This window comes from Cotesia glomerata, linkage group LG7 (genome assembly GCF_020080835.1).
Source record: "Cotesia glomerata isolate CgM1 linkage group LG7, MPM_Cglom_v2.3, whole genome shotgun sequence".
Lineage (NCBI taxonomy): Eukaryota > Metazoa > Arthropoda > Insecta > Hymenoptera > Braconidae > Cotesia > Cotesia glomerata.
Window position 1 is genome coordinate 13,279,335 of NC_058164.1, and position 72,089 is coordinate 13,351,423.

Here is a 72,089-nt window from a genome sequence, read left to right on the forward strand (position 1 = left end):
TTTCCAAAAAAATAGACCAGACTTTTTATTTATTTAAAAGATTTCACTTTTGCAATTTCCTTTACATTAAAATATCTCGGAAACATTAAAAAGTATTTAAAACAAATAAAATAACGAATGAAATGAAGAGCTTATAAGAAGATAGCTTTCACTCCGTGAAAAATTGTACAACATACTTGAAAATAGTTAAAATAATAACACATAGTAAAAGAAATGCGAATTAATAATGAAGAGTTTAAAAAACATTTCTTTTTTTAATTTTCAAATAAAATAATTTGAATAAATAAAATAATTTTCAAATAAAAGTTTGAAATTAATTGATTTCAAATTACAGTGTAAACTCTATATAACGTTACTCTATATAACGACAAACTCCTTAAAGCGTTGAAATCACTTGTCTTTGGTTGGTTTAGCTTGTCTTTCATACAATGATACTCTCTATATAGCATTACATTCACTTTCAATAACGACAACAATTGAGTGGCATCATGCATACCGAATTTTCTAAGAAATTCTTTCTTTTGTTTACAAACTCATAGAAGATGAGACAGATGAGCTTGAGCCTCCACCGAGCATTAAAAAAGCTCTGGAAGCAGCTAAATTATTAGAAAAATATTTCCTTTATGACCAAGATTCCTCAATATCGCAAGATATGAAAAAAATATCTACGTATTTTCTTACGCTGTGAATTTTTTTTTTAGAACATTGGAATACTGTAGACGTACAGAGTATTAGTATTCTGTTCATCTTAGAGTATTAAATACTTAGGTAATAGAATATTTAGGTAGTTTTAAAATAAGTATTATAATGAAAAGAGACCTTTGTGTGACCTAAGGGTCTAAGGACCTAAGGTCATTAAACACAATTATGACTAGACTTCCCGGTGTTTTTCTTTGAAAAGCTCAAACTAAATATGAAATACAAACTTAGAGACTATAGTGATAAGGCTGACAGATCTAAAATATAAATTTTAAACACTAAAAACAGACTGAAAGATTTACAAAACTTATACTTATTTTCGTTTAAATAATTCAGCATTATTAAATAGTAGTTTTAAAGTTGTAAGATTAAAAACTTAGATTATTCATCGAAAAAAATTTTTTTGTTAAGTATTATAAATGATCCGTTTTTTTGTTATCAGAAACTGCATAGAAATAATAAAAAAAAAATTTTATCTTCTATTTAAATGATTGTTAAAAGCAAATGCGTTTTTATTATAAATAATAATGATTATTATAGTCTAAGATCCGAATCTAAATCGACCTTCACTGAGCTGATAATAGAATGAAACTAATTTTATAATAAATTTTGTATATTAGGAAATATATTAAAAATGGGTTGGCTAAAAAAATCTTGGACAGAACATTTTTAATTATTTTTTGAAAAATCAATTTTCATAAAATTTTGCAACATCAAGATTATAAGAAAATTTTATACTGGACTTAAAGTATGAAACATGTAGAATGTGCAGGCATAGAGTTGTCTAGTATTTACCTGGACGAACTACTGGGTTACCAGGTATAAACAGGTATAAAATTACATTCATGTTCTTTTGTTTGTTGTTTCAAAGAAAATGATTTAGTTAGCTTCATAATTCATTTCGAAGCCTCGAAAAAATAATTACAAATCAAGTGGAACTATTTATAACCAAAATTGTCAATTATTTATATCCAATATTAATTAAATGCAATTGTTCCACAGGCACCGAATCATCAACGTTTGTTTTTTCATTTCAGTAATATAATGAGTAATTAATAATTACTGAGATTTTTGTTCTCCAGTCGAGAAAGTTTTTTTTCTGTGTACATGGGGGTTAATTCATATTATTTTACTTTTTTATTTTTGATTTTTAATTTTTAATTTTTTAAAAAACGGACTTGAGGGTTCAAAATCGGACCTCTGGGTAAATATTCGGACCTGTGGGTTCAAAATCGGAGCTATGGGACTACAGGGCTCTCAGTCGGATCTATTTCGGACTAAAAGGTTCTATATAGGCTCTAAATTTCGACCGGGTACCCACTAGTAAAATTATTTAACTTTTGATTTGTCTAAATTTGTTGACGCTCAAACATTTATAAAAAGATTCTGCGGTACACCGATGTGGGTACTCGCTGTCAGAATTTAATGCACGTAGCGCCAGAAATATTGAAAACAACTGGACGTGGTGCTTACACTAATCAAGTTGATGTCTGGAGTCTTGGTGTTATTTTTTATGTGACACTCAGCGGCTGTTATACACCGATGTACTCAAGACCTCAATATAGTTTCGATGTTTCGGTTATGTTTTGTTATGTTTTGTTTTGTTTTGTTTTGTTTTGTTTTGTTTTGTTTTGTTTTGTTTTTTATTTTTTCTTTTCTCTAATTAATTCACGTATTATTTGTTATATCAAGGTTATTTTTATTTTTATTTGACATTTAAATGATGGGAAAATATGTTATCTAAATAGAATGAAATTTTAATCTTATATTATAATTATTAAAGAAGCTCTAAAAAATCTATCAAATCTGCGAAAGTCAAATTATCGAATTTTTTAATCACGGAAATATCGAATGCATTTGAAATTGGGAAGGATGCAATAGACTTAAGTGATTTAAAAATTTTTTACTTAAAAGAATATCCCGAAGCAGCCGAACTCCCACCGTTTATCTTGCCAAAAAAAAACAGAGTATTTCTTAATATTTAAATCCAGAAGATTATGTTAATGATGATCAACACGAACACCAAGACGATTATTAACATGTTGAAGCAGAAGATGCATCTTCAAATTCATCTAATCCAAGAACCGATTCTTTTCTCGAGTAATTACTGGAAGAAACTATTTGTCAAATATATCAATATATGTAGGATAAATAAATTACGCACGAGTCTACTTTAATTTACAAAGAATCCCCGTAACGATGTATTGTTTTGAAAAGAATATTTTCCGTTGTGAGAATGTGATACGATGCTTTTATTTCTACGTGTGCTATATGAATAAACTTGTAACTCGATATAAGCCGTAGGCCCATGTTTATAGCATCTATTAATTTAAATTTAGTTTTAATGTTTCGGTTATTTTTTGTTTTGTTTTGTTTTGCTTTTCATTTGGTTTTTTTGTTTTTTGTTTTTTTTTTTTTTTTTTTCGTTAATTCAAGTTTTCAGTTATATTAAGATTATTTTTATTATTTGACTGAACTTAATTTATCATGGAATAATTTAAATGGTCTTTTAAGAGACTTTTATTGTTGGATTGACAGATAATGAGGCTTTAAAACATCTATACTAATAAATGAAAAGCCGGTTTTTTTATCCGGTTATACTGCGAAAACTACTGAAAAGATCGGAATAATTCTTATACCATAAGATGCATTGTGTTTTAAAGAAGGTTTTAGTATATGATATGTTGGTGATTACTTATCCAGATCCGATATTTTATTGACTTAAAAACAATGAATTTTTATTGTAACTAAATTTATTCTATTCGAATGTTATTTGATTAAAATAAATTTTTTAATTCTATTGGTTTAAGCGCCCAGCGAAGCGGGCAAGTAACAGCTAGTTCAATTATAAGTTGGAATGGATTGAATGAAAGATGCGTGCCCTTTTTAACAGAATGTTCATCATCTGATCGTCAACCTCAATTTAGTTTTAATGTTTCGATTATGTTTTGTTTTGTTTTGTTTTTCTTTTTTTTTCTACATTATTTTGTTTTTGTTAAGAAAAATCGAGAAAAAAATAATAATTTCTAATTAATTCTACCTAATATAAATATTATTGAACTGAAAAGGCCTAAAACGATGAATTCTTAAAATTTTTCACAATTCGAAACAAAAAAAAATTAGGAAAACGGTTGACCCTGAAGGCCATCCCTGCAACTTCCCGCCAATTCTATAGCTAAACTTGAAATTGCACTTATGACGTTTTAGAGCTCTTCGAGCTCATAAGTACAATTTATATATTATTTTGAGCTCTCCAAGCTCAAAAAAATAGATTTTGTATGCTTTTGAGCTCTTCGAGCTCAAAAGTTTGATGGACGTTTGATAAAACACTATTTTTTTAATTTTCAAATCGCATCAACTTTTGAATGAATGAACCGATTTTCACGCGGTTGGTGGCATTCGACGCAGTTTCTTAAGCTTCATAAAAAATTTTCAAGCTTATACTAACAGAGTGGAAAACTTCGGAGTAATTCCGAAAAAACACTTTTTTCGGTTTTCTTTCGTCAACGATAACTCACGAACGAATCAACCGATTTTGACCGGACTGGCGGCGATCGACGTGGTTTTTTGATGTTAAGAGCTGATTAGTTTTTGGAATTGATCGGTAAAGCCGTTTAAAAGTTATTAAAAAAAACCACTTTTAAAAAAATGTTTTTTTTGTAGTGTTTTTGCGATTTCTCAAAATCTATTGGTCTGAATCGTTCCAAAATATTTACAAAATCTAAGTTTGGTCAAGCCCTTTCGAATGGCACCAACCACGATCAAATCGGTCAAGCCGTTCAAAAGTTATTTAAGAGGTTTACATACATAAATACATACATACACACACACACACAATTTTTTTTTTTAGAGTTGTTCATTATGCCCCACATGTCATATGTTGGCCAAAATATAAAAACATCATAAAGGTCATGACGAAAAATAAAAAAATCTGAAAAACGGTTGACCCTAATTTCCCGCTAATTCCATTAATAAGGTCTGTGGTACAAAATTCCATAAATAAGATTCTGTGCTACTAAAGTTACGAGTTGTTGAAGAAAAATAGCTTTTTTCTTGTTAAATAACCATAACTTAATAGGATTTTTTTTTTTCAATTTTCGTTTTTGAATGTACTTTCTAGAAAAAAAAATTTAAAAAATAATTCGGATTCATATTCAACGTTTTTTTTGAAAATTTTGGAAAAAAACGAAAATATCGGGATGATTGTCATTTTTAATTTTCGATTATTTTTTTTTTTTTTATAAAAAATTTCAATATTTTCTGCGAATTTCCTGAAATTTTTAGTGGCATTTTATTTTTTCTATTTTTTTTTAGAAATAAAAAAACATTATTTTTGGCTAAATAAAGTTTTAACCGAATTCGAGAATTTTTTTCGAAATTTTTCAAATTTTTTAATTATTAAAAAGAGCTATAAAAATATGAATTTTTTTTTTCAGTAAGTTGTATATGGCTATTTTTATAATTTTTTATTCGTTTCAGAAAAAAAATAAAACGATAACCAAAATTTCTTTACAAAAAATTGTTAAGTTAATAAATAATGTAAATAATTACTGAAAATAGCTTTTTTTGTTTTTGTAACAGCCTCGTGGAACACTATTTCCAGCGTTAAATTTAAATTATAAATAATGGAGATAGAGTTTCGGGAATGGAGACTGATCAATTAAAAATTTACTCCTCTTTAAGAATTTTTTTCTAAACTGCTTAAATATTATTAGGTTTTGAGTTATCAACAGAAAACTAGACTTTTTTCATCTAATTTTTTGAATAACAATCGCAACTTTTTACGTTTGTCAACCCAATGAGCTGTTGCTCATATTTTTAGGAACTTTATCTCTATTATTCACGTTTTTCAACTTATTGATCAGATTACATCTGCTGTATCTTTTAAACTATCAAAGATACAGTTATCAACATTCAGGACGATTTTGTTAAGCATTCATGAATTTTTCCATTAAAATTGATTTCAAGCCTATATTACTCTTTGTTAGCTTGTTACATTTATTTGTTTATAAAAAATTTCGTTTTTGGCATCGTACAACTGTTATAACTTGAAGACTGTTAACTTTAGGACTTTTACATTTTCAAGACAAATTAATAAACTTTTACTCAAAGTTGTCAAATAATTTAAGTTCTTACGGCGAATTTCCCTTCCTCCTACATTCTTAGAATTCCTCCACCCCGGGCAGTTACTTTGACCAATCATTGACCTTATCAGCTGCCCACCACAAAAACTTCTCTTCTGTTCCAAAGGAAGCAGGTAAAGAGACTAAAATATACCTCAATGATTGATGAAATAATCATTTAAGCTCTTTACATTTTTTACTCAAGTATCGTGCATCACTGAGTTACTATCGCAATTACGTTTTTCAAGTTTTCGAAGTCGTAATTGTTATCTAGTGCAATTTTAAGAAAATTAAATAAAAAAAAGTGATTAAATAAATTTTTTCATTGTTTCCAGCAGTGGTGAACTTAGTTTGTGAATAAACTGTGAAAGTGTTACTGCGTTAAATTGAGCTTGCACAAGTTCAAAATCATATAATACGAAATAATACATTCTAAAACAAGTAGGTATATGAAAATATCATTTTTTTTATTTTTACACATAGAGAAGGGTGGGGCAAGACGGTCCCCCTAAGTTTGAACTATTTTTTTAGGTAAACCTAATTTTGCCCTATTTTGAATAAATTTATCATGATTTTGCCAAAATAAAAATAAAAATTTTTTTCCCTGAGGCATACGGTCCCTCTTAAAAAAAATGATGAAAAAATATTTTTCTTTTGTGCTTAATGTAGCTTTACATAGTTAAAGTTTACTTAGAAAAATTGATTATCGGATGTAATAGACTGACTATAGGAATACAAAACAATTTTTTTACTATCAAAAATGGGATTTATGTTAATAACTTTACTTACTTTAATTTTACTCGAAAAAATTATTCGGAAGTTAGCAAAAATAATTGTCATTGCCGGTTGTAAAAATAGAACTTATCTAAAATTGAATGGATATTTTCTACAACTTGAAACGTACATAATCAGAAATTTGAGGCGTGATTTGTAGAGCATATTCGGAGTGGATGATTTTCAATTGATTCAATGATGAAATTCACGCTGAAAAAGATTTTCTTTAGATAGTTAATACACAGTAAAAAAAGAGAGGAATTCTTGTAGCTGAACTCGCTATATCCACCAAATGCCATAAAAAAATATTTTTAAGTGGAGTGATTTCGAAATATAGATTTTGATCTAAAAACATCCAAGTACGGAGTTTTTAGCTCGTAATCAATTTCTCACAGTAAAAAGTTTTACGTCATTGCATCAAAATATTTTAATGTGTTAAACATTTAACTTTTATGTGTAATGTAAACACTAATTTTGTTAAATCAACACAAAAAACAAGTGTTAAATATTTAACACAAAAGTTTTTAATGCAACATTTTTTGACGCAAAATTTTATACTGTGCTCCTCAACAAAAATAAAATAACGCCAAAATGTACAGACATCTGAACTCTTTTCGATTTTAAAGAAATAAATTAAAATTAATAAAATAATTGAAAAAAAATTTATGAATAGTGTGGAATGGTCATTTTTAGATTTAAGTTTTTCTATTTTATTGTTTTATTGCACCTTTGTACTTAGCAGTAAGTATTTTTTTCAAAAGGTTGTAAATAAAGGGATGAAGAAAAATTCACAAATAACAGATGTTTAGTTAAGATAGTTTAGAAAATTTGAAGATCGTACACAATTTGAAGATCGAAAATTGAAGATCCAAAGGTCCAACGGTATTCCAAAGTTATATCAATTACATTTTTAAAGATTTAATACATGAAGGAATTGTAGTAGTGTATATGGATGACATTATTATTAAAGCTAAAACTTCTGAAGAGCATTTGAGAAGAGTAAAGTTAGTGATTAATGACGCAGCTAAGTATGGGTTAATCATAAAGTAGGAGAAATGTCAATTTTTTAAGACGACTGTTGATTATTTAGGGTATGTAATATGCCGGGGTACTGTTCGCCCGTCAGAGGCAAAAACATTAGCTGTACGAGATTTTCCCCGACCTACGACAGTAAAATCGGTTCAAAGTTTTTTGGGTCTGACAGGGTATTTTCGTAAATGGGCCCATACATGGATATTCACTAATTGCCCGACCATTGACTGATTTACTGAAAAAAGACGTTAAATTTGTATTTGGTATGAGAGAGATAGAAGCTTTCGAGAAATTAAAAGCTGCATTAGTGTGTGAGCCTGTTTTAAAATTGTATCGTCATGGTGCAGAGACCGAGTTGCACACAGATGCATCTCGTTTAGGGTATGGTATGATATTAATGCAGAAAGATTGTAATGACGGTAAATTTCATCCTGTATATTATGCGAGTGGTAAAACGACAGATGCTGAATCTAGATATAGTAGTTATGAATTAGAAGTATTGGCTATTGTAAAAGCGCTAGAGAAATTTAGAGTGTATCTGATTAATATAGCGTTTAAGATTGTAACCGATTGTCAAGCTTTTACTGCTACTGTAAGCAAAGAGAAAGTATGTTTGCGAGTTGCGAGATGGGTAATTTTGCTTGCTGATTTTAATTATTCAATAGAGCATAGACCAGGTAAAAACATGCCACATGTTGACGCGCTTAGTAGACATTCTTTACCGGAAGTATTGTATGTTTGTGAAAATGACGATGGGTTGATTGCGCGATTGAGAAGTGCACAAGACAAAGATGAATGTCTTAGGCAAATTATAGATGCCGCATCGCGCAATGAAGCCAACGGATATTTATTAAAAAACCAACTATTGTACAAAAGTGTAAATGGTGAGCCATTAGTAGTTGTACCGAAGAGTATGGAAGCGCAGGTAATCAAAAGAGCGCACGAGCGAGGACACTTTGGTGTTACCAAAACCGAAGCCATTGTAAGAAGGGACTTCTGGTTTAAAGAAATGCGTCCGAAGGTTGAGCAGGTAGTCACAAATTGTATCGACTGTATATTAGCTGAAAGAAAACAAGGTAAACAAGAGGGATTATTGCATCCTATTTATAAAGGTGATACTCCACTCGACACTTACCATATTGACCATGTTGGGCCAATGACTAATACACCAAAGAAATACAAACACATATTTGTGGTTGTGGATGCTTTTAGCAAATTTGTATGGCTGTATCCAACTAAATCGACAGACACCGCTGAAGTGCTTCATCGACTGCGTAGTCAGTCTAGTATTTTTGGGAATCCTCGAAGGATCATCTCTGATCGAGGCACGGCTTTCACATCAAGAGATTTTCAGGAATACTGTGAAAGTGAAAAGATTGAACATTCGCTAATAGTAACGGGTATTCCAAGAGGAAATGGACAAGTCGAAAGAGTTAATCGAACTCTTATTCCGCTTCTCACGAAGATGGCCGCTCCAACGCCGGAAAACTGGTATAAGCACGTGGAAAATGTGCAGAAGTATCTCAACGCAACTCCAAGCCGCAGTACTGGACAAGCACCCTGCCAATTGTTATTTGGAGTTAACATGCGGCTCAAAGACGACTGGAATTTAAAAGAATTGCTAGAGAAAGAGTGGACCACGCAGTTCGAAGAAGACCGAAAAGAACTACGAGAAAAAGCAAGAGAGAAGATACAAAAAACCCAAGAGGAAAATCGCCGAGGGTTTAATAAACATCGTAAACCAGCAAATGTTTACGAAAAAGGAGATTTAGTAGCTATTCAGAGGACGCAGTTCGGGCCAGGCTTAAAGCTTAGAGGAAAGTTTTTGGGTCCCTATCGCATTACTAAATTACTAAGGTGTGATCGCTATGTCGTTGAGAAGGTAGGCGAGCACGAAGGGCCTCAACATACATCCACAGCAGCCGATCATTTGAAGCCATGGGGAATGGGTCCGGAAGAAAACTAACAAAACAACAGATGTGGAAACAGACGATGACAATTGAGGGCAATTGTCGATGCAGGATGGCCGAATGTGGAATGGTCATTTTTAGATTTAAGTTTTTCTATTTTATTGTTTTATTGCACCTTTGTACTTAGCAGTAAGTATTTTTTTCAAAAGGTTGTAAATAAAGGGATGAAGAAAAATTCACAAATAACAGATGTTTAGTTAAGATAGTTTAGAAAATTTTTGTATGCGTAGGAACGGAAGTATAGATTTGTCTCGTGGCAAAAATGTACATTATAAGTACAGAGAGTGTAAGAACGAAGTATGACTGATGCGGAGGTGAGAAACCCAGGTAGTAAGTAAGATCTAATTGTATGGGACTCGAAGAGAGGGTTCCTACTTAACTTCGATGTACGACAGACCTCTGTCCTTTAACTCTGTCAATTTTTTCTAATAAATACTCACTTTAAATTAACCGCCCCGTGATACCTTAAAAATAACAACTTAATAAACATTTAGTATCCTATTCTATAAAACCAGATACTACAATAGTTTCTTTTTTTAAATGAGAAATTAACAAAAAATTCTACATAAAAGTCCATTACATTTTCAGATGCCACAAAATATTCCAAAAAATTTTTAAAAATCAAAATTTCCAAAATCCCCTACGTGCAACTATAGCTACTGAATAGACGAATACGGGGAAAAAAAAGATGTAAATCGGTTCATATTTATGCGAATTACAGTTCAGCTTAAATTTTAGGCCGCTAGACCACCGGGTCTCCTTAATGTACACAATTGATATTAGGGCGTTTGATTTTTCAGGCGATATTTTTTTTTTTCGGTCCTACCTAAAAATCTGATAAATTATAGGTAAAAAATATATTGCCGCCAAAAAAGAAATTCTAAATTAATTAGAAGTTTCACTCATTGAAACATTTTATTTCCCATATAATTAACTCAGGGAAAATTTGTTTTCGGGTTCTACTGTATTTTTCGGTATTAAAAAAAATTTTTTAGGAAAAATAAAAATATAGTTTTTAAAGGAAATTAAATTTGCTATAAAAAAGTTTCTTTGAGCAAATACTCTCCGACCAATAGTTTTTGAGTTTTAGAGCTGAAAATATGATGAGTGTTTCTTCTCACTAAATTTTTAAAATTATATCCAAATCAATGGAAATTTGATAAGGATTATAACACGTGCTTACCCTTATGGAAATATTTTTCAAAAATAACTCTTAAAAAGTCTCAAAAACTCTTAATAAGACTTTTGAAAAGTCTTATTTTTTCTCAGTAAGTAAAAATAAGTGTTGAAAAGTGTTAATAACTCTTCAAAAATCTTAATAAGTCTTACATTCTCACGAAAATGGGACTTTTTAAAAAGAGTTTTTCAGAGTTAATAAGACTTAATCAGAGTTTTCTTTAAAAAAAAATACCAGCGAGAAAAAAGAGTTTATAAGAGTTTTTAAGAATTGAGAAGACTTATTAAGTAATGACAATTTTGTTGGTGAAAAAAAAACAAAATGAAAACTTTAATCGATTTTAAATGAAAAAGTTTTTATGGTAGTTTTTTTGGGGTTACATTAATTAATAAATTATTTAGTTTTTTACTGTGACAAAATTTTAAGAGACAATGATTAATTAATTAATTAATTATTTAGTTTTTTACTGTGACAAAATTATAAGAAACAATGTTAAAAATTTAACTTAGTACAATATAAATATAATGTATTTGGTTTTTTTGCATTTTTGTCTTAAATATCTACATTAAAAACTGTACTGATTTTATTAAAATTATATATTTATGTATTCAATAAAATTAAATTATGTAAAAAAAAATGCAATAAGTACAATAAAATGTCGGAAAAAATTCAATTTTGTTGCAGATCTTTTAGTTTCAGAAGTATTCTCAAGGCAGAAAAAAAAGTGGCCTGAAATTTTTTTACTATTTACTGTTAACTGAGATGGCGTTTTAAAAATTTATGTTGCAATTAAGATAAAAAACTTTGCACTGAAATTGCACTCTAAGTACAATGTAACAATCAAAAAAAGAATTGGTAAGATAAAATTAATTTTGTTTTTTAGTTTGTCTTTTAGCCTCCTGAATAGCTCTATCTAAATAAGTATTAATTTGTGTATTTGAATTTTCGTTATTGAATTTTTCATCAGAATATTTTCGGCTTTCCAAATATTGTCTATAATGAATTTTAAGCAATTCTTTCTTTCTTGGAGTTAATTGTGTCCGACCATTTGTGTTCTTTTGTTCACGAACTACACGTTGAGAAAGTGTTTGATTGCCCCAAATAGCAAAAGACATAGTTTTAATAAATTTAGATGGGTTGGGGGCATCGAACGCTTCACGAGATGTACTACTTGGTATGTATATATCATCACCAACGTGAAACGTATCATGATCTATATAGTAATAAGGATCATAACGTTGCTTTTGTGGTTGTTCTAGTTTTTGTTGTTGCTCTTGTTGCTTTTGTAATTGATTTGAAGATGTTATTAGTCTATATTGTTGAAGCTGACGTTTCAATTTTATATTTTCTTCATCCTTTTTGCGGTTATCTTTCATCAGTCGCTCCATCAACGGATTTTGCTCTAAAATCTGTATACAAAGTACATTAATTAAGTTAATTGCAAAATTTTCAGCTGAATGATCAAAAGTATTAAATCCCTGGTTAGAAAAAAGTATTAAAAATGACTGAGAACGTTAATTCTCCTTAAGACAACGAATTCAAAAAAATTAAAAATATTCAGAAGTATTGAAAAAAATTCAAGTGTTGTTATTTTCATTACTTTTTAATTTGTTTTTTTAATCAGGGAATATAAACAAAGAATAATATTCATATATATCTAGCTTACCTTCGTATCTTTTAATTTAGGACGTATGTGGTTTGATAATGTTGGCTGAAAGAAAAATTAAAATGTGAACGTCTCTTTTTCTCTAAGTTCTCTATTGTAATTGATGTGATTGAAATAACATAACAGCTAAATAGCTTTAGAATAATTTTTAATTTAATACACTAAGGGCCGGTTGCGCCAACGTTTATTTGGACACATTAATTTAATTCAGTTTATGTTTTTACCTCAATTTTAATTTTTTTATTTTTAATAATGCTACTAACTCTTTTATTTTTGATTAATTATTTTTTTCATCGACTGATTTTTTTATAATCGTTAATTAATTATAAAATAAATAACATAAGAAATGAGACATACTTTATAATAATAAATATATATTAAATATAATTAAAAATTAATCATTTGCAATGAAATAAACAATAATAGATATATTAGATAGTATATTTTCATATTCGTAATTAAAAAGAACTTAAAATAAAAATATCAGTACTATTATTAAAAATGAACAAATGAAAATTTAGGTAAAAACATAAATTTAAGTGTAAATACATAAAGATTATGGCTCATACATTTATTTATGTCAGAACTGAAATTTATGTTTACTAAACTAAAATCTATGTAAGCATTGAAATTACATTTTATTTATGTAGCTACATAAACGCTGGAACAAACGATTCTTAAACGTACAAATATTAATGAAAATAAAATATTTAAGTATTTATCAGAATGGTCTTAAATTTTCAAAACAAAAAATGATTATATGGAGATGCTGTCGGTGATAACACACATGTTAAGACACTTTTCAGAAATATGTAAGATTTTTTCTTAACTTTTTCAAATTGAATTACTGTATAAAAAATATTAAAATTCGATGTTCATTTAATTTTTTTTCGTTTTATTATATATATTATATATATATATATATATATATACAAATACGTGGAGTGTTCCGGTACTGGTACATGGTCCGGTATTGGGGCTTTTACCTTATATAACTTATTAGTTAAACGTCTTAATTTTTTAATGTTTGGTCATAAACAATTTTGATTATAAATTTTTTATCAGACTGGTATTTAGAACATAATGTAAAAATAACCAAACAGCAAAACTATCAAAACATTTTTCGTTATTAATGTTTCTATTATTGTTTTGTAAACAAAGATTTTTAAAAATTTTAATATTTTTACTCAACGATCTACTATTGAAATAAATTAAAAATAAAAATTATTTTAACGAACTTATGTAAAAATTTATATGCAACGTATTTCACAAATAAAATATTTTATTTTATTAGAAAATATTTTTGCTTGAAATAAATATCACATCAAATATTGAAAACTGTATACCTTTTGTTGAGATTTTTGACTATCTACTCTTTCTTCATTTTCTCCATCGTCTTTTTTATTATTTATGGTAACTCGTGGTTCAACATATTCAAGTTCCGATTCAGATAAAATTTCTTTTTCACTGTCAGTTTCTTCAATAATTTGTTTTGGCTTTTTTCGTTTCGGTTCTTGATTCAAGTCAGATTGATCTTCACTTGTTCCCTCATGAATTGGCGAATTTGGTAAAACTTCAATTTCATCATAATTTATTGGTAATTCTCGAGTCTCATTATCTTGTCCTGAAGTACCATTAGAAGCCTTTAACAAGTTTAATGATAAATAATAAGTGAAAAAATAATTAACGAGAAAGAAACATGAGTGCACATATATGCAAATTGTAACATTAACTTAATCTTTGTAATCATTGAATACATACTTTTTCCTTGTTACTGTTTCTATTTTCTTCATACACCTGTATAATTGCTTCTGTTTTCTGTGAATGTGATGTTATTTTGTTTTGTTTTTTATTCTGAAAATAGAAGAAAAAATTAATCTTTTATAAATAATGCTTTTATGAGATATAGCAATTATTTTTTTATGAAATTTTATAAGAATTTGCTAAATAATTTTTATAAAATTTTACATAATCTTATAAAAACTTATAAAATACTATGGATCCCAAGAATAAAGTATTTATAAAATTTTATAGAACCTTTCAAAATTTTATAAAACTTTATGATATTATGCAACGTTAATTTTTTAATATTCGGTATATTGTGTAAAATTTTTTATCATTTTATATTAATTTATAAAGTTTTATATAACTTTATAATAATTTGTAAAATTTTATCGATCCACAACATGTTTTTATGAAATTTTATATTATTTTCTTCTGTTTGCTAAAATTTTATTAAAGTGTGGAACATCAATTTTATACAATTTTTTTAAGTTTTTTTTTTTTTTTTTATTGTGCATGCTGAATGTAATGGACCCTTGAAATTTTGTTATTATGATTTATATTGTTGTAATTATTCAGTTATCTTATCATAAGTTACTTGATAAAAACTTCTCCACATTAAGTAGTATTCTTATTTTACGTCTTTCAAATCATTTTTGAAAAGAATAGAAATATTTCAAATAATCCAATCACTTGTTAAATTTATATACACCATATAACACTGAAACAGGATTTTTAAGTCCTATTCAGTAGCCCCTTAAATCTAATAAACTAATAATCTAACAACAAATAAAATGCAACAAATTCTAATATTATTAAGGGCGCCACCAGGTTTTTTCAACGATCCTGGAACCGGTGCCAGAGCAGGTGTTATCTGAGGGTTAGAGAGAGTGGAGGAAGGTTGCTGTTGAAAATAAATGAATAATTATTTAACAATGAATCTAAATTTATTTAACAAAATTAATTAGCGAATTTACTTTAAAAAAATTAACAAATTTAACAAAATAATGACACTCGCTCACACAAAATATGAACTTAAAACTACAGCCTACTTGCGGCTGACCAGAACTCTTAAAATCGCTCTGCACTCGTACAGCCGATGTGACTGAGCTCGTCTAGCCTAACTTCGGCTAACCAGGACTATAAGTTCACCCTGCACTCGTACAGCCGATGTGAATGGGTTCGTCTAGCCTAACTTGCGGCTAACCAGAATGAATTAAAACAACTTGATTCAAATTTCATGTCACGCGACTTATTCGAACACACCCATAACCCACACAATTTTCACACACATACTACACACTGATTTTACTTTAGAATTTCTTTTCTTTAATCATTTACTTAATTTTCAATTGATTATGGCAATGACTTTATTAATTAATTTGAACTTTACTTAATTATTTGATCTTAAAATTTACTAGACCGCTTGGTAAGACCGCTTGGAAAAACCGCTTGGTAAGACCAAGGGTATTAAATTTTAACAATCCAAAATTTTCTGAATAAATTCCTGAGTCATTAAATTAATTATGATCAATAATTTTCGTTGAATAAAAATGATAACTTAAGTTGTAAGACGTTTCAACATAATTCGCAATACGACAACTCATAACGAAAATTAATCAGTAACTTAGTTGTAAAATTATTCAATATAAAAATCGACAATTATAATTATTTGGAATAAATAAATTTAACCGTTTCATGTAAAAGTAACTGACAAAACAACGCTAAACATTCGTTAGTTCATTTGCTTCGACCTTGGGTGTTCGGAATATCTACGTTATCAAATATTCGACCACGTTGACTAAATTTTTAGTGAGAAGACACTTGACAAATTTTCCAAGTGTGAAAATTAATCAATTGTTTTGTAGCACGTGATTGATTATGAAATTTGATACCATCAATAAAACAAATTCCAGATATTAATTAAGTTAAAAGATTAATTTTAGTTACTAGAAAATTCTCACTAATAATGTAAAAACGGATTTAGACCTCAAGGTTAACTGAATGATTTTTGGGTATAAATCCCCATGAAAATCACCCAGCGTAAACTAGCGAATATTAATTAAGGATTAAATTTTGGTTGTCGATTAATAAATTAAACAATTGAATAATATGATGAAAAAGAGGAGAAGTGAACCGAGTCCAAACCGTGGAGTAAGTTCGGTACCTGTGGAAAGCTGCCTGTGGAACACGTCGTTTCCTAGGTCTCCATTCCAGGTGTATTCCTCGAACTCACGTTGTTTGATATTACTCCGGGTATCCGACACGTTCAGTAATGATAATGATAATTTTCCTAACTATTTCCCCTCTTACTCACTACTTAGGACCTGGAGACCGAGACGCGCCAGTGCTGCGTCGGAAAATCATCGATGGCCAATGCCTTATCGATTCAGGGTATTTTTACCCTGTTACAACACACATTTCATATGAACAGTAAAGCAAACGATAGTATATTATGGATGGGATTTAATCATCGAAGTTAAGCAATAACGACAGCAATAAATAGTTGGCTGGACGATTACTTAAAAATAATTTGTATTCAAACGAAATCGATTGTTTTTCTCATTGCCCACGGGATAACTGATTTATGTTATTAATCTATCGAAATTTAAAATTTATAGATTTGTATAATTAAAAGTTTATATTGAAAATATCTCTATAAAATTTTATGCATGTTTTTAAAATTTTATAGATTTATATAAAACTGTATGAAAGTGCATAAGATTATTAATTTTATAAAATTTGATAAAAACATTTTTTCCTAGGGATATAATGTTTTTTAAACATATACAAATTAAATAAATACTTTTCTAGCTTCTTTGGCGTTGGTGACTCCCGATTCTGCTTCTTTCTCATTATCTGACGATGACTATAAAGATGACGGATTTGTTATAACAGGCTCTCGTATACGAAATTTTGGTTTCAACAAATAGTCCCGTGAATCTGAAATTCATCACATAATAATATATAAATAATTGTTTGATAGATCCTTCGAACTGATTTATTTCTTATTTAATTCTTGTTTTTATTGAAAAAATATTTAAATTTTGTTCATTTCGAATGATTAAACTTTATTTAAATTCATAATATAACGTGAAGCGTTATACATTTATAAAAATAACATTTTAAAACACATTGAACAATTGAATGTATTAAGTGAAATAATTTTTTAATTAATATCGGATTGCGTAATTTAGCAATAAACTGATTATAAACTATACTCAAGTAAAGTGTAATAAAATATTAAATCAAACTAAAAATTTGTTAAAATTTACAAAATCAAATCTTAAGAAAAAAAAATTATAAACACATCTATGTATGGGCAATACTCATCGAAAAAACTTTTTTTTCATAAAAACACGAACCACAAATAAAGTTTATTATTTTCATAATTTTCTATAAAGAATATATATACTAATAAAATATTCATTTTTAATTTATAAACTATAAGCGTAAACAGAAAAGAAGCAAGCTATAGAAATACAATTTATTCTTTCTAAAAACCATTAAACACTTCAACTCGTTTTTAAATGTATTTATAATTTAATAATAATTTTTTTTTATTATTTTTGTTTTATATAAATATTTTGTCAGTTTCTTTTTCACACATTTAAATCATAATATTCATAGTATATTCCCTGATTAAAAAAAAGTATTGAGACAAAGAAAAAAGTATTGAAAAGTATTGGTTTTCTAGTCAATCCAATACTTTTCAATATTTTTTCCTTTGTCTCAATACTTTTTTTTATTCAGGGTTTTTAATTTAAAGAAACTTATGCGAGAAAATATTTTAATAAACTGTGACTAAATAGATATTTATTATTATTTGATTCTTTTTTCAACCCTGATTAAAAAAAAGTATTGAGACAAAGAAAAAAGTATTGAAAAGTATTGGTTTTCTAGTCAATCCAATACTTCTCAATATTTTTTCCTTTGTCTGAATATTTTTTTTTATTCAGGGAATATTTATCTACTTATATGTTCTAAATACGATTAGAATTGTCAACTTATAGTGTTTACTTAATTAACATAATTAAATATTTTATTATTGAAATTCAAACAAAACACAAAAAATGTTATTGCGGAATGCATTAACTGGGCAAAATTATATTATATTTGTGGCTTACCTGATTGATGTAATATTATGCATTTAAATTTCTTCACACCGTCATCGTAACGATACACTTGATTTTGAGTCAAAACATTGAAGGTACTAAAGTTTTTTATGTGACAAGTTTCAACGACCACTTTTTTATCATTTTCATGAGGGATTTTTACCAAAGCGTATTCCATTATAAATAAATAAATAATTAAGTTTTATTAGATTAAACAAAAACACTTTAGTCAATAACTAACACTGCACTATACCGGTAAGACAAGTGTTTCACTGTATACCACTATCGAAGTTTAACCGTCAAATCAGTGTGGCCCGCGTGATTTTTTTACCCCCTCTTTAGCTTCATTTACGTGAGTGGTAGGCGCGCTCGGCGGTATAGAGATAGTCCAGTCGGCGTGGAAAAAAAAAGGGGTTTGTTGGCAACTTTTCGACAAAATGGTCCGATTTTTAATTTTTTTTTTTTAAATACTCAGAAAAATATTCTGATCATTTGTGTGGATGTGGGAAGTGTTGCTTTTTTTTTGTTTAAAAAATAGCGTTTTAGCGTTGAGCTTCAAATTAAAATATCTCGGAAACTACGCAAAAGTAGTCGAGACAGATTGCGTATGAAATTTAGAGAATTGAATAAGGCATAAAATGAGCCAAACCGGATGTCTCTACGACCAATAGTTTACGAGATATTAATTTTTCAATGAAGAAAAGAAAAGAAAAGAAATGATTTTTTTTTTGTAAAATAATTATTAGTTTAAACAAATGATAAAAATTAAAAAAAAAAAAGTTCTCGACACGATAGGATATCATTACGATTCGTAAAATTTGGAATCGTTTGATACCTATATTAAAGGAATGATTTTTTTTTTGTTAACTAGTAATTTGTTTAAACAAATGATAAATATTTTTGTAAAAAAAGTTCTCGACACGATAGGATATCTTTACGATTCGTAAAATTCTGAATCGATTGATACCTATATTGTGGAAATGAATTTTTTTTTGTTAACTAGTGATTTGTTTAAACAAATAGAAAAAATTAAAAAAAAAAAGTTCCCCACACGATAGGATATCTTTACGATTCATAAAATTCTGAATCGATTGATACCTATATTGTGGAATCGATTTTTCAAAAGTTAATTAAAACCTAGAAAAAAATAGAAAAAATTACAAGAAAAAATAAAAAAAGAAATTACTCCGAGTTTCTGAGCGGCCGCTTACTATTGTTATTGTTTGCCTCACATTATGATTATTTCCCCCATTTTTCTCCGACAGCGGTTTGAGGGGAATGACGCGTGCTAGATGCCTCGGGTCCCGACATCGAAACCCCGTAGAGCTCATATTTTTTTAAACTAGTCATCTGTAATTTTGTATTAAAAAAATTTTTTTTTCAAAATTTTTTTTTTCAGGTCGATTCTTTATTGCCGAAAAAATTTATTCATGCAAAAAAAATATTTTTTTTTATTTTAACTATTTTTTATTGCATAAATAAAAAAACCGGAAAATTATTTATATAAATTCAAAAAAATTTTTTTAAGCTTAGCCAATTTTTTTACTTATAAAAGTCAGTAAAAGCTTCAATTTAAAAAAACAAAAAAGTATATCGATTGATTTCTTTCGGAGTTACAGCTATTTGTTTATAAGCGCTCGAGCGGAACCGCGCTTTTCTTCATTGAAAAATTAATATCTCGTAAACTATTGGTCGTAGAGACATCCGGTTTGGCTCATTTTATGCCTTATTCAATTCTCTAAATTTCATACGCAATATGTCTCGACTACTTTTGCGTAGTTTCCGAGATATTTTAATTTGAAGCTCAACGCTAAAACGCTATTTTTTAAACAAAAAAAAAAGCAACACTTCCCACATACACACAAATGATCAGAATATTTTTCTGAGTATTTAAAAAAAAAAAAATTCAAAATCGGACCATTTTGTCGAAAAGTTGCCAATAAACCCCTTTTTTTTTTCCACGCCGAGTGGACTAAGAATAAACAAGTGAATGCAAGTGAATGTGTCTCTTCTCCGGTCTCTATGAAAGTATATGTGCACGCATGTATATGTGTTAGTGTACTCGTGAAATATACATAGTTGATCAAGACAACACGATCCCTCCTTCGTTGGCCGCACGTGTAGTGTGACACAAGTTATCGTAATATCATAACAAAGAAGAAGCACTTTACAAAGGCATGAAACGATCTTTTAATACAGTGTCATGTATAGTCTCCATGTATGCTTAATATAATGTCTTTCCTCGATGTGCACTGCCGTAGAGAGAGATTGATTGATTGATTGATTGATTAATTTATTTATGCCAAGGCACAGGCCAAATGGCAATTTCAAATACAATAAAAATTACAAAAAATACAATATAAAATAATATAATAATATAATATAAGTACATAAACTAAAACAAGATTTAAATAAAAAAGTAAAGCTTTACGCTTCTTTGATTCAACTAATTCAATTAATAAACAATTTATAAACTAAATAAGTTAATTTAATTAACAAAAACTGATGAAAAAACAATTTCACAAGTTATAACTTTAAATACTTGGGATGTTATAGTGATTTTTCGTTTTTACAATAATATCATTAATGATCCAGATTTAATAGATAATCAAAAATTTTATTTTTGAAAACTTCAAGACTAGATGAGTTGACAATCTCTTCAGGTAGCTCTTCCCACAAACGTATTACAATCACTTGAAATGAACGCTCCATGAAGGTCGTAGCAAAAGGTGGTAATTTATAAAAAGAGTGTTTTTTGGCAGCTAACCTATTCGAGCGTCTGATTTCAGTCTCTTCGATGAACAAATCTCGCAGGTACTTTGGTTTACCAACTTGAAGTAGTTTAAAAAAGTAACAACTCATAAAGTACATTCTACGATATTTCACAGAGAGCCATCCCATTTCTCGCTTATAAGGTGTTATATGTTCATCTCTTCTAAGATTAAAGATAAATCTAATTGAACAGTTTATTGCACGCTGAAGCTTCAAATCATTTTCAGATGTTGAATCAACCAGGACGACGGAACAATAATCAACAAGTGGTAAGATGGTTGCTGAAACTAATAATTTCCTTATATCAGTTGAGAAAATGTTCTTTCGAACTTTAAGACAATGCAGAGCTGAATTCACTTTACTAACTGTCTGAATAACATGATGATTCCAAGATAAGTTTCTATTAATATGGATTCCCAAGCACTTAGTAGAGTTGACGTAGGGTATTATGACACCATTCACTACTACCGGCGGTAGATCCATATCTTCAAGTTGCTTCAATTTGCTGTTTGAACCCAAGATCATAGCTTTGGTCTTAGATATGTTTATCTCCAACCCACGCTCTCTTGCCCAGTCAGCAACCGATTGAGCATCAACATTTACCCTCCAGACAGCATCATGCAACTGATGGAATAAGAAGTGAAGACATATATATTTATCATCAGCGAACAATCCATGCTTGCAATATACCAGCCATTGAGCTACAGAGTTCATCACTATTAGGAACAGGATTGGACCCAAAACAGATCCCTGAGGAACACCAGATGACGTTTTTAGTAGCTGAATTGGAGTTCCAAGATCATTCAATATTGACTGAGATCGATCTGACAGGTAGGAAAAAAACCAAACAATCGTATGTATTGAGAATCCCAGTTCAAACAACGCAGTAAGAATATCTTTGGGATCAACATAGTCAAAAGCTTTGCTCAAATCAAACAGAACTAGTATAGTTAATTTACTCTTGTCCATAGCCTCCCTAATATCATCAGTAAGTCTCAGCAAAGCCGTTTGAGTACTATGATGCTTCCTGAATCCCGATTGAAAGGGATCAAATAGCTCATTATCTTCTAGATATGATGTTATCTGATTTGCAATAATTCTTTCGAATACTTTGGCTAGATGAGACAGATTTGCTATGGGCCGAGTGTCTGATGGTGATCTAGGTGACGATATTTTATTCAGAGGTATTATGTAGATAGTCTTCCAAATATCCGGAAAAATACCAGTGTCGAGAGATCGATTTAGTAAAACAGTGAGAAAGAGTGAGATTTGAGGAAGGTGATCTCTCAACCATCTCAGATCAAGACCATCAGGGCTCTTCCCTTTTGATTTAGAAAGAGTAAGATGCAGTGCTTTGGTAACATCTACGATATCAATCCTATTCCAATTAAATGAACAATCAACCTTTTTTGAGTATTCTATTGGTAAAATATTGGTAAAATTTGCGTCACATGGTGGATGTTTCCTGACTATATCTGCATAATTTTCATTTAATTCACAAGCGTCAAAGAAATTTAGCGGCGATGAAGGATTTGACCTAATTAGCCCAAGGTGTTTAAGTTTGCTCCAAACAGTTGAATTGTGAGGTAGATTTGAGAGAGCAGCTTTTAGATATTCTTCACGGGCATGATTCAACTCAGATTTCAGTTCCTTCCTTTTTTGTCTGAAAAGAGCTAGTAAATTTGGATCCCTGTTTCTTCTAGCTTTTTTGTAAATTTCATCACGTTCCTTACACTTCACTTTCAATTCTTTGGTAAACCAAGGGTTATTCACACGGGTCACTTTTCTTGTAAATATAGGAGCAAACAAGTCCAGAGAAGACAAAACCCCAGATTTAAAAATATTCAGCAATTCATCAGGATTTGAATTTTCAAGTACAGTACTATCAATTTTTAAGGAATTCATAAGTGAAATTGATAGAGCCAGATGATCACAGTTTTGAAAGTTTTTGTAGGTTATTCTCTTCGGTAGTGGTTTTAAATTATCTAGTTTGTATTGGCAGAGTAAATAATCATGACCATCAATATATGGAGACTCGGATTTCGTAAACGAGGATAACTTAGTTTCACTGTCCAATAAAATCACATCCAACCAAGAATCACAATTGTTCTTGTGAAAAGTAGCACCGTAAGGTACACAGTACAATGACGACTCTGCTATGAAATCCTTTAGGTGATTTGCAGTATAGCTATCTTCTAACAAATTACAATTTAAATCACCAGCTATAATAATGTTATTGTAATTTGAAGCAAGTCTAGAATGAATATCAAAGAATTCATTGAGAAAGAATCCTTTTGGTCTTCGGTAGATGCAAGATAATAAGAGGTGAGCTCCTGTAATTAGAGTGACGTCAACAATAAGATACTCCGGTTGACTTAGATGATCAGAAGTTGAAATATGAAGGACTTTAGTTTTTAGAGATTTATGTATAAGACAAGCCACACCACCACCCTGGATAAAACGACCAGTATCTATATGCTTTAGGATTCGGTCTCTACGAATTGTAAAATACTCATCCAATGATAAGGACTCATAATCTAATGAAGGTTTTAACCAGGTTTCCACAAGGACAATAATGTCGGGTGTTGTATTATTAACCAAATCAAGAAACTGAGCAATGTGACCAATAACACTATTTATATTTAGACTCAATACAGTTAATGGTGAAGAAATATTGTTAGCAGAGAAATTAGTTAAATCAGTTGAACATCAATCGAGTTTGGAAAGATCAGCTTCGCAGTTAATTATAAATCTATCTGAGTTTTCATCCTTTTGACAAAAATTTGTCCACTTCTAGACCATGCAAACTTGAATTTTTTATTCTTCGCTTTTTCCTTAGCTTTGAGTAATAATCGGTGAGTTTCTGGAAGCAAAAATTCGTTTACATAGATGGATCCCTGGTACGCTGCATCAACCTGGGTGGGAAACACTTTGTTCACTAGAAGACCACCTGATTTACGTTTCTTGTCAACAATAAAGTCACGAACTGGAGTCGATATCAAAGAAATTATGTAGGAGTGTGAAATAGGCTTGTTCAGATTTTGTGACTGCCTGTTTTTGTTTTCAAATCTACGAGAACTTAAGACACTATTTACCAAATTTGGCAACTCCAGACTGTTTAAAACCGCAGCTGTAATGTCATTTGATGTTAAGCTTTGAGCCACTGAGTCGGGAACACCTGAAATAACTAATTCAGTAGTGCTACCAGGAATTTGCGAAGAAGTAGATGGAGGCATCAATTTTTCAAGGTTAGACAGTCTATCAGAGACTGAATCCATATCAGCTTTCCTAGCTTTTCTCACATCGCTGAGGTCTGAACTAATTTGAAAAATTGACTCAGCATTCGTTTTGACATTTGCAGTCAATTCCGTCAAGTTGATAGCAGCAGTTTTTTGTGAATCTTGAACTTCACGCAATTTTACACTTAAGTCTTCAAGTTTCTGATTCGTTGAAATTTCTGAATAACAAAACTTCTCCATTAAGAGCGTCACTTTCTCATCAAGTGATTTTTTGGACCAATCTACAGGCAAATGTGACATATTTGATGAAGTGTCAGATGGTAAAAAAACTGAATCAGTACTTGGAGATAGTGGAGAAGCTGGTGTTCTTGGAGACTTCAGGGACGAGGCTGACCCGCGAACTGAAAATGTACGATCAAGTGGAGAAGAGCTCACAGACTTGAAGCTAGAAACTGAGGAGGTGTTTGAGCCAGTAGATTTTAGTGAGGCAAGTCTCCGTTTTGTGTCTAGATTCTCCAAGAGATAGCTGAGCTGTTTCCTGCAGCAATCAGTGATAGGTCTATTTTTATATAATCTCGTGCACAACAAGGATGAAAATGCTGTTGACAGGTGTTACAGATAACAGATGATTTGACAGGTCTCTTGCATTTAACACATGTGTCAGACACTAATGGCATACCAAAAAACACCGTAAGATAACTGGGAAAATGACTATAGAGTTTTAAGATCAAATCTCAAATTGCTAGTCAGATACTAGACAAATAGCTAATCCAAGTAACAGTTTTAGCATCAATTCTATTTTATGTACACACACTATATGTTGTTACTACTTTGCTGGTGACAACAAACTGATGCTTCTTGAATTAGTTTATTGATGAGATACCGACTGAGTAGTAAGCAAAGTGATGATACTTGGTAAACATCAAGTGTATCTTAGCATCGAATTGATGTTATTTGGGCTACCTATCCACAATTTCACAATACACTTCCAACCTAACCTCTCCAATGTTGAGAAATAAGTAATTACTTATATTGCAATTCACAAGTAACAGATAAATTAAATTTATATGCCAATTTGTAGACTGCAATTTATTGTTTGCAATGTTTCTGAAACAAAAAATGCCCGGAGGCAAAATATAGCAGAGATAAGTTCCAAAACAGAGCGAAAAATATGATGTGTTTATGTACTTACAGAGAGAGAGAGAGAGAGAGAGAGAGAGAGAGAGAGAGAGAGAGAGAGAGAGATGAAACAACAATTCCGAATTTTATATTAAAAAAAAAGATCAATTTCTTTTTATTGGTTGCATGAAGTTATAAATTTTCCAATTTAAAAAAAAAAAAAAAATGTTTCTAAAATTACGAATCTTAAATTGTTCAATGGAAAGAATACTTTGCATTTAAAATTATATTAAAAAATCTATGTGGCTCACGAAAAAAAATTTTTATAACAATTGTTCGCTTACGAGTTTGTTATATCTTCTTTAAATTTATAAGAAAAAATTTTTAAAATAAATATCGCAACATCATGAATTATAGATTGAAAGTATATTTTATATTTTTATTTATTATTTAAAATTATTTTTTTATTTTATCGACATCTTCCATAAATTGATTAATAAAGTTATACTGCAGCAATTATTCAGATAAATATTTAAAAAAAAAAAAATTTTTATTAAAAAAAAAAAATTATTCCAATGCTCATGTGCTTCGTACAATCTGCATTTTTATAGTTATAAGATGTCTACAAAATTTAAATTTATATTCAGCACTTGAATGTGTATATTTAGTATATAGATTTACTTATAAAGATATGATTTGACCTTGTCATTGTAGAAGCGAAGCAACAAGCAAGGTGTATAGAATATAATGTCGAACACGGAAATTCCATGTGGCCAGATCGCGCGTTTTTTTTACCCCCTCTTTAGCGTCATTTACATGAGTGCTAGGTGCGCTCGGCGCTATAGAGGGGGTAAAAAAATCGCGCGATCTGTATGATGTGTAGTCTCCATGGACTACCTATACAAACTTACAAACATTTCTATCACTCTATTGTTTATAAACACACGTCTGTTCAGCGTAATAAAAAATATAAACTGCGTTTCCCGTGATAAAGTGAAACTTATCGTTAATATTATTCAATTATTTACTTCAAACAGCAAAATAAAAATGTCATTAGTGAAATATATATTATAAGTGATATTCAGTTAATTCATCTATAATAAATAGTAAATAATAGCCGCCAGTAAAAGGACTGAAAATTTGTGGTGTATTTAAATGCGTAGCTATAATAACACTTAACTCTCACTGTAATATTATTTAATCAGACAAAAGTTATGTTCAGTGTCTATTTATTGGAATGAAGATACACTGTCGACAAATTTAATCTCAAGATAAATGAATAATTTCAATTGAGCTAAATTACTTTTCGATTATTGTTTTTGATGAAGATTGATCTATTGTGAATTCTACAGTATTTTTATTATAGTTAAATCTCAAGTGATAGCAAAGTTACAATTAAATATGAAGCGAGGTCGATATAAATTACATTTAACTCCGGAGAGTAATGGCATTATACCTCGATCCACTTTTTATAGAAAATTAAAACAATACCGATGTACTGTAAGTTAAAATATATTTTATAACAATATTTAAATAATACAGAAATAAACTAAAATTTGACAATTGTTGGGATTTATCATAAAAAATAAAGTAAAATTTAATTTTAATAGGTATGAAGAAAGTTTTCAAAATAATTTAACATTTAGAAATGTAATAAAACAATGAATGTATTTTTTTCTTTTAATATTTTGTTAATAGTAAATTATTTCTCTAAAAAATAAAAAAATTATCAGATGTGTAGAGATTTCAGTATCATTAGTATTTTCTGTTATCAAAAATTAGCTGCATGTTTACTCTATCAAAAATCTTAAGTTTACACATTGTGAAAAAAAAACTTTTCGAAAAATATATAAATCCATTAGTTTATAAATGTGTTTAAACAAATGGATTTTAGCATTTTTTAAATACTATTTTTATCTTATGATATCTAAAACGATATCTCAAACGAAAAAAATATCGATTGTTGACAGTTTCCATTGACTTATTTTCATATAATACCAAATACTTCTGGCTTGCTTTATGCTGTAGGTTACAAATGAAGATAATCAAATTCCTAATCAAAATATTGTTGATGATAATACAAATGGAAATGATCAATTGGCTTGCGAGGAAATTTTCGGCGATAACAACTCAATGTCTATAGAAACTGTGAGTGAAAATAATGCTTCTCTTACCTATCAACAAAACTCACCCACATATTCGGTACCAAATTCATGGTTTTATGAAGACTATGATGATGAATCTCAACATCGAGAAACATGGTTTGACGTAAGTTATGAACATTTTTTTGAAAAAAAAAATCAAAAATAAATTTTCTAATTTTTTTTTTTTTTTTGTAGGCGGAAGATTCAACAGTAAATGATTTTTATATTGGTTGTGATAGTGAGCATAATCAGGTAAATTTTATCATTTAATACATAAAAACAGTTTTGGTCACATTTTTGTATATTTTTATAAGTTTATTTATACAAAAATGTTTTTAACAAAGAAATGATTATAATTTAAAACTGTATTCAGCAGTCAATGTTTCGTTTAAGTTGCTAGTTATTTAAATTCATTATTATATGGCTAATCAAATCTGATGCAATTCTATATGAATACCACTTTCTACATATAAAAAATTCTCATTTAAAGCAATATTTTGCTGCTATACAACAGATCATCACAAATAACGAATTTCAAGATATAATATACGATATTTTTCTTTACGACACAACTTTTAAAAACCTAAAACATTTTTGGTCTCTGATTGTCAAGTAATAACCAACATACTTATTTTTTTGTGCGATTCCCTAAATAACATTCGAAAGTAAGGCAAATCAGGAGATAAGTTTAAAAATGTCAGTCAATCAAATTTTTAAAAAATTGAAACAATTAAAATTTTTATGATTTGGCGAGATCTCTGTAGAAGGTATACAAAAATTGATTTGTAGATTTTCTCTATAGCCCGCCGTTAAATAGTTATAATAATCAGAAAATGCAAACAAAGTTTTTCCCATTTATTCTTATAAAAAATCGAGAAGTGGTAAACACTACCTGTTAATATTAAAGGCTCAAATTAAACCAGGTATTTTTTTATAACTATACGTAACTTTTTGGAACCAGTTTGGAGAAAAACGAAAATTTTTTTATTTTTTCGGATCAACTCAATCGACATATATAAAGTATATATAAGAATTTGTTTCGATATAAAACAGAAATTTTATGATACATTCTTTTGACTCGTAAGCTCTAAAAATAATTCTATTTCATCAAAAACGATCCGATGAGAAATGTCGAAGTTATGTGAAAAAAACACTTTTTTCGGTTTTCTTTCGTTCACGCTATCTCTCGAACGAATGAACTGATTTTGACCGGATTTGCGGTGATCGACGTGGTTTTTCAAGCTTAAGGGCGGATTAGTTTTTAGAGTTGATCGATCGAGCCGTTTAAAAGTTATTCCAGAATAACCACTTTTAGAAATGATTTTTTTCTTATTTTTTTTTGAGATTTTTCAAAATTTCTCAAAATCTATCGGTCCGAATCGGTTCAAATTCTCGGGAAATCTAAGTTTGAGGGAACTCTTTAGAACACCGTTTGGTTGGCTCCGATCGGTTAAGTCGTTTAAAAGTTATAAGCGATTCACATACTTTTACATACACACACACGCACGCACATATATATTAAACATACATACATACATACATACATACAGACATTGTGACAACCTCGCGGGGATAGTCAGGGAAACTTCCTGTGACCTTTAAACGTCGAGATTTGATGAAAACTCGATTTTTGCAAAACGGGGTGAAAACAATAACTTCCCCATTTTTGAAAATCTTCGATTTTCTTAGCGGGAAGTTAAAAATAATCACAACGAAATTGAATTAAAAAAAAAATTAATTTAAATGGATAAAGGAATAAAATTTTCCTGTTCAGAAAACTTTAATAGTAAAATTATATTAAAATTATAATCACGTTTTAATGCAGCCTCCAACAATAGCTGCTTTTCAAATTTAGTGATCAATTGAATAAATTATTTATTTTAATTTTATAAATATGGAATCAAAATTAATAAAGTTGAGAACTCATGACATTTACCATTTTTATATGTTTTCACGATAACAAAACTTATTAATTGATTAATAACTTGAAAAAAAGAAATGTAAAACGAATAATAGCAGGCTATCCCTGAAACATCTTGCTATTTTCTAGGTCAAATAGCTGAAAAATCTATTTCAAGGTTATTGAGTTCATCGAGTTTAAAAATTAAGATTTTTATCCTTTTTTTCTCTGGGTGCTTACAGATAAAACTTTTATATTTTCCTACTGCTTTGGGAAAAAAAAATTTTTATCAAAACGTAATTTTCTCTAGCTTAGTATATTTTCTCAAGTCTGTTTGATCTTTCAAATCACGAAAATACTTTCTTGTAATAAGAATTAGATAGATTAACATGGGAAAATACAAAAAATATTATTCAAATTTTTATTTATGGAATTTTTTTAAAATTTCCATCAAGTAAAGAAATAAACGTAACAAGAAATTAATCTATTAAATCAATTAAATTTTTTTAAGCCACATAAATTTTTCTCAGTAAAGTATACGATGTATTTATGTTTATCAAAAATTTAACATTACATATTGCCTCAAATGAATTTAATTTTTATTTAGGAAAAAATTGCTTTTCATCCAGTGTATGGAAATTATCAATCGAAGTTATTAATGAATTTTTGAATACTACCAAAATAAATAGATAATTCAAATTTACAAGAGAAATTTTATTTTATATTAGTTCTTCAATGGCTTTGTATCTGTATTGTATTGCTCTTGTTTTCATCTTGTAACAGCAAAATTTTGCATCGAATGTAAAATATAAAAATATATTTCTAAAATATATTCTGAATGTAAAAATTTAAAATATTATTATAGAATTCAATTATATAATCAGTTATAAATGTAAATATCTCACCATTCTATTTTCTTCAAATTGTTCGCAAAGTAATAATTCGAAAGAAGTTCTTTTTTTTCTGAGTATGTAATATATAAGAAGATACACCAGTTAAAGCATATTTACCAATTTTTGAAAAAAACAATTTTACGTTCTGTGTAAAATAGTGTTAACATATTTACGGTAATAAAAAATAACGTCTTAATCAGCATTTTTGAAAAATTTTTTTTGGTAGTGTATTTTCATTAAACAAACGTTTTTGAATCCAAATACGGTGTGCATAAAATTAAAAATAAAATGTTAGTTAAGACATCATTGCTTATAGAAGAAAAAAAAATTCTTGGCTATAGATAAATAGTCTTGGTTCGAGAATATTTTCGGGCTGTAGAAGGAAGGTCAAAAATTTTTTGGATAAACAATGGAATTTTTTTTGAATTGTTAATTTTGAATTACGAAGTCTCGTGACTCGACTTGATGACACAACGACGCAAGTTTGACTTCAAGAAAGATCATGACTTCTTCATTAGCTGTATTATTTAACAATTACTTTCTGCAGATCACATAAAATTCGTTGAACTTATTAAACGTTACATTGTGTTTTTCTTTTTTACTTTACTATTTAATTTTTTTCGAATAAGAAAAAATTTAACTTGAACTCTGATCCCAAATCAATCAGACCAAAAATAAAATTTTTATTATATAAGAAATTGAATTCTCGAAGTAAGCTAAAAAATTATTAGAGAAAGTCACTAAATTATCCTAAAAAAATAAAATTAACTATGAGCAAGATCACGTCAAGGGACCCCCCATTTACCACTTGATCATAAAAATTGAATCTATATACAATTTTTATTAGTACTTATGATGGAAAATTGATCCCCCAAACGATTTTTCAAAATTTTGATTTTAACAATTTTTTTTTTATAATGAAAATTTTAAGCACTTTTAATTAAAAAATGGATTAAAAATGAAGCGCAAGAGATAAATTTGTGAAATTTTCAGGATCCATGGTCAAATGTCTATATTGTAAGAATATATTTACGACTTTAAATTATTAATTTATTTTTGTATTGTTAATTAACTTTTAAGTTAACAACTGAAAATTTAACTGACTTCTCGGGCAGAAAATGCAGTTTTTTTATCGGTCACATGCTTTATCCATTTAAGTTTAAAATTCCGGAAGAAAATTTCACTGCTCGCTATTAGTTTAAACAAAATTAATTTATTTATGACAGCGCGCCAGGCGCCAAGCGCTGTGGAAATGCCGCGCTGCCGAGCGTCTTGAACTACATTAACGCTTTAATCAGTGACAATTTATAATAACATTACAAAATATTATTATAAAACAAATTTTATTATTATTTATCTTATAATTTATTATAATTTAATTTTTTTTAACAATGTTATAAACAATACAATCATAACAGACTGAATAGAACAAACAAGCTTAAATTATTAAATAATAAATTCTGTAATCAGTTATTTTTATTTTTTTTTAAAAACTCTATTAATAAACATTTTAAATAAAAAATATTTTTTAAATTAAAAATACTCGCCAATTCCATTATTACAAACCATTGGAAAATTTTTCACAGAGTTTAAAAAAAAAAAATAAAAATAACTGACTACAGAATTTATTATTTAATAATTTAAGCTTGTTTGTTCTATTCAGTATGTTATGATTGTATTGTTTATAACATTGTTGAAAAAAATTAAATTTTATTTATAATAATTATAATAAATTATAAGATAAATAATAATAAAATTTGTTTTATAATAATATTTTGTAATGTTATTATAAATTGTCACTGATAAAAGCGTTAATGTAATTCAAGACGCTCGACAGCGCGGCATTTCCACAGCGCTCGGCGCCTGACGCGCTGTCATAAATAAATTAATTTTGTTTAAACTAATGGCGAGCAGTGAAATTTTCTTCCAGATTTTTAAACTTAAATGGATAAAGCATGTGACCGATAAAAAAAACTGCATTTTCTGCCCGAGAAGTCAGTTAAATTTCCATTTGTAAACTTAAAAGTTAATTAACAATACGAAAATAAATTAATAATTTGAAGTCGTAAATATATTCTTAAAATATAGACATTTGACCATAGATCCTGAAAATTTCACAAATTTATCTCTTGCGCTTCATTTTTAATCCATTTTTTAATTTTAAGTGCTTCAAATTTTCATTATAAAAAATTGTAAATAAAAATTTTGAAAAATCGTTTGTGGGATCAATTTTCCATCATAAGTACTAATAAAAAATATATATAGATTAAATTTTTATGATGAAGTGGTAAATGGGGGGTCCACTTGACGTGATCTTGCTATATAGCTAAGATGAAATTTTTTTGTCGCAAGAGACTCAATAATTTTAAAGCAAGAAAGTTCGTTTAAAGTAACCAAGTTGTCTTGAACCAAGAAAATAAGTTCTTCAAGGAAAAGACGAAATTTTCTTGTGACGAAAAATTTTCCTCAATCGAGAAAAAATGTTGGATTTCCTGAAAAAAAAAAAAAAGTCAATAAAAAAGATAAATTTTGTCTTGGCTCTAGTAAACCTTTTTTTTTGTATTACCCGTATAGGTAATTACCATCCATATAGAACTAAGTAAGCAATCATTGTAATGCTGTTGTTTTATTGTAAAGCTTCTTTTTGTGTATTTTATTATTTCGGTTATTTCATTATTTAAATAATTGGATGAAATATAAAAAAACGAAAGGACTGATTTAAAATTTTGTTTTACAGCAAGATGATAAGGAAAAAGACACCGATAAGGAAAAAGACACTGATTACGAATACAACAAGCAACTTTGTAAGTGTTCGACAATCACACGGGGAGAAAGCTTTAATGATGACACTTGCATTAGGAGCTGAAGAATCCCTTACATGGAAGACTATTATTGCTATTTTATCAATGATTAATACATTATTCCAAAGTGACGTGGTCCCTGCTTCAAAATATAAATTATTTAAGACATTAAAACTAAATGAGGATATTCTTGTATATCATATATACTGCAAAGAATGTAATTATTATTTTGGAGCTCAGAAAGAATTGAACAAAGATGAATTCCAGTGTAAAATTTGTGACAAAAATGTGAAATCGTCAGATATTGCTTATTTTTTAACATTTGATATCTCTCTACAACTAAAATCAATTTTGGAAGATCCAGAAGTTCAACAATTTTTAATGGAAAATCGTCAAGATAAAAGAGATGATTGCAGCAATAGTGATCTTCAAAATATGAGGGATGGAAAAATTTATAAGAAATTATCTACGATAAATAACCCTCTTTCAGATGAATATAATTTTTCATACACTTTTAACACTGACGGTTGTCAACCATCGAAATCAAGCAAGCTTTCTATCTGGCCCATATATGCTCGTATCAATGAGTTCTCTTCGAAACTTCAATCTAAGCATATGATTATGACAGGCTTATGGATTGATAAAAAAGAACCCGACATGCTCCTTTTTTTGCAACCATTCGTTGATGAAGCCAATAAATTATCGGACAAAGGTGTACAATGGAAACTACAACAACAAACAATTACCAGCAAGTTCATTCCCATATGTGCCGTAGTAGACTCAGTTGCAAGATGTAAAATTTTAAATATGAAGCAATACAATGGTTCTTACGGATGTACATTCTGTGAACATCGGACGGAACGCATCAATAATAGCCAAAAATATACCGTATCAATGATTGTTCCAAGACAACGAACAGACGAATTAATTAAAGAACAAATGCTACTTGCTGGCGGTAATAAATATGGCAAAGATGTTATGGGTGTGTGGGGGCCGTCACCACTAATAAATTTAAAATATTTTAACATTGTGGATGGAATGTCACCTGATTATATGCACGCTATTTTATTAGGTGTAGTAAAACAACATACTGATATTGTACTATCTTCATTCGGTGAAGATTATTATGTGGGTAATCCGAACCAAGTGGAATCAATAAATACTAAACTTTTGAATTTTAAACACCCAACATGTATCACGAGATCTCCAAGAAAAATAACCGAAAGAGAAATGTGGAAGGCAACGGAATGGCGGTCATGGATTCTTTTTTATTCGCTTATATGCTTAAAGGGGATTCTTCCCCAGAAATATTTAGAGCATTTAGCTCTATTGGTGGAAGCTCTTCGTATTTTATTATCTGATACAATTAATCATGATGAACTGGACACGGCTGACTCTTTGTTATTAAGATACGTAGTAACGTATCAAGAATACTTCGGGAAACAAGCAATGACATATAATGTCCACTTACTATTGCATATAGTAAAAAGTGTAAAAAACTTAGGGCCTTTATGGTGTCATAACACATTCATTTTCGAAAATGAAAATCATTTTTTATTGAAATTGCAAAAGAGTCCCAATCATATCACTATCCAAATCGCCAGACGATATTTATTCCAAAAAGCATTATCACCATTAAAAAATAAAATTAATATCAGCCAAAACTTTTTACAATTTTGTGAAAAAAATTTGACAGGGCGTTTGAAAAATACTTTTGACGTGGATGGTTGTATACTTGTCGGAAACGGTAAAAAATATAATTTGAACGATAACGAGCGAAAATTTTTACACAGATTTGATAAATGTAAGTCTTTCAATAGATTTATTTACAACAGTAAAAGATATACGTCAAAAAATTATCGTTCATGTGAAAAAATAGATGACTCCGTAATATTATTAAAAAATGGCAAGATTGGTATTATTCAAAACGTTTGTTACTTCAATTTTGATAAAACTGAAGAAAAAATATATATATTTTATCACGAAATAATAAAATTAAAGAAATATTTTTATTCATCGAGAACTGTAACTGTTCATAATATTGAAGAATGCCTGATCACCGAAAATTTACAATGTTGTGAAGTGAAAATGATATTACAACCATGTATGATAACTTCAGTGCAAAATAGGCATTATGCCATTTTTATACCACACGGTTGTTATGGTGATTAAAAAAACAATATCTATATGTATAATATGGTTATAAAAATTAAAAAAACATGTCTTTTTCAAATTCAACGCTAAAATGCAAGTCTTACAAAAAACCTACTTATTGCAATTCTCATTGTCTGAATTAAGTATTAAAAGAAATAATTTACTGAAATTAAAAGTACTTATCATAAAATCATTAAATGTTCACAACTAAATAATAAAATGTTCACTACTTTTACTTACTATCATTACTATTACATAATATTATTTTTAAATAATAGTATATTACACGATTAAATTTATATTACAAGATTACTGATACAAAAAAAAATAATTAAGGTTAAACTTGAGAAGTTATTTTTAGTAGTTTAAAAAAATTTGTAGGATTCGTAATTAACAGACTCTAGTAATGTAAACATATTTAACTACTAAAAATCATTATTTTCAATGGTACTAATACAAATAATTTTTTAATGTACAAATAAATAGATGAAACTATTTATGTACATATCAATTCAAAAATTTTTTGTAAATAACATTTTTTTTTTTTTTTTAATCAATAGTTACTTGGCTTATAAATTAATAGTACCAAAAATTATTTTCAAAAAAATAAATCTGAAAATATTACAATAATCTAGTGTTAAATATAATTGATTTCATATTTATCCAAATTTATTTGACAGATTTTAATTTTATATTAATGAATAGACTCAATAAATATATGTTCAGAATATGTTTTTAAAAAATATCAAACTTTTCACGTCGGGAGTTCAATATTTTTTTTTAAATATTTTCTACACATACACATATTTTACTTATTCATTTATATAAATTTAAGATCTGTACAAAAAATTTCGATTATAACGAAGTTTAAATAAATTGGCTAATTGAAAAAATGAAAATACCATTTTTCTATAAAGCTTTGTTTTTTATGACAAAGTATTTTGCAACACTTTGCAGCTATGAAGAAGTAAATATGTTGATCGATTGTGTACAAAATTATGTATTAACCTGTATAAACTAAGATTATTCGAGTAAATTAGAATTAAGTGTAAGTTTAATTATACTAAAATATTCCTGCGTTATACATATGGTCTATTGAGTTCATTTGTACAATAGGAAAAAGCTTGTTGCAATAAATCTAAGTGCTTAATGTACCGTTCTTATCAAAAAAAATTGTTCATGTATTTTTAAATCTAAACGAAATATAACTTATAATTAAATATTTTTTTAGTACTTATGAACTATAGCACCGATAGTTATTTATTGTATTTAAAGTAAGATTCTAAAGTATATTTAAAAATTAATATTTATTTTTTGATCATACTTCTTATCGTAGATATTTAAAACAGAAGTATGAAAAAAATCAAATATATACTATATTTATATTGTACTAAGTTAAATTTTTAACATTGTCTCCAAAAATTTTGTCACATTAAAAAACTGAATAATTTATTAATTAATGTAACCCCAAAAAACTACCATAAAAACTTTTTCATTTGAAATGGATTAAAGTTTTCATTTTATTTTTTTTTTAACCATCAAAATTGTTATTACTTAATAAGTCTTCTCAATTCTTAAAAACTCTTATTAACTCTTTTTTCTCGCTTGTATTTTTTTTAAATAAAACTCTGATTAAGTCTTATTAACTCTGAAAAACTCTTTTTAAAAAGTCCCATTTTTCTGAGAATGTAAGACTTATTAAGACTTTTCAAGAGTTATTAACACTTTTCAATACTTATTTTTACTTACTCAGAAAAAATAAGACTTTTTAAAAGTCTTATTACGAGTTTTTGAGACTTTTTAAGAGTTATTTTTGAAAAATATTTCCATAAGGGTAACAATTTTTTAAAATTTACACGTCGTAAGTGGCACTGCTAAACCAGGAGTTCAATTAATAGAACTATATAATCAGAGTTTAATTTATGACAAAGAACAGAAACAATACTTATTATAAGTTGTGGCAATGTCATAGAAAGCAATTTCCTAATGCTAATAAACAAACATTAATTTTATCAAACTCTGAAATGAAAAAAAAAATTCACTATTAGTAATTCTAATTATTTATGCATATAAATTTATATTTATTTACTAAACACAAAATCTCGTTTCTAAAATTAACAATTTAATAGCTTTCTAGCACACAGAAAAAAAATTTACTTGAATCAAGTAAATAAATTTGAAGAATTTAATCTTTTTGTTTCGAGTTGAAAAATTCTTTAACTAAGAAACATTTCTTGGTTTAAGTAAATTTTACTTGATTTAAAAATTTTTCGTCTTGATTCTAGACAAGGAACTTCTTCAAAATTATTTTCTTGGTTCAAGAATTTTTCTCTTGATTCAAGTTAATTTTTTTTTCAGTGCATTAATTGTTAATAACATCTAATGTAAGATTAAAACATTCCAATTTAAAGAAGATTGAGTATCAATTATTATTAAAACATTCATGTTTTAAGCTCTACAACTCAAAAACTATTGGTCAAAGAAACTTTATTGTAGCGAATTTAACTTCCTACAAAAGCTATATTTTTAATGTTTTAAAAAAAATTTTTTTTAAACCGAAAAATAGCGTAGAAACCGAAAAAAAATTTTACTTGTGTTTTTTATATGGGAAATCGAATGTTTTAATAAATAAATCTTCTCATTAACTTAGAATTTCTTTTTCGGTAACAATATTTTTTTTTACCTATAAATTTTCAGATTTTCAGGTAGAACCGAAAAAAAAATTATAGGAAAACGGTTGACTCTTCGAGCTCAAAAGTTTGATTGAAGTTTAATGAAACACTATTATATAAGTTTTCAAACTGAAATTACTTTCGATGCTGTTTTTTGAATTCCATAATATTCTTTCAAAGACAAATTGATTAGGCTAGAAATTCCGGTGTAATTCGAAAAAATAACTTTTTTTCATCAACGATAACTCACGAACGAATCAACCGATTTTGGAATCGAACAGTTAAGCCATTTAAAAGTTATTCCAAAACACCCTATTTGAAAAAATTTTGTTTCGTATTTTGAAATTTCTCGAAATCTACTGGTCCGAATCGGTTCAAATTTTATTCCAGATCTAAGTTATGTCAAGTCCTTTTGAGTAGCGTCAACCGCGAAGAAATCGGACGAGCTATTTAAAAGTTATGAGAGGTTTACGGGAATAATCAGGGAAGCTTCCTTGGACCTCAAAACGTCGAGATCTGTTGAAAACTCGGTTTTTGAAAAACGGGGTAGAAACAATAACATCCCGATTTTCGAAAATTTTTAATTTTCTTAGCAGTAAATTAAAAATATGGCCTAAAAATGAAACACTAATATATATAGATATATACAGCTTTTGGTTTTTTTTTAATTTTATTGATTGCAAATAAAAAACTTTGAGTTACCTAGCCATTCGCATTTGGTGACTTACAATTATTTCAATAAATTAAAAAATAAAAAATTTGACTTAATCAATGAATTTTTTCGCAAGTTACAGTGTTTTCAGGGTTTCATACTTGACAGACAGGAAAATTTTTTTAAACTATTTAGATGTTTTTTCCCGTTTCAAAATATTTTAATTGCGCGTATTAACAAAGCTATAATAATAAAAATAATTGCCGAAATTAGGCGAAAAAATTTTTCGATCGTAAAACACTCTCTGATGCTTCGCATCATGAGTCGTGCAAAAATATCAATTTGATTTTAGATGAAGTTTATCATTATTACAGCCAATGAAACGGCATATATCGTGCCTCCTCCCCCTCTCCCACCCCAATATTTATCATATCTTTATTTTTTTAGACCGAAAATTTTTTATATTAATGAAATCGAATTTAATTTTATAGTTTTGAATACAAAATGGAAACAAGACGATTGAGAAATGTAAATGCTCCCCAACATCTAGAAACTGGTAACTATTAAACATGTTTCTATTTTGCTCGAATAATTGATATATTTTATTATAGTTTTTGAGTTATGTAACAACATAAGATGATTTATTTTCCATTGTTTTTAGAACACGATAATAATTCAACTTACTCCGATGACCCTTACGAATTCAACGACGATGACAATGACCCCGCTTATGAATATTCAAATTCAAATATGAGTGACGTAAGAAAACGTTTTTTTTTTACTTCATAAACGAATTATTTGAAATTTTCATTGCAATACTTGTTTTAGTGCCTGGAATCTTCTAATCATTCGTCAAGTGAATCGGAGTCAGAACTTTTAGAATTAATACCGCCAACAAAAAAGTATAAAAACAACAAAAGTAATATTCATAAAAATTACTGCAATAATATCACTAATCATAGTGATCGATCATCTAGCGAATTTGATTCTTCGGTTTTTAACGAGGAAGTTACAGAAAATTCGACGCCAAACTTTGTGCGTCCAAATGATCCGAAGAACATCAAGGAGCCTCAGCAGGTGAAAAATTATTTCTTTACTAATTTATTAATATTACTAGCTGTTAGTCGCCTGCTCCGCTGGGTGTTTTATAGAATTGCATTTTCGGATTTAGACTTAAAATTTTATCGGATTGGCATATTTCTTTTATCCTTATAAATATTCTAGCTAATATTAATTGTAACTTTCAATGTGCAATTATTATAACATTCCCGTATCTTTCTTACAAAAATAAATAATAATTAAAATGAAAAAAAAACATTTGTATGAGCATCAAAAGTTTCAGTTAAGGAAATTGTAGGTCTCACATATAAGTGAAAAATTCTGCATAGTATATAAACATAACCAATAGAATTGAAAAATTGATTTTAAACAAATGACAATCGAATAGAATCAATGTAGTTACAATAAAAATTTGTTATTTCAAGTCAAAAAAATATAAGTTCCGGATTAGCAATCACCAACAAATCATATACTAAAACCTTAGCTGCGAAACACGCTGCATCTTATAGTAGAAGTATTATTACGATCTGTTCAGTAGTTTTCGCAGTATAACCAAACAAAAAAACCAGCTCTTCATTTATTAGTATAGATTTCAATTGATTTGAGTTTTTTTTTTTATTTTTAATAAATCATTCCAACCTCATTCTTCATTTGGAATTACGCGTACAAAAAAAAGAACCTTTTGTCAATTCTGCCAAAGTGATGTTACAAATTTTGAACGTCACTTAGAGAGAAATCATAAGGATACCAAACCAGTTAGAGAAATGTTACAATATCCGAAAAAGAGTAAACAAAGATCAGAAATAATTCAGCAAATTAGAAAGCAGGGGAATTTTCAGGAATATTTAAGAGGCACTGTTAGACCGACTTACCAATCAAAAAACAGACAAGGTGAATATGTTCCTTGCGCTTCTTGCAAAGGGCTTTACTCGAAACAGTATCTTTATCGTCATCATAAAGTTTGTCGAGCGGTTAAAATAACGAAAGATCCTGGTACGATTAAACATTTATCAGCTTCTCAAACTTTGATAGCTTGCAGTTTAGATACAAGTAATACTATCAATAGACTACGGGTAAAAGAGGAAGTCTTTAATAAAATGGCAGCAGATGAGATTTCTTTAGTTGCCAAAACAGACATAGTAATTGTTCTTTACGGCGAACAATACTTAAAAATGCATAAAAGAGAACAATTAAAGGTAGTCTGTTCTCAAAAAATGAGAGAAATGGCGAGATTTCTTATACAAATACGAAAGATCGAAAATAATGACAAATTCCCATTTATTGATGTACTTACTCCATCTATGTTTGAAAAAGTTTTAGACGCTACGAAAAGAGTTGCAGGCTTCGATATCGAAACAAACTCGTACAGGTCTCCAAGTTTACCACCGCACATAGGCACTGCGTTAAAACAAATATCTGAGCTTGTGATAGCGATGCTGCTTAGAAATCCATCCATGTTCAATTGCCAGACTCCTGATATTAAAATAAAGGAAGTGAAAACTTTCTTAAGTTTAATTAACAGCCAGTGGACCTCGGAAATAAGCAGTTTAGCCATGAGAGATCTTAATGAAAAAAAGTGGAAAAAGCCACCGATTTTACCTCTAACGAGAGATGTTTTAAAATTTAAAGATTATGTGATTTCGGTGGCAGATATAGCTGCTGGTTACCTTCAACTAAATTTAAATGATGCTAAGCAGTATAAAAATTTAGTTAACGCTACTCTTACTTTGACTATATTGTTTAACAGACGACGAATAGGTGATGTGCAATTTACGGAGTTGAATTCATATTATTCAAGTTATTCAACATCCAATCAGGAAGAGTTAGTAAAAACTTTGTCACCATCTGAAAAACAGTTGACAAAGCATTACAAAAGAGTAGTAACTGGAGGAAAGGGAACGAAACCTATAGTGATTTTATTTCCACGAAAATTGCAAGACTATATGGATATGATTTTAAAAGTGAGACAAAATACAAATTTAGTGCTAGAAAAAAATAAGTATCTATTTGCACACCCTAACAGTGCCCAATGGATAAGAGCGGATTCAATTATTAGACAATTTGCTAATAAATGCGGAATACAAAATCCTTCGCATATTTCTTCCAATAAATTGCGAAAGCAAATTGCAACAGTCATGCAACTTATAAGTCTGACCAAGGATGAAACAAAACACTTTGCTGAATTTATGGGGCATAATGAAAAAACACACAACCAATTTTACGAGTAAGTATATTATTAACAAATTTTTTCAAAAATTTCTTTCTTTTTGTTTCAAAAATATACCCTCTGAGAATCTCAAATACCGAAAAATGCGTCAAAGAATTCGCTGAATTTTAAATTTATTTATTATTATTATTATAATTATAATATTGGTATTAAATTATTTTAAAATAATGCCAATTTAATCTATTGAAATTTATCAAATAAATACTTTATTGTGATATATTTTTTTTTTTCAATTGTTTTGTAATTCCATATTCTTATATTTTATTTAGATTACCTCAAGATATTTATCAAACAGCCAAAGTCTCAAAATTATTAATCTTGATGGATCAAGGTGGTGGTGAACAGTATAAAGGGAAATCTTTAAGTGAAATCGAAATCAACCCAGAAACGGAAGAAGCAGTCTGTGATGAGTCTGATGACGATGATGAAGTCATTCGAGATACTGGAAACTCTGTGGAAAATGTAGTTTTAAACTTCCAACAACCCTCTTCTACCATCAAAAACAAATGTAAGGAAACGCTTCATTGGTTTCAATTTCATTCTATAGGTAATATTTTTCTATTTAATACTTTTTATTTCTAGCACCTGTACCAAATGGTCGTTGGAAATGGACTAAACAACAACGCCAGCTAATAATCAAACATTTTAAGAACCACATAAAACAACGTAAGCCTCCAAAAATAGATGAATGCATGGAATTCAAAAACAAGCATCCAAGCTTATTCGGGGATATGTACTGGAAAAAGATTAAAGCATATGTTTATAACGAATATAAACTTAAGTAATAATAAATATGCATTTACTAACTTATATTTATGAAATTTTACATTATATTCTATTAATATCTATTATTTCTAACACTTTAATTGATATTATTGATCTGTGTATGAATTCTGAAAGACTTAAACTAGCTATAGACATAAATAATTTTATAACATTTTTTTTTTATTAAGAATTTTAATGAAATTGAGCCTAATACTTTTTTATTGTGAGACCAATTAATTTAACTGAAATAGACTAAGATATGATGTAAAAAGCATATTATTATAAAGAAAAGTGTAAAAATTACCATTGTAAATTTTGTAATTTAAATAACTATTAAACTGGGTTCAAGTTTAATTTACTTTTTTGTAATAAAATGTTAATAATGACAATGTTACTTAAAACGATTTTCAATACTTACTTTATTCTTAGAAGTGATCTATAACCTTAAACTTATTCCTACAAACTTGTTTTATCTATGTGCATTTTCAAAAAATTTTTCGATCATGAAGCACTCTCTGATGCTTCGCGTCATGAGTCGTGCAATAAAGAATAAATTTATTATCGATTGATTTTTATTAATTTAACCCAAAGTGTGACACGCGGTGCCGGAGTAGGGAGCGTGTAAAGTAAATGTAGAAGGGGACATTTCACTATAAGAGTGGGAGAAATGCTCAGAAGTCTCAAAGGGTTAAGAAATGATTCCACAGATTCGGTTCGATTCGATTCGAACGGAATTCGCACACCCCTAAAAAATATAGTACTCGTTAGACTCTAGCATATATGCATATTCCCTATACTGATAGAAGGATTTGTTTATAGCTAAAAATATTTGCTAATATTTAACAAATCATTTATTAGAAACGACTTTTTAGTCCCCCTAAATAAAAAAAAGTATTGGGACAAAGGAAAAAGTATTGAAAAGTATTGGATTGACTAGAAAACCAATACTTTTCAATATTTTTTTCTTTGTCTCAATACTTTTTTTTTATCAGGGCCTTAACAAATATTTCGTAGTATTTAAAAAAATTTATTAATATTTAATAAATGAATATCAGATTTATTTAATACAAATAAATCATTTTAAATACTAAGAAAGATTTTTTTAATACTTAAACGTGGTCTCTAATAAATGATTTGTTAACTATTAACAAATATTTTTTAAAATACAAATAAATCCTTCTATCAGTGAATAGAGAATGATCGTTCTTAATAGTTATTGTATAATTAAATTATTTCTATGTACTGACATAATAAAAATATAATAATTTTATTTTCTGATTGAAGAGATACAAAAGAAAAACGAATCATATTTTTGTTACGACATAATTATAATGATTAGAAATTATTCTCTTGAAAAAATTAATATATCTTTATTATCTTGTGACATGATAAAAATGGATGCCATTCAATTATGCTTGAAAATAATATAAATTTTTGTTGATTATAAATAAAAACATAAAAAATTAGCAAAATAGTTGACCTTACAGGCCATCCCTGCAACTTACCGCTAATTTCAAATGTAAATTGCTTTGAATTTTGCCAGACGACGTTTTTGAGTTCTTCGAACTCAAAAGTCTAGTTTGTATTAAGAGTAAAACAATTTTTTGAAAATATTTAAGCTGCAGTAACTTTGAGAAAAATCGTCCAATTATAGAACGTTGGCAGCAGTAAGCGTGGTTAAGAGAGCTTTACCAAAATTCTTCGAAAGAAATCCGATTTGATAAATAATAAGAAAATTAGGAAAACGGTTGACCCTGAAGGTCGTCCCTGCAACTTCCCGCTAATTCTATACTAAGGCGCTTAAAATTGCACCAATGACGTTTTTGAGCTCTTCGAGATCAAAAATACAATTTATGGGTTATTTTGTGCTCTCCGAGCTCAAAGAGATTGCTTTCCTATGCTTTGAGCTCTTCGAGCTCAAAAGTCTGGTAGGGATTTGATAAGACACTATTTTTTGAATTTTTAAACCGCAATAACTTTTGCATGAATTAACCTATTTTCACGCGGTTGGCAGCATTCGACGCAGTTTTTCAAGCCTCACAAAGAATCTTAAATTTTGAATAGATCACGCGAGGAATTTCGGAGTTATTCCGAAAAAACACTTTTTTCGATTTTCTTTCGTTCACGATATCTCTCGAACGAACCAACCGATTTTGACTGGACTGTCAAGATCCGATGGAAACTCGATTTTTGCAAAACAGGGTGAAAACAATAACTTCCTGTTTTTTGAAAATCTTCGATTTTCTTAGCGGGAAGTAAAAAACCACCTTTCATTGATTATTTAAAATTCAGATATGTTCTGAAAAATCAACCAATTTTGATGTGGCTTGCAACAACAATCGACATCGTTTTTTGATTAGAAGAGTTGATGAGATTATAGAATCGATCAAAAGTCGGGTGTTGATATAATTTAAAAAAAAAAAACCGGTTTTTTTAAATTAAAGAAACTTGCATTTTTTTAAAACCAAGGAGAAAACAACAACTTCACGATTTTTTGAAAATCATTGATTTTCTTTGAGGGAAGTTAAAAATTTTAAAGCTATAATACTAACACACGAAAGAAAATTAATTTTAAATTAAAGCAGTTAAAAATCTAAGCAAAATGTTTTTTTATGATTTATTTGAATATAATTATTGGAACTGCCCTTTTATTGAGTAGTCGTAGTTCCTACAATAGTATAGGAATGTAGGATAAAACTTCATACAATTATGGACTAATATCCACAATTTTTGTCTAAACATAAAAATTTATGTGTACATAATATTAATAGTCTAGTCGAGAAGTTGATTTCCTGCGAAAAATAGTTACAGGTCTCTTAAAAATATGGCTGATGGCTTAAACGATCCGAAATGGTATCTAGACAAAGACGTTTTTTGGATTTTTTTCGGGAGAGGAAATCATAATTGTTATTAACAAAAAACCATTTAAAAAATTAGCTGTCCAGCTTTTTGGCAAAATTTCAAAAAGTATAAGTGACACCTCTAATATTTATGAAGTTTCGGGAAGAGCAGAAAATTTTAGCAAAATTGTTCTCCACTCTTGGAATTGTAGCTTCAATATTTATAATTTTAATTTAACGTCGAAAATCGACTTTCGCGCAGCAGTTTCAACATGCAAGTGCTACTGTAGTGAGCATAGTTTTAAAATAATTTTTTTATGTAATTATTCTAGTTTATATAAATGTTAATTTTTGTTAATTTTTCAAAAAGTTATTCAATTGTTAATTAACATTTTTCTACGGGTTTGTGTTGTCATAAAAGCCGGTATGAAAGTTTAAATAATTAACCTATAAACTTTTTGTTTCTCGGAGCCCTTTCTATAAACATATACTCAACAAGATGACGTTATGAAAATTCATAAAATATTTTTATTTCGACAATTATTAATCTTTCAAATTAAAAAAAAAAATTTTACCCGTGTAAAAAAAATTATCCCAAAAGTGTCCTAAGCGTGGGACATCCAAACGTGACACAATAAGGAAAATTTTTAGGAAAATTTTCGGACATCTCAGAAATACTCAAGAATTTTAAAATAGTGCATTTAAGTAATTTTTCGTCGATTTAGTTTATTTTTTTGAAGATTTTCAGGATACTTCTACAGTTTTACTACAATTTTAAGCGTTTTTAAATGATTTTAAAAAAGATAATTTATATTTGCACAGCTGTAGATTTAATGGATAGAAAATTGTCCCAAAAATGTCCTGAAACTGTCCTAAAATTTTACATGCATTAATCTTAGGACAGATCTGCAACCGTGCAAAAATAAATTATCTTTCTCAAAATCGTTCAAAATTGTCGTAAATAAGTAATAAAAATTTTCAATTTGTTGTAAAAAGATTACAAAAGTGTCCCAAAAATGTCCTAAAATTGGCCCAAAATTTTTCATCCATCAGTTTTGAGACAAATCTACAACCGTGCAAAAATAAATTATCTTTTTTGAAATCATTCAAAAATCGTTCAAAATTGTCGTGAATTAGTTCTGAAGATGTTCAAACGTTGTCGTAAAAATATTACTAAATTACCCCAAAATTGTCCTAAAATTTTTCATCCATGAATTTTACACAGAGAGTAAAGAATAGATCTTATTCTTATGTAGAATGGTAACCATTACTATGTTACATTAGTAACGAAAATTTTTCTAAGAATTCTATGTAAATTTACTGATAAAAGTCTTAGAAATTGTGATAAAAATATAAATAACCACCCATTCGTTGCATAATTAAATTTTGAACATAATGATGTTTTTTTATTTTTTTGATAAAAATTTCAATTTGTTATTAGCAAAAAACAAACAAAATAAAAAATCTCAGTTTTTGATAAATAGCTCAATAACTATAGGTGATATCGAAAATCGGAAAAAGATCCTTAATATAGGATCCTTAATAAAGAAGAGGAAATTTCTGAAAAAAAGTCTCGACTCCCGGAACTCTTGCTTGAAAAACAATAATTTCTATTTAATGTTGAAAATAGAGTTCCGCGCGACTTCTGTCCCTCGGCCGCACCGATGCTAAAATATGACGGCAGTTACGCGGAACCCTATTTTCAACATACTATTTTTATAAAACAATTTTCAAAATACAATTTTTACTATAGCGGAATCATATTCTTCGAGGTGTCTAGATGACACTTGATTTTATCGAGTTTTTCAATTAATATTGAGTTGCATAAAAAATATTATTTAAAAACTACGTTCACTACAGTGGCAGTACGCGCATGCCGAAATTGTCGCGCAAAAGCCGATTTTCGAAGTTAAATTAAAATTATAAATATTGAAGCTACAATCCCGGGAGTCGAGAACGTTTTTACTAAAATTTCCTGCTCTTTTAGAAACTTTTTAAATATTAGAGCTATCACTTAGGGGAGGGGGGGGGGAATGGGGTAGGGGTGGCAAAATGGGGTAGCCCCGAAATTTCGTAAAAAAATTTTTTTTTTCCAAAAAGCTCTTTCAGCTTTCTGAAATATATTTAAGGTCATTTCCTACAATTTAAGAAAAAAAAATTTTTTTTTCTAACTTTTTTTACAGTAATTTTAATCGTCATTGTGCATCATAATAATTTTTTTTCACATCCGAGATTTGTTTTTCTAGATTTTTAAATTCTCGCTTTACAAATAAATGATTTGAAAAAAAAAAAAAAAAAAAAAAAACCGGAAAGTCGTTGGTTCCATGCCAGTTTTCGAAAATCAAGTTCTCATCTGATCTCCACATTTTTAAAGCCCTAGGAAGTAGTTTTTAATATTCCTACGAGGATGTCTGTCAGCGTGTGTATGTGTGAGTGTAAACCTCTCATAACTTTTGAGCGACTCTACTGTTTTGAATGACATTCGCGTCATTCGATAAGGTTCAGCGAAACTTAGGCTTTCTCATAAATTTAAAATAATTTTTTTTTTAACCGCTTTTGAACAGATGCAACGATCAATTCCAAAATCTAATCAGCTCTTTAATAATTCAAAAAACGACGTTGATTACTGCAAGCCGTATCAAAATCGGGTGATGTGTTGATATGAAGAGAAATCGTACACTAACTGCTCTAAAAAAGTGTATTTTTCAAACAGCTTCGAAAATTTTTCTCGGATTATTTTTGGTGTCATAATTTAACTATCAATGCTCAGAAAACTGCGTCAGAGGCCGCCAATTTCTTCAAAATCACTTGATGCGTTTGTGAGATATTTGATTTAAAAAGTAAGATCTTCAGGCCTACAAGATTATTCAACTTGAAAAAATTTTCCTGAATTCCTAAACCAAGAGAGTGCAAAAAAATTACGAATCTTTTTTTTCGTGCTATTGCTTGGAATTGCGTGAGAATTATGAGTCTAAAAAATTTTTCACTGGGAGATCCAAAAACTAGAATTTTCTCAAAAAAACTCTTTTTTGTTATCTTGATATTATTTTTACTCAAGTGAAACCCGTCAACAATTACTACAAAATTAAAAAATTTTTTTTGCTACCTCAATTTTTGTTAGGAGTGTATTGTTTCAGCTAACAATGTTTTTTGGGTGATTTGTTCATCTCTCTGGGTTCTTTCGTAGACTTATCGATAAGAAAATGTTATTTTTTTATCGATGTTTCATTTTCGGATGATGAAATTTTTTTACACTTTTTCAGGGGGTACCCCATTCTGCCCGCAAAAAAAAATTTTTTTTTTCTACGGCAACTTGAAATTTGATTATTATTTTTCAATTACAACCAAAAATGAGAGAAACCAGCATATTTAAGTCCTTAAAATCATAACGGTTTCTTAAGTCCCCCCTTTTGCCCCCCCCCCCCCCGCCCCAATACTTTTTAAGATTTTGCCTAAAAGACGGACAGCTAATTTTTTCAAAGGTTTTTCGTTAATAACAATTTTATTCTTCTTTTCTAGAAAAAATTCAGGCTTTTGAAAAAAGAAAAATTTCTTAACAAATTATTTAAACAATCGAACTATAAAAAACGATTATAAACAATAAAAAAAATACATTTGAGAAGACAATTTTTTTAAAACATCATGTTTTTACAAAGACAATTAAATAATAAGAAAAAAGGTTTTTGTGAAAATGTTTAACTTGTCTATTCATTTATAAACAGTTTCTTAAAAAAAAAAAGTTAAAAATTGTTTTTGCGCAAATTGTTAAGGGTCTACTAGTGCATGTAAGAAAAAAACTTTTTTTTTCTTTTTGTCGTTTGTATTGTGGAGTAAAGTATTATAGAAAGGCACACGCATGAACTTTCATGCAAGGTTGCCACATCCCGGAGGCATATATGACTGCTAAGTATAAGGAGGTTAATATGACTGTACCATACCAAAGATTGTATAAGAATATTAGTAGAGAGCGCCATCGCATATCAATACAGCTAATTAACTCGTATAACTGCATATGTATAATATTCTCAATTACCTCTGGCAAAAATTTCTGTTACAGTTTATTTGAAATGTTATATAACGAAAAATTAAGATATACTCATAGTTACCAAGTTGCCTCCGATTTTACCAATTGGCCTGCGGTAACGGAGGCCAGTAGGCATATTGGGGCTTGATATACGGAGGCCATTCTACTGTCAAGTATATATATATATATATATATATATATATATATATATATATATATATATATATATATATATAATAGTCCGAGAAATAGGATCGCTAATCTAATCAATGATAATTGCTCGCACCTTGAATTATTTGACACTTCAATCACATCGTTTGTATCATCGGTTAAAAGACTGCTTCTAACCAATAACCACTAGCCTCTTAATGAGTGCAATTTCATTTCATCTTGCAATAATTACTCGAGATATTTTTTTTTTTTTTTTTTTTTATAATACTTATAATTTAAACTTAAAAAGCAAATGAAATTGATTTTATTTAATTTAATTTAAATTTAATTCTATTGAAATTTTGATACTCTTTTTACCTTCTTTTTATTTTTATTTTCTTTTTTTACTCATAACCAAATTTAATTGATGTGAATCTAATGTATAAAGCCCATTGGCGTATGAATAAATGAATAAATAAATAAATAATGACTGTATGTAACTGGTATAGTTAAGATTCACTTACAATGATTCTTTGGAATGCACGGATTATTTTAGAGCATATTGGGCATAGTAAATCAGCTTTCTGATTAATAGCTTGATTTGTAAATTTCTGAGCACAAAAGTTACAAACAAACCAGTGCCAACAAGGAAGACTTATCATATCCCCAATATTTTTTTGACACAAAGAACATTTCGAATGTGCTAGGTTGTTAACTATAACAAAGAATGTAGAAATTAATTAAAAAAATTAAACTGATAAATTACTCAACACAAATTATAAAATGAGAATTTTACCGTAAAAAATATTTTCCCCAATTACAGGTTGTTGAATTTTTAAAAATACAATGCCATCATCACCTCCAATGTTTATTCCTCTGAGGTATGGTACTGGATGAACAGCTAAAACAATTACTCAATAGTTTATTACAATATTACCTTTTATGCAAAAAAAACAATTATTATGATATATTTTATTTACATTTACCAATATTATGTGCTTGTATATTTACAAATAAATGAAAATGCTAAGATTCAGTGATACAAGTAAATTTTTGAAGACAGCCTAAAAAGTTGTTTACACATGCCAAAAATTTAGGTATATCAAGTAACTTATCCTGATACATCTTCCAGGCCCGATGAAGTATCTCTTTTTTATTAATATACTTGTTTTCCGTTGGCTGTCGAATCGATAAACCCATCATCAACGAACCCCACTCACTTCGAGTAACACTTTGGAGATTTTTTAAGTATTCTGGAAAAAGAAAAAATTTCGCAGTCATAAATTTCACATTCATAACTATTTAAGCGATATTTGCATAACTGCAATTATCATTAAAACTTTTCATTACCCGTAAGCTGCCAAATTGAGGGGTGACTGCCCATTCTTTTCCGTAGAACTCGATGATAAGCTTCTATTTCATTATTTGTTACCTTTTCCGTTAAAAATACACTAAGTTTTATTGGTGTAACGCGCTTTATCCACCAACCTTAAAAATACTTTATAAAGTCAGCGAACTGTTCTTTGACATCATCTACTGTATTTGTCAGTAATCATTTGAAAGCTAAAACCATGTGTTCCTGAGGCAGAAGAGGAATTCCCATCAATTTCCTATAAAAAATTTTACCTTCTCGCCAGCCTTTTAATCGCTCCATGAATTTCGTTCCTTTTTTTTTCAAGTTTCTCATTGAAGCCTGCGTATAAATTAGTAAGTTATCAAATTATTTAACGAAAAAAAACAATTTAAAAAAACTTACATTTAAAAAATGAAAGTAACACCGGATAATCTTAGCGTTGGGGAAAATTGCATCTATAGCTGAAGATAATCACTCTTCAAAATCAACAGAAACAGATGATGGATTGATATGAGGAGCAAACACTTGTGAAAAATGATTTAATACTGCCGTGTATGCTGCAGTCGTCTTTGATGTCATTATAACCCAAGTAATAGGTAAGGCCTGTAAAATAATATTAAGATCATTAACACCAACTGTAAATTGTCGATCATATTTTTTTTTGTATATATACAATAGGGTGTACCAAAATGTAACTTCCTTGCGGGACCTTTTAAAATTGGAATTTTGAGTTCCGCTTTTAACAGGAGTTGTGATTGGACATTTCCTGACATATTTTGAGCGTAAAGGATTTATTTGATTTTTATAGAATTTTTTAACAGGAGTTTTGTTCGGCTAAATTTTGAAATTTTTAAATTCCAGCAAAAACGGCCGAACAAAACTCCTGATAGCAAATTCAATAAAAATAAAATAAATCCTTTACGCCCAAAATTTGTCAGGAAATGCCCAAACACAAATTCTGTTAAAAGCGGAAATCAAAATTCCAATTTTAAAAGGTCCCGCAAGGAAGTTACATTTTGGTACACCCTAATATACAATTTTGACGACGAGAATAATTTTGTCAAACATTTTATGTTTAATAATCTTGCTTGTTGTACAAAAAAAATGTTAGGTTTCATGAAGCTAAAAAAGATACGTGTGACAGACATAAATACTTTGTAAAAATATGTATTAGTAAACAAAATAATTACCGTATCAGAAACTGTAGCCATTATCGTCAATAGTTGTATGTAATTGGAGATATTTCTAGGGCATACTTCAAACGTCGCATCGATATGCAGTTCTTGGATATTATTTAAGAGTGCTAAAAACTGGATATCTCCTAAAATCACTGCTATAGTTTCATTGTTCATGACTATTGGATTTACAGTTATTGTTCCAAAAGAATATTTTCGGAAGTCTATCCACTTATCCAAATTAATAACGCGTAAATATTCGTTTAAGGATGTCACTTTTGAAGGCCGTATTTTTTGTCTCCAACGCAACATTGATGTTTTCATACTTTTAAATGTTACAAAAGATGCTACATTCGGATGTCTGCAAAGAATATTCCATAAGTCATTTTGCATTAAAAAAAAAAAAAATCTATTTAATCAAGGTCAATCTCATATTTTAAATGATACGGTTAGAGCTAAAAGAAGGATATGGAGGAAAGGACAATTTTCTAATAAATGTTTTTACTTTTGAAAGGTCAGAATTATATGAACTCAAAACTACTCAGTTCATAAAAAAATTTGCCTCTTTCTGAAACACTATTAGCTTTTATGTTTTAAAATATGTATATTGATTTACCATAAAAATACTAGGCATCCTCATCTATAATAAAAGTGTGAATATATTAAATACTGATTATTTCTTCAACGTACAGTAAGGCGATACGATCATAAATAACTCGAAAATCATCCATCGAAGAACGAACAGCGTGTTGCAGATCCAGTTTCATTTTCTTAATTAACCGATTGATGGAATTTTTTTAAATTCATTACGCTAAAATTTCCTGGTATCCAACAATTTCTGAATTTTTATGAGATTGAATAATGACTCATGACGAATAAAAAATATTTTTGAAAAAATTTTCCATGTGCAAAAATTAAACAAAATAATTGCGAAATATGTTAAAGGACGTTTATTTTATAATTATTGAATTCCACCTTCACTTATCCGAGTCACAGTACAGTGATAAATATTTATTGTTTTGTTGTTTATGTTATATATTATATCATTTATATAACCATAAATAAAAATCCGGTTCCGCCATCTACAATATTGATATCGTAATAAGACATAATCCTTTGGTCACACTACTATGTCCATTGCAAATTTATCTTGTAATAATAATAATATTGAGAGAATCAGAATGCAACACAGAGAGAGAGAGAGATGAGAATAATAAGAGGTAGGGGTCGTTGATAGAAATAGTTGGATGTTCTGTAGAGGGTCACACCTCTCAAGAAAAAATAAAAGGATAAAATCTATTGCTTGAAGTGTACTAACAAAAAACATATTGGAAATTATATAATTTTTATTTATATTTTTATTTTTTATTTATAATAACAAAAAGTATTTAAAAAAAATGGCAGAAGTCCAACATGAAGAAGATAATGAAAGACACGTAAATGATGAAGAACGTAGTTTTGGCGGGTATTTATACCATGTAAATAAACGTCAAGATATCGCTATGTAAGTTATAATTTATAATTAAGAAATGCATAAATTATTGATGCTCTGTAATACCTAAATAGGAATAGAATTTTTTCGTTGTATTTAAAATAAAGTAAATTGGATATAATCATTTTTCCAACGTTGCATTAATTAGTTTTTAAACTCATGCTTCTTGATAGTAATTTCCTAATTCATTACATTGAAATTGAGAGACACCTGATAGTTTTTAGAATTTTTTTAACAAATAAATTATAACAAGAAATATATATTTAAAAAATTCCATGTTTAGAAGCTGTAAAAAATTATCAATGATATTTTTTAAAAATAATTTTTTATACCTAGTTTATTTTTTTAAATAAATATGAAAAAATAATCAAGTATCTTCTAACTTCAGTGTTATCTTAATTCTAATAATTAATTTCAATTGGTCCATTTAATTACCTGTGCTCAGTTATTTGTCACGGGCTGATAAAATAAATTTATTCAACGCGTAACCCATAATTGTATCAATTATTTTTTTTTATTTATTTTATTTATTTATTTACCAGGATATACAAAGATATATACATACATACATAATACATTTAATATATAATACGCAGTGCATGTACCTATAGAGGTGTGAATAACACCTGTACATAGGCCTGGCTAATGACTTATCCTAATTGAAACCTATTTAATAAAATTAAGTACATAAAATGAATATTCATCATAAAAATTTATAATAATAAAGTTAGCCGACAATTTTTTTTTTGTAATAATTCTTTAATGAAAATTTTTTAATATATGATAAAATTATTTTTATAAGCTTTAATAAAATTATTTGAATTTCATATAATAATATATTAATAATTAGAATTCCGCATTATTACAAAATCCCAAGCGGCACAAATTTTTTTTTGTTAATGTTTCGTTAAATTTAAGTTGACAATTATAAATTTCTGACTTCTTGTTAAATAAAATTTTCCAAAAAGTCAACATTTTGTTTTTTTTGAAGCTTGGGATATGATGTGCTGTTATATCCATTGTTGACTTAACTATTTAAAAACTTATTTTTAGATATTACGTTTGTGCACGCCAGTACACTAACCAGTGTAATGCGTGTGGTGTTTTTCGTAATGAAATATTTTCATTATCGGAGAAAAATGATACTCACAACCATCCTCAAGATGATCACCTTGAAGATGTCGAAGCGTTCAAAAAAGAACTGAATTCAGCTGCAAGAAAACAATTGAGAAGCATTCCTGCTATTTATCGGTACCTATCCATCCTGTAAGAATAATTTAATTTTTAAAATGCTTGTATATAAGTGATTCTCTGTAAGGACGTCTTAAATCTGCACGAAATTGTCCGACCAAATAATTTTTGATTTTATTAGAAAAAAAAATAACAAGGGCTACAAAACTATCAGCTTAATTATGATAAATAAACAGCCGAATTAATTTTTGTTTTTTCGATACTTGTGTATCTTTTGCCATATAACATGACAGAGGACTGATTTTTTTTTTATCAAATTGAGAAAAATCAAGCAAACTATTTTAATGCATTCAACTTTTTAAGTTCTCAATGAATGTTTACGTTAATTAGAATAATATTAAGACTTATAGATCCAATTTTAGAAATAAATTATAAACAACAATAGCTACCCGGGGACTGAATTTCGAAGTGGCCCAGACACATATTTCCAGTACAAACGGTGCTTTGACACTAAATAAAATGCTAATAAAGCGCGACTAGCCCTGTGGTTATTAACTTAAAGCTAGTTAGATTCTTATAAACCTTAAAAAAGGTAAAATAACACGCTAGATTTTTTTTTTGGCTTTGAACTTCTGGGAAGGAACTGATCTGAAAATGCCTGAGACAAACTTCGGCTTAATGAATTTAATGAAACAAATTAACTTTCGGTACTTTTTATTGAAGAAGATTGTTAGCTAACTAATTAAGTTTATAAACATTATGGACCAAGTTATATATTATTGACGAATAACTTAAAATTTAATCTCAAAGTTTTAATTTTGGGACTGGGACAACCCAGGGGACTGACATTTCGGTGGTTTACGAATTTACAGCAAAAAAAACAAAATTTAATCCATTTTAGTTTTCAATGCTACAAATAAAAATGTTTTTTCTTTCGTAATAAATTTTTTTTTGTAACAAAATAACAATTTTTCTAATATCCCTGGGACAGCAAAAAACGTCCTTACAGAGAATCATCTATATATTTTGAGAAACGTAAATAAATTTCATCGCTGAATTTTTCGTCTCAGTTACCATGATGTTGCTGTCAATGTGTCATATAGTAAAATGCTGAGTTCTATGAGAACATCTCGTAAAAAAAGAGTATTCCCGGACTTTCATTCATACTCGGAATTCCGTGACCTTTTATATTCAGAAGATTGGCAACAACTACGTTGGCATGATGGTACTTCAACGGTCGAAGTCACTGTCCACAATTCAGGTGAAGAAAACGAATCTTTAGTATTCATCGATAATGGAAACATGCAGCATTTGGCGGCTTCGGAAAGCTTATATATCACGACAAATTCAAACTTTGCAATAGATACATTGCCTGCTGAGGAAATGCTAGTAGTGACTTCAATTTTAAACAAAAATGTAACTCATCTGCATAATTTATATCAGTGTATTTAATTTCTAATTAATAAGTGTATTATTTAAGTTAAATTAATTATTTTTTTCTTCACTAGGCTTTTTTATGCTTGGTTGCATTAATTAAAACGAAAGATGGTAACTGTTACCGGGAAAAAATAAATCAGTTAGTTACTATTTTACCAACGCCAACAAGAATATTTGGCAATTTCGATGCTGAACTGCATGGTGATCTGGAGACTGTATATCCTAATGCTGAAGTAAAAGGCAGCTTTTATAGCTATTGCAATGTAAGTTTAATAAAAATTATTGTCTTGCTTTAAGTAACGTCTACCAGGTTGAGGCGGTTCTTGTGTTTACTCCGCCTCAACTGGGCGTATACCACAATTAAATTGTATTGAAGAAATAACATTTTTGTCTTTATTTTTATCTATCTAGATTTTATTTCAATCGGCCACTAATTTTGGAGTCTTTCAAAATGAAGACAACGAAATCTTTATTAGAAAACTGATGGCTTTAGCTTTATTGCCGGAAAATAAAATAAACATAGTTTACACAGCCATTAAAAACGCAATCCCTGAAAACCAGAAGAATACTTATGAAAATTTTTTACAGAATTTTGAAGAGAAGTGGTTGCGAAATGTTGGGCCCCACCGAATATCTTGTTTCAATAACATGCTTCAGCTCAGTACTGTCCCTAGAGCTACAGCTAATGTTTTAATAAATTCCAAGATAAATAATAAACCGCTCTGGACTATGTTGGGTATGATTTTAGTTAACTTTATTTTGACATTCTGCTAATATCATTTATCTAAGTACTTGATCAATATTAAATTACCGTTACAGAGTTTATTGGAACTATTTTCTACAAGAATGAAATCAATATTAAAAGCTTGCGTGATGGTAAAAGAGCAAGTCGTAAGACGTGTTTACAATTAGATTATCTAATTTCGAAGAATGTTATGGATCGAATTATGAATAATTTAAAAGGGCGACAGCCGAATTACGCGGTTTTCTTGGCTAGCGCAAGCTTCCAGCTTAAGGATTCTTTCCAAACATTCCGGCATAATTACGAGAAAAGAGTTATTCAAAGCGACAATTTATTGCCGCTTATTGGTGATAATCCACCAGATGATAATGTGAACATGATAAATTTAACTGCATAAGAATTATTTTTTGAAGTCAATCCAGATTCAGGTAAAATTTATATAAAACTTTTTACCTACACAAAAGATATTAATAAGCTAAATTATTAACAAATTAATGTATATTATTGATTTCACAGCGCCAACTCGAAATCGGCTAAATAATGTTCACGCAGCTCAACATTTGTTATTAAATGCTTTACCAATCAACAATGATTTCAATATTGGAGACCAAGATGCTGTTGATGACCAAGATGTTGTTGATGACCAAGATGTTGTTGATGACAAATATGCTGTTGATGATCAAGCAATTGTGGATGCTCAAGTAGTTTTAAATGACGCAGAAATGATGGACCACATACCAAATAATGCTCATGAGGAAATTCCAGATGATCCATGGAATGCCATAGAATTACCGTTCATTGCCGAAGGTCATAATCTATATTATTGAGAGGATAAACAACATTTTGTGGCCAGTATATTTATAAGACAAAATGGATTCTGTAGGTTAAATTTGGTATCGTTGAAAAGAATCTTGACTTAGACTTATGCCTTTTCAAGGTTTCATATCATTCTCACCAATAGTCAATTTATTATGATAAGTATTTAGGCTGCATTCGAGAATTTTTTGTATCTCAATAGATAATTATACATATATATGAAAAATATATCAAAATGAATGTAGGTACTCAAATGAAAGCTCTTGATAAGTGTAACATCGGGGTAAGCTTAAAAAATTACAGTGCAATTTAACAAAAGACACTATTTAATAAAGCTTATTTTCATTTATTTATAGTTCACAAGTCACGGCAGTAACATAGTGACTGTAAGGTTGCTAGTATATTATATTATTTCCTGGCATGATTTTCTGGCACTTATTGTCTGCACTCAATAGTGCAACTGTCAGCTATGTAATTAATATGAATAACCCTGTATCTCCTATCATTTAATTTTATGATTTATTTTATTGAGTGAATGAATTGATAAATTTTTTATTTTTAGATATGGTTCAAGAGATCGTAGAATCAGAAGAAACTTTTGAGGATATCGAGATGCTTCTTGAGGAGTACGAGGAAGATTTGGGTCAGTTAACAAAAACTAATGCTGCTGTACCGCAAACAAATGAGGTAGTCAGTAACAGCATACTCAACATCGAGGCTGCTGCAGACGAGTCATTTATTCCCGAAAGTGAAGGTAATATGTCATTTTACTTCCTCTCAGTATTTTCTTTTACCGATCATCTATTTATTACTTACTGTTTTTACCTAACGCCGATTTGATTTAAATACTTTATAAATATACAATTTGCATTAAGGAAGTATTTCCAAATCTCTTTTCTTACTCAGACTTTTATTTCCTGTACCATATTTTCTCTGATAATTTTTAGCTCTTGATTTCTTCTTAAAATTAAAGTTTGCCGTTTTCTCAATTTTACATTCTTTAATTACATGCTAATTTTCACGCCGTCAGACTTGTAAATCGTTGTTATTATCTTTATTACATTTATATAATACCTATATTATACTTATAATAATGTTTTATTTTATTATTATTATTGTTTCAGTTCTTGGGATAATCAATCCAATTCTGATGGATGATCAGAATTGCGTAGACTGTAAAATTAAAACGGCAGAGTGTGTTATGATTCCTTCTCTTCATTTTAATTTATGTTATACATGTACAACACAAAAACTTCAGCAACTACAAAGACAAGGAATTTCATATATAACTTGTCTATCATGTGGACACATTGTACGCGAACCAGTATATATACAACCTTGACATGATTAAAAAAAAAAAATTATAATTTTTAACAATTTATGACAGCTAAAATTTAGTACTTTTATAATTGCGTACAATGCATTTACTCATTTTTAATTTATCGCTTTTAACTATTAATAGTAATCTTGCGGTCACTATGTGACTGCTGTGACTTGTAAACTATAAATAAAATAAAATTTGCTTTATTAAATAATGACTTTTCTTAAATTGCACTGTACTTTTTTTATAAACATTTTTCAAGATATGAGCTCATCTCGATGTTACACTCATCAAGAACTTCCTTTTGAGTACCCACATAGTTTTGGGTATATTTTTCATATATAGATATGTATAATATATATATAAAAATATAAAAAATTGATGTGGGTACTCAAATGAAAGGTCTCGATGAGTGTAACATCAGGATGAGCTTATATTTTAAAAAATGTCAATAGTTCGCAAGATGCAAAGTCATGTCTTAATTATTTATATGTATCTAGATATAAAGCATTTTCGAATGCAGCCTAAATACTTATCATTATAAATTGATTGGTCAAAATGATATGACACCATGAAAAGGCATAACTCGAGGTCAAAACTTTTTCAACGATGCCAAATTTAACCATCAGAATTTTATTTTACTCCGTAAAATAGCATAATATAAAAAAAAAAAAAAAAAAAAAAAAAAAAAAAAAAATTTCAAATTTAAAAAAATCGCGCATGCGCAACAAAAATAATCAATTATCAGTAGTTAAGAACTATCGGATAAATCCTCATTCGGATGTTTGCACATCGGGACAAAAACCTCTCTGGAGAATTGTAGCTCTGGATTATGAAAGATTTTGCTAATAGTCTAATTGATTTTCTTTCGACTGAAAATTTCACTTTTTATTTTATCATTGCTATGAGATAATGTTCTTCGGTTAATTTTTGCAAGCATGTATTACCCGTTTGAATGTACATGGTCACACGATCTAACACGTTGTAAGTATATTATTCCATTCTTTTCTTACTTTTTGTAATTACTATAACTAATTTCATTGTAATTATTTTTTTTAGGGACTTATGCTGAAGACGAACGCCTTATTTTTCTACGGACTCGTCATTATGACCAGCTTTTTAAGACATCATGGCCCGAAGTAAAGCTGTGGTATCCTCATTGGTGGCAGTAAGTAACTCGTATTATTATTATTATTATTATAATTGTTGTTATTTAAAAACTTTTTTAAAAAAATTTACATCACATTTAAAAAAAAAACATTTAACATTTCGCCATGGATCATGGCTTCTTCAGGAACATACATAACTTTTTCAACAGAAAGAAAAATATTAAAAAAAAAAATTTTTTTAGAGAATTTCAAATAAATTTTTAAGAAAAAATTCTCAAAAAATCTTTTAAAAAATTTTTTTAAAAAATTTACGTCAAATTTAAAAAAATAAACATTCGACGTTTCGCCATGGATCATGGCTTCAATCATAATTGAGAAAATTATTATTATTATTTAAATGATTACTAATATTGTTATTGATATTATTTTTTCATTTTAACAGAGACATCGCTGATGATCAGATATTTCAACGTCGACGTAAGCATGCAGATGACTGTTACGAACGATTTTGTTTCCTTGTCGACAAATTTATGGTTAGTTTGATTTGATATAAATTAATTCTCAGTTATTATTATTATTATTTATTATTAGTGTTTTATTTGCATAACTTTAAAGTTTTATACAATTTTTTATTTCTTTTATATAATAAGTATAAAAAGATAATAATAATTATTATTATAGTTAAGTATTAAATAATTCAAACTTTTTTTTTTAAATTTAAAACTTTATAAACATTATTAGTTGATAATTTGGTATCCCCTTTTCTTCTTTTATTGCCAATCTTTTCTTCTCTTGCCCTTTCTGCATTCTTCACTCAGTTCTCTGCTCCGCCTCCTCACTCTCTTCTCCAACTTTCTAAGCTTCTGTCTTTCTTTTTATTAATTTTTCTATTTTCCTTAATATTTCATATAGGTTCTTGTATATTTCAACTTTTAGGATTGAACATATTTTCCTTTTCATCTCTTCTTCATCTACCAAATCATCCCATTTTTTCAGATACTTTCTTTCTTCCTCGTTTACTCCTTTCTTTACCTCTTTGTACTTTGCTAGATGTGCTAGTGTTTCCAGACTTTCTTTACACAATCTACACTCGCATTCTGTAGGTCCTTTCTTATAAGGTCTTCCAATGTTTCCGCATCTTATTCTTGCCCATTGCTCTTTATCTTCACCTCTTTTCGTGTCATTATTATTATTATTGTTATTAATGATGAATTTTTAATATTTTCAGGAACTTCGTGAAATGAAATATTCCAAGCGACCTTACTGGGAACACTATAAGATGATGCGCTGGTTTTATCATGATTGTCATGCTTTGTTTGAATGATTTATTCGCTGCCCAGTCAGCAATATGACGTCTTCTGAAGTCTTTAAAAACAGTTTAATATGGTAACCAAATCTTAAAGACGTCGTATTGCTGGCTGGGTGTCTTAACTAAGTGTATGAATCAATAAAATACACATCTTCAAATCAATGTTGTTTTGTTTTCTATTTTTACCGTAGATAATCTATCTATCTAGATTATTATAATGTTCTATATTATTATTATAAGAGAAGATTTCTATCTATATAGTCACTTATCACGATATCTAGGGAACCATCAGACTTAAAAACTTGAAATTTGGTAGAAATATTACTTTGGGCATTTAGAGGTCAGCTAAAAACAAATTTAAAGAAATTCTTTTCCCAAAGGGGTTTACGGGGGCGTTAACAATGAAAAATTCCCGTTTTTTAACTATGGCTCCTGTCGACTCCAAATTTGGTAGGAATTTTATCTCAGAGATGGATTATTATTATTATTATTATTATTATTATTATTATTATTATTATTATTATGTTATTAAATGCTCAGGGGGGTTTTCCCCGGAGTCCGATTCTCCGAGGGCCCAGCCTGAGCTCCATCCATTACTGCTGTACCACTCCGCACAACAAGGCGGTTAGTGATCACAGCAGGGCAAAGTCATTTTCCTAAGTAGACGGAGGGAACCTAGTATGACAGCCTTCTGCATCCTGACCGCCAAGAATTCAGCTTTTGATGAGCAAGCTGGAACTCTGGCAAGTGAGGATACAAAAGACTGTTTCATCCCTCCGAGGACGCCAACAATCAGGACGACGAGCTTGACACGGTAACCTGGGTAAAGTTTGCCAATTTCAAACAGGAGATCCTGATATATCTGTCTTTTGTGCTCTTCTTTGGCTGAGATGTTGTATTCAGCCGGGGCCGAAAACTCAATGACATAAATGTCACGAGTAGCCTTGTCGAAGAGCACAATAACAGGTTTGTTGTGATCTATCCGCCGAGTTGTTGCAAACGGCATGTTCCAATAAATTTTGCAACTGTCATTCTCAACAACCTGGGGAATATCTCCTGGCAGATAAGGCAGCACCGGTGTCACGTCAATACCGTAGTGGTGACGAAGATAGTAGTACAGTACTCTCAGGGCAGCATTGTGACGCTGGATGTATGCACCTCTCGCCAGCACAGGACATGCTGACAAAATGTGCATAAGCGTCTCCGGATGTAGTTTACACGCCCTGCAGGTTGTGTCCGGGAGCTGCACCTGGAGCACCTTGCTACGGTACTCTAGAGTGTTAATGACACCATCGTGGTAAGCAAATATGAACCCTTCAGTCTCGGACATCAGGCCAGCTGACTTTAAGAAGGAAAACGTCAGCTGGGTGGACAAGCCATGATCACGCACGTGTTTGAAGAACACGCTGTGCATAGACTTGTCCATCAGTTTGCCTAGGAGTAGTTTTTCCTCGGCGTTCCTGATGGCGCTCTTGAATTCCTCCTTTCGGAGTTCCATAAGAGCGTTTATTTCTCCAAGACCAAGGGTTCTTGCCGCATATATTGCTGCCTTATATAAGAACGACCCCTTATGCGCATTCTCATGTTTATGAACAATTTGCATAAGGAAGTCATCCTCATCTGCAGTGAAATTGACAACTTCGTGTGTTAAACCCAGGACTAAACGATCGTGAAGCCGCTCCAAGCTCTGCAAACCTCTCCCACCGATCAACCGGGAGAGGTATAATCTGGCGACTGATGAATTGGGGTGCATGCTCCGGTTCATATTGATAGTCTTACGGGTTCTGATGTCGAGATCTCGCAGATCCTTTCGGGCCCATTTTAAGACACCGAAAGAGTATAGTAAGACTGGGACAGCGAGCGTGTTAGTAGCGGAGACTTTATTTTTACCGGAAAGTTCGGAGGACCAAATTTTCCGGAGTCTCCTAACATACTCGCTACGGAGAGTTGCTTGGACTTCGGAGACCGCATGCATGCGGTGCTCTTCCATTCCTAGATATCTATACAACTCTCCGGCGTCTAATTGTCTTAAAACGCTCCCATCTACCAACTCGACATCATCACCCGTAACAGAGCACTTACCCCTCGCCAGATGTACGACCGCACACTTGTCCAACCCAAAAGACATTCCGACATCCCGCGTGTACTCTGCTACGATGTTAAGAGCCGCCTGTAGATGATCTTCATCAGCACTATACAGCTTCAGGTCATCCATATAAAGCAGATGGGTAATCGAGTATTTTCGATCACCCGGAGGCCCCACAGAGTACCCACGAGTTTTACGGAGAGCAACAGATATAGGCAGCAGTGAGATGCAAAACAGCAGAGGGCTTAAGGAATCACCTTGAAAGACCCCTCGTTTGTACTCTACAACTCCGGTTATGTGCAATGCGTTTCCACTTCCAATGTGAAAACGCGTTCGCCAGAGCTGCATTGTACGCCGAATGCATTCCACTATTTCAGGATTGACCCCCAGGCATTTGAGGAGATATAAAATCAACTCATGAGAAGTTGAGTCAAATGCCTTGCGATAGTCGATCCAGGCCATTGACAGGTTGCGTTGATAGTAGATCGCATCTTGTGTGACACATCGATCAACTATCAAGTTCTCTTTGCAACCTGACAGGCCTCTTTTGCTGCCACGCTGTTCATATATCTGTTGCCATACAGGTTCTATCTCCTGCAAAATACGGCTGTTTAAAATTTTTGTAAAAATTTTATAAACCGCATTCAAGCAGGTGATAGGCCTGTAATTCTTTGGGTCAGACAAGTCACCTTTTTTTGGTATCAGTACGGTTCGCCCTTCCACGAGCCAGTCTGGAATCGGTTCGTCAGCTCTAATGTACGATGTAAATATACGGGCCAGATGGAGGTGGGTAAAAGTAAACTTCTTCCACCAAAAGACATTTATGCCATCTGGTCCCGGGGCAGCCCAATTTTTGCTGCCATTTAGAGCTGAACGAACTTCATTTACACTGACTGCAGGGCTCTCTTCATCAGCATTCTGTCTACGGTGTTCCCGACAGAATGCTTTAAAGTCGTCCAGAGCTGGGGTATTGGCGTTCACGTTTGGTTGATCTCCATACAACTCAGTCCAAAAAGCTTCCACCCGCTCAGGTGTTGGATAATTCCCGGTAACATCGGTCTTTGGTGTCAGAAAGCGTGGAGGGCTGGATCGAAACAACGAGTTGTCGACCAACCGCTTCAGCCTTTTCTCTAGTGACTTTTTGGCAGTCACTAGAGCCCGCAATTTATTGAGAGACTCTTCCTTGATGACAAGAAGAGTACTCTTATTCAGTGTGTGATGACGCCACCGAAGTTCAGCAGCAATGCGCCGAATTCGGGGCGTGTATGCTCTTTGAGTTGTTTCAAACTCAATCACACACTGAATGCGGGAGACCTGTTTCCGGGATCTGTCAATTTTGAGTCCAAGTTGTGAGATGCGCTGTATCAACCTTGCCTCGATCGAGAGACAATTTCTCTCTCTCGGAAAAGCCGAAACTGCTGCACCATACACAACCTGGCTCACAGTGAGCAGGGTGGAATCCTCCAGGATGTTTGCACGGAGATCTTCATTTACCGCTTCTAGCTGTTGTTGGGAGTAAGTTATCTTTTTAGATATACTCACTTGCCGTCCTATAAAGGGATTGTTGTCATCCAAGGAGGAACGGCGTCGCTCTTGGTGTAATTGCGCCGGAAAGGAAAGTCTAGTAGACTGCCTTCTATCTGGCACAAGCGATCTTCTATTACGCCGAAGATGAGCGGCATAATTACGCAGGTGTTTAGGCGTAAAATGCTCTAGCTCCGGATGCATATCACTCCAAAGAGTGTGCATCCGGGCCATATAACCGCTCACCCCCGGCTCGCTACGTTGGTAGCACACCAAGAGGTCGACTCGTAGTTCCTCCGTCCACTTAAAGAAAGTCCTTAAAGCGCCAGGGTCGTTTTATTATTATTATTATTATTATTATTATTATTATTATTATTATTATTATTGTGTTATTAAATGCTCAGGGGGGTTGTCCCCGGAGTCCGATTCTCCGAGGGCCCAGCCTGAGCTCCATCCATTACTGCTGGACCACTCCGCACAACAAGGCGGTTAGTGATCACAGCAGGCCAAAGTCATTTTCCTAAGTAGACGGAGGGGACCTAGTATGACAGCCTTCTGCATCCTGACCGCCAAGAATTCAGCTTTTGATGAGCAAGCTGGAACTCTGGCAAGTGAGGATACAAAAGACTGTTTCATCCCTCCGAGGACGCCAACAATCAGGACGACGAGCTTGACACGGTAACCTGGGTAAAGTTTGCCAATTTCAAACAGGAGATCCTGATATATCTGTCTTTTGTGCTCTTCTTTGGCTGAGATGTTGTATTCAGCCGGGGCCGAGAACTCAATGACATAAATGTCACGAGTAGCCTTGTCGAAGAGCACAATATCAGGTTTGTTGTGATCTATCCGCCGAGTTGTTGCAAACGGCATGTTCCAATAAATTTTGCAACTGTCATTCTCAACAACCTGGGGAATATCTCCTGGCAGATAAGGCAGCACCGGTGTCACGTCAATACCGTAGCGGTGACGAAGATAGTAGTACAGTACTCTCAAGGCAGCATTGTGACGCTGGATGTATGCATCTCTCGCCAGCACAGGACATGCTGACAAAATGTGCATAAGCGTCTCCGGATGTTGTTTACACGCCCTGCAGGTCGTGTCCGGGAGCTGCACCTGGAGCACCTTGCTACGGTACTCTAGAGTGTTAATGACACCATCTTGGCAAGCAAATATGAACCCTTCAGTCTCGGACATCAGGCCAGCTGACTTTAAGAAGGAAAACGTCAGCTGGGTGGACAAGCCATGATCACGCACGTGTTTGAAGAACACGCTGTGCATAGACTTGTCCATCAGTTTGCCTAGGAGTAGTTTTTCCTCGGCGTTCCTGATGGCGCTCTTGAATTCCTCCTTTCGGAGTTCCATAAGAGCGTTTATTTCTCCAAGACCAAGGGTTCTTGCCGCATATATTGCTGCCTTATATAAGAACGACCCCTTATGCGCATTCTCATGTTTATAAACAATTTGCATAAGAAAGTCATCCTCATCTGCAGTGAAATTGACAACTTCGTGTGTTAAACCCAGGACTAAACGATCGTGAAGCCGCTCCAAGCTCTGCAAACCTCTCCCTCCGATCGACCGGGAGAGGTATAATCTGGCGACTGATGAATTGGGGTGCATGCTCCGGTTCATGTTGATAGTCTTACGGGTTCTGATGTCGAGATCTCGCAGATCCTTTCGGGCCCATTTTAAGACACCGAAAGAGTATAGTAAGACTGGGACAGCGAGCGTGTTAGTAGCGGAGACTTTATTTTTGCCGGAAAGTTCGGAGGACCAAATTTTCCGGAGTCTCCTAACATACTCGCTACGGAGAGTTGCTTGGACTTCGGAGACCGCATGCATGCGGTGCTCTTCCATTCCTAGATATCTATACAACTCTCCGGCGTCTAATTGTCTTAAAACGCTCCCATCTACCAACTCGACATCATCACCCGTAACAGAGCACTTACCCCTCGCCAGATGTACGACCGCACACTTGTCCAACCCAAAAGACATTCCGGCATCCTGAGTGTACTCTGCTACGATGTTAAGGGCCGCCTGTAGATGATCTTCATCAGCACTATACAGCTTCAGGTCATCCATATAAAGCAGATGGGTAATCGAGTATTTTCGATCACCCGGAGGCCCCACAGAGTACCCACGAGTTTTACGGAGAGCAACAGATATAGGCAGCAGTGAGATGCAAAACAGCAGAGGGCTCAAGGAATCACCTTGGAAGACCCCTCGTTTGTACTCTACAACTCCGGTTATGTGCAATGCGTTTTCACTTCCAATGTGAAAACGCGTTCGCCAGAGCTGCATTGTACGCCGAATGCATTCCACTATTTCAGGATTCACCCCTAGGCATTTGAGGAGATATAAAATCAACTCATGAGAAGTTGAGTCAAATGCCTTGCGATAGTCGATCCAGGCCATTGACAGGTTGCGTTGATAGTAGATCGCATCTTGTGTGACACATCGATCAACTATCAAGTTCTCTTTGCAACCTGACAGGCCTCTTTTGCTGCCACGCTGTTCATATATCTGTTGCCATACAGGTTCTATCTCATTATTATTATTATTATTATTATTATTATTATTATTATTATTATTATTATTATTATTATCATTATTATTATTATTATCATTATTATTTATTATTTATTATTATTGTTTTAAGACCATGGAGTCGATTTAAATATTTTTCTTTTTTAATACTTATATTTTCTTATAACAATCGTCTCTTTGGCAGTGGCTAAAAAGTCATTATAAGGTTTCCAAAATTTTACTTTATATTTAGCTATTCAGTCAACGGACTAAGAGATTAACATACATTTTATTTTTACTGAACACTAACCGATGAATTGTTTTTATTACGGTGAAAATTTTAATTAACAGCAAAATTCACTGGACTTAGACTTAGGCAGATTTCAACTTCACTTATGAGACCTACAATAACTTTAACTGAAACTTTCAATGCTCATTTCAAATTTTTTTCTTTGGGTCAGTTGGTATTCATTTTTGAAAAAGCCACAGGAACGTTATATATATATTAATTGCATATTGAAAGTTACAATAAATAGTGGCTAGAAGGATCACGTGGATAAAAGGTAAATGCCAATTCGATGAAATTTGGAATCTCTGTAAGTCAATATAATACTCCAATTAAATTTCACGTTTAAATCTACAAACACGATTCTATAAACGTCCAGCAGAGCGGGTGGGTAACAGCTAGTAGTAGTAATAAATAATCAATAAGTATCAGGTTTTGAAGCACAAGAAGAGGATGATGAAAGAAAGATTAAGATGGCTTTAAATATATAGTTAATTTATGCGAAGTTTGCGTGCTCGAAGTTATACTCTAGATCTTCACTTCTTCACATACCCTATTGACTAGAAAAACTCAATCGACGATTTATTAACGTAGCTTGAATAAGAACTGGAAAAATAACTCTTCTTCTTGGTACCTACTCTTAGTCTGGATGGAAGACAGAGATTTGGTCTCTGCCAGTATATGTAGTGCGAAATTTTACGCTTATTTAGAATAGGTACTTGTCTTATAAATTTCATTGCATAGAAGTTGCGTATGCTGCACTAATGAAAATATTTGACGAAGTTAATTTGTAGACGTAATTCAGAAAGTAAAAAAGCATTGAAAGCGAAAATTTGTACATAGATTATGGCAATTTTTGTACTTATTAATTCTTAACTTCGTTTCTTAATCTTTAAAGCAAGAATTGCAATGACAAATGTATATAATTGTATCCGCCGTTAGATCTTATGATAACTTAATTTCTCTAAAATTCTTATATTATCGACGGTGACTAAATGTACTAAAAAAACATCGGGGCAATTTGCATGCGGGTTTTAAGATTGTTGGAAAATGTCATGTTCGAGTCATTTATTATTCGGTATTATAATCAAACGGCACATATATATTTATAACTAAACATTTATCGTACGGGTCTAGAAGACATATGAAAAAATAGCATGTGAGATAAACGACATTCGAAATATTTACGTTTCGTATATTTCAAAGATAGGGACTTTTACAATTCGACTTATTGCAGTTCGGAACCAAATGGAATCGAACCATTGAATATCTGGCATTCCTCTCGTCTGCCCATTAAATTTGTGAAACTTGGTCACAAGCTAATAATTTTAATCATCATTATTAGATGCTGGCCGAATAACTGGGCATTTACTTTCTTAACAATAATTTTTTTATAAATTCAATTGATAAGTAACCTACAAACAACTCTTTTAAAATTCAGAGCTTTGCCTGCAATAATTTTTCTATTTTTTCGATTATAATTTTTTGCGGGAAAATCTGAAATTCGAATTTTTAATTTTTTAGCTTTTGAAAATTTTTATATTTTTTGTTTTATTTCAACATAATTATTATTTTTCATAAGATATGTAATGTATTGATAGGTGTTAAAGGGAACACTTGAACAAGTTAGAATGACTTTCATTGGTACTACTGGATGCTAAAGAATAACTCTGCATTTACTTTTTTAACAATAATTTTTTTATTATTTCAATTGAAACGTAACCTAAAAACAACCCGTTCATAACACACACACACACACACACACACACACACATACACTCGGGGCAGAAGAGATACTACTACCGGGCGCGTCTCCCCGAGCGGATGGGAGAACGCTCGCTGTCCTTGGATGACACTTAATCTCTTAGTTGATGAGGTACAGCGGGTAGGAGCCAAGCAAAATAACCAAACAAAATACGCTTCCGTGGACACAACTCCCCTTTAATGGGTTGGTCGCACTAACTGACCTAACAAGACGATCGTTCTCTGCTGTGACCCACTGGGAGTGACCCGAACCTGTATCGTAGTTTCCGACGATGCAGGCCACGGCTGATGTGAGCTTGCTCTACCGAGGTGTAAGTTGCAGCAGTGGATCAGGAGCCAGCCACTTCGGGCCTTGATCAGAAAGTACGCAGTGAGTGTTAGAGATCGGAATCTTCACCGCTCCGAGCGAGTCTAGTCCGTCCGTGTATCCCGGGACTGGCTAAGTGTCGGCTAGGCCTCAGGGAACTGGGGTAGGAGTACTATCTCCGAGGGTACACCCGTTCTTAGTTATGGCAACCCGCTCCACTCCGTACGATGCGCTGGTAAATTAAAAAGTATGAGTAATTCAAAGGAAACAAACAAGAGTGGAAACGGGCTACATGCCCAACAAGCAGCGATTGACGCAAGCGCTGAAATGGAGCGTTCGCAAGCGCTCAAACGCCTTGAAAAGCTGATCAGTGAGTTGAATGATTTCGTTCAACCAAAGGTCAACATTCACAAAGAGATTAAATCCAAGATGACTGGTGTAACTAACGCCCTTCAAAGGTTTGAGAAGCTGGACGAGGAGTGGCGCTCATCATTGCAGCGCATATCCCATGCTACACCGGAGAAAGACTGTCAGGCTATCGACGTGACTGACGAAGCAATGGACATTGGAGCTGAAGGTGACGGTGAATCAGTCGCGGAAGACGAAAGTGAAGCCAGCAACAAGTCAGGTAAGAGAAAAAATCGACCTTCTCCTGACCCAACAATTAGCCAAGCCATGAAAAAGAAGGATTTGAAGAAAAGCCCTCCACAAGGAGCGGCAGGGCGAAGCGACGAACAGGAAAAAGCGTCAGTCTGGCAAAAAGTTCAGTCCAAGCAAGAGCTAAAGCGACAGAAGAAAGAGATGCTCTCAAAACAGACGTCAAAGGAGCCCCGACCTGAACCCAAGCGAAAGAAACCGCGGAAATGGATCAGACCGGATGCCCTCATCATTCGGCTGACAGAGAAAGCAAAGTACGCCGAGATCCTGCGTCGAATAAAACAGGACGTCCCTGACGACCAGGTCCGCAGTACGGTAGAGAAGATCCATAAGACCAATGCTGGAGATATGCTGATAACTCTTTCGAGGAAGAGCACCGACAAAGGCCAAACATTGAGAAAGACCATTGCAGACATTCTGAAAGAAGACGCAAAAGTAATCTGCAAAGGACCACAGGAGGTAATTGAGATCCGAGACGTCGATGAAGAAACAACTAAGGTTCACATCCAGGGTGCCCTACAGGAGGAAGCTGGAGATGGCTGTGAGATACCACTAGAGGCAATCAAGATCTGTAAGGCCTATAGAGGTACTCAAATTGTCACAGTAATTCTACCAGCAGCAACAGCACAGAAACTACTGGATGGAAGTAGCAAAATCCGGATTGGTTGGGTTAATTGCCCAATAAGGACAACGAAGAGACCTATTCAATGCTTTAAATGCTGGCATTTCGGACATCATGGATCCCAGTGCAAAAGCAAGGTGGACCGGTCGAAGTTTTGCATCATGTGCGGACAAGAAGGGCACAAGATTGCTGATTGTAAAAATCCCGCCAAATGTGCATTATGTGCTGAGATTGAAAGTGCAGAGAATGTTGCCCACCATGCCGGTACCCATAAGTGCCCGTTATTTCAGGATGCACTCCAGAAGTTGACGAACAAACAAGCATGAGGATACTGCAGCTCAACCTCAACCATTGTGAGGCAGCGCATGACCTGCTCATGCAATCCGTGTGAGAACTAGAGCTTGACTTGGTACTGATAGCAGAGCCATATAAACACCTGAGTACCCAACCCTGGGAATCTGACAGCACATCCAAAGCTGTCATCTGGTCATGTGGCAAGCTCCCTTTCCAAAATGCAGTCGACAACAGCAATGCCGGCTTTGTAGCAGTATCAGTAGAGGGCATCCGCTTCTATAGCTGCTACGCACCACCTAGCCTCTCTACTGTCGAATTCACCACATTCCTG

General features: G+C 30.8%; 4 protein-coding genes and 2 long non-coding RNA genes across 6 annotated transcripts; 4 read left to right on the forward strand and 2 right to left on the reverse strand.

The window, feature by feature from the left end:
• Positions 1-6,166: 6,166 nt before the first annotated feature.
• On the forward strand, positions 6,167-39,861 carry LOC123269615. The gene is made up of 5 exons (XM_044735448.1): positions 6,167-6,263; positions 39,176-39,240; positions 39,346-39,443; positions 39,513-39,761; positions 39,856-39,861. The coding sequence occupies exons 2-5, from the start codon at positions 39,189-39,191 to the stop codon at positions 39,859-39,861; spliced, it is 405 nt and encodes a 134-aa protein (XP_044591383.1). The 5' UTR covers positions 6,167-6,263; positions 39,176-39,188.
• Positions 26,334-33,271, forward strand: LOC123269613. The gene is made up of 4 exons (XM_044735447.1): positions 26,334-26,968; positions 27,497-27,736; positions 27,808-27,864; positions 33,143-33,271. The coding sequence occupies exons 1-4, from the start codon at positions 26,870-26,872 to the stop codon at positions 33,269-33,271; spliced, it is 525 nt and encodes a 174-aa protein (XP_044591382.1). The 5' UTR covers positions 26,334-26,869.
• A 532-nt stretch (positions 39,862-40,393) lies between the features above and the next one.
• Positions 40,394-42,771, forward strand: LOC123268918. The gene is made up of 3 exons (XM_044734381.1): positions 40,394-41,967; positions 42,240-42,478; positions 42,553-42,771. The coding sequence occupies exons 1-3, from the start codon at positions 40,508-40,510 to the stop codon at positions 42,753-42,755; spliced, it is 1,902 nt and encodes a 633-aa protein (XP_044590316.1). The 5' UTR covers positions 40,394-40,507; the 3' UTR covers positions 42,756-42,771.
• Positions 42,772-50,373: 7,602 nt separating this feature from the next.
• On the reverse strand, positions 50,374-50,761 carry LOC123268920. Its single transcript, XR_006510329.1, has 3 exons — positions 50,736-50,761; positions 50,546-50,650; positions 50,374-50,464 (listed from the first exon to the last, which is right to left on the reverse strand). It is a non-coding gene; the product is annotated as an uncharacterized LOC123268920 (long non-coding RNA).
• A 344-nt stretch (positions 50,762-51,105) lies between these two features.
• On the reverse strand, positions 51,106-52,453 carry LOC123268919. Its single transcript, XR_006510328.1, has 3 exons — positions 52,294-52,453; positions 51,506-51,706; positions 51,106-51,442 (listed from the first exon to the last, which is right to left on the reverse strand). It is a non-coding gene; the product is annotated as an uncharacterized LOC123268919 (long non-coding RNA).
• Positions 52,454-57,906: 5,453 nt separating this feature from the next.
• LOC123268916 lies at positions 57,907-59,395 on the forward strand. The gene is made up of 3 exons (XM_044734378.1): positions 57,907-57,947; positions 58,519-58,710; positions 59,081-59,395. The coding sequence occupies exons 2-3, from the start codon at positions 58,521-58,523 to the stop codon at positions 59,296-59,298; spliced, it is 408 nt and encodes a 135-aa protein (XP_044590313.1). The 5' UTR covers positions 57,907-57,947; positions 58,519-58,520; the 3' UTR covers positions 59,299-59,395.
• Positions 59,396-72,089: the final 12,694 nt, after the last annotated feature.

Bases quoted from the DNA above. Each gene is read 5' to 3' on its own strand.
- LOC123269613 (XM_044735447.1), top strand. From the start codon at position 26,870: ATGAAGCGAGGTCGATATAAATTACATTTAACTCCGGAGAGTAATGGC. The intron at 26,969-27,496 runs GTAAGTTAAAAT...TTTATGCTGTAG, and splicing joins TAAAACAATACCGATGTACT to GTTACAAATGAAGATAATCA. The intron at 27,737-27,807 runs GTAAGTTATGAA...TTTTTTTTGTAG, and splicing joins ATCGAGAAACATGGTTTGAC to GCGGAAGATTCAACAGTAAA.
- LOC123268918 (XM_044734381.1), top strand. From the start codon at position 40,508: ATGTTACAATATCCGAAAAAGAGTAAACAAAGATCAGAAATAATTCAG. The intron at 41,968-42,239 runs GTAAGTATATTA...TATTTTATTTAG, and splicing joins ACACACAACCAATTTTACGA to ATTACCTCAAGATATTTATC. The intron at 42,479-42,552 runs GTAAGGAAACGC...TTTTATTTCTAG, and splicing joins TTCTACCATCAAAAACAAAT to CACCTGTACCAAATGGTCGT.
- LOC123269615 (XM_044735448.1), top strand. From the start codon at position 39,189: ATGGAAACAAGACGATTGAGAAATGTAAATGCTCCCCAACATCTAGAA. The intron at 39,241-39,345 runs GTAACTATTAAA...CATTGTTTTTAG, and splicing joins TCCCCAACATCTAGAAACTG to AACACGATAATAATTCAACT. The intron at 39,444-39,512 runs GTAAGAAAACGT...TACTTGTTTTAG, and splicing joins CAAATTCAAATATGAGTGAC to TGCCTGGAATCTTCTAATCA.
- LOC123268916 (XM_044734378.1), top strand. From the start codon at position 58,521: ATGGTTCAAGAGATCGTAGAATCAGAAGAAACTTTTGAGGATATCGAG. The intron at 58,711-59,080 runs GTAATATGTCAT...TTATTGTTTCAG, and splicing joins ATTTATTCCCGAAAGTGAAG to TTCTTGGGATAATCAATCCA.